General features: G+C 53.9%; 1 protein-coding gene across 3 annotated transcripts; it reads left to right on the top strand.

The window, feature by feature from the left end:
• The first annotated feature begins 2,872 nt into the window (after positions 1–2,872).
• On the top strand, positions 2,873–32,989 carry MAP2K3 (mitogen-activated protein kinase kinase 3). Of its 3 annotated transcripts, none has more exons than XM_059861384.1 (13): positions 2,873–2,961; positions 19,682–19,714; positions 20,094–20,163; positions 21,913–21,961; positions 24,276–24,389; positions 25,009–25,128; positions 25,280–25,396; positions 25,539–25,590; positions 26,395–26,522; positions 27,092–27,169; positions 28,979–29,118; positions 29,805–29,850; positions 30,269–32,989. In XM_059861384.1, exons 1-13 carry the CDS (start codon positions 2,946–2,948, stop codon positions 30,350–30,352), a joined length of 1,047 nt encoding a protein of 348 aa, XP_059717367.1. In that variant the 5' UTR covers positions 2,873–2,945; the 3' UTR covers positions 30,353–32,989. The 3 variants fall into 3 exon arrangements, with proteins under 3 accessions (XP_059717367.1, XP_059717366.1, XP_059717369.1); XM_059861383.1 differs by lacking the exon at positions 2,873–2,961 and adding an exon at positions 14,737–15,088; XM_059861386.1 differs by lacking the exons at positions 2,873–2,961; positions 19,682–19,714; positions 20,094–20,163 and adding an exon at positions 21,617–21,730.
• Positions 32,990–57,250: the final 24,261 nt, after the last annotated feature.

Genomic DNA, 57,250 nt, shown 5'->3' with positions numbered 1-57,250 from the left:
GATTTGGCTGCTCTGTGCTGCTCCAGTGGCTGCTGCTGGTGCTCTGTCAGGTCTCCTGCTCTATCCCCACTCCCACCGAGCCTGGCCTGCAGCACCCCCTGGCCCTAAGGACTGGGTGTCTGCTGCAGAGAGGCTCCATTCCCTTCCTTCTCCACCAGTATTGGTGAGGAGATGTCCTTCTCCACCAGTATTGGTGAGGAGATGTCCTTCTCCACCAGTATTGGTGAGGAGATGTCCTTCTCCACCAGTATTGGTGAGGAGATGTCCTTCTCCACCAGTATTGGTGAGGAGATGTCCTTCTCCCCCAGTATTGGTGAGGAGATGTCCTTCTCCCCCAGTATTGGTGAGGAGATGTCCTTCTCCCCCAATATTGGTGAGGAGATGTCCTTCTCCCCCAATATTGGTGAGGAGATGTCCTTCTCCCCCAATATTGGTGAGGAGATGTCCTTCTCCCCCAGTATTGGTGAGGAGATGTCCTTCTCCACCAGTATTGGTGAGGAGATGTCCTTCTCCACCAGTATTGGTGAGGAGATGTCCTTCTCCCCACGCCCTCCCTGGCAGCATTTGCTCCCACACCGTGTGGTCGTGGTGGTGCAGGGAGGTACAAACAGCAAAGCAGGGGAACACAGAGAATGCAAACACTGCAGCACTGCTGGTGTGTTGCAGGGAGGAAGGGAAGGGGATAACTGGATGATCCCAGAGCTGTCAGGGAGGGCTGATGTCCTCCAGCACACAGGGATGCTTGGGACACAGCGGGTCTGAAGCCTGAGAGAGGAGGAAGGAGAAGCAGGTTTTGCCCAGGGTGAGCAGCTCCTTACTGCTCTCTTGGTGATCCTGCACAGCCAAAGGTTCACTTACAGCTCCTGAAAGCATGGAGAGCCTTTCCATGAGTGCCAGATATCCGGAAGCCTTGCCACAATCTCTGGGAGCACTCAGGCTCCAGTGCCTGTGATGATTCCCTGGGACAGCAGCTCAGATGAGGAGGGGCAGAAGAAGCTGCAGAAGAGAAGGAGAGGTCCCCCAAGAGACCCCCAAGCCCTGCCATGGCTGGGAGGTGACCTCGTGGCTGCTTCTGGTCCCTTCCTCACAGTTTGTATTTGCATGTAAATTTCAAGATAAATGTTGATTTAGAAATGCTATGGAATAGGATAGATATTGTTGAGAAAGAAATGGAGTTAGAAAAAAGCTTCAAAAGATAACCTTGCAAATAAGGGTAGATACTTTGGAGAAATAAAATTATGAAAAATGTATTGTATTGGGACCCACGAGGGATAGTTTTAGATGATTGGTTTTAAGGCATCTACAGCATGCTGTGGCAAAAAGATGATAGACCAAGAAACACTTACAGTGTATTGTAATCAGGAAATAGTTGGCTTCTGATTGTGATGGTGTGAATTATAACACATGTATTATCTTATCCTTCTCATGAGACTGAAAACGGAATAAAAATTTTCAAAACACCTCTCAGCTACCCCATCTCTGTGTCAAGAAAAAAATATTATCCAACACTTGAGCACTGGCTCAGCTCAGAGCTGTGTGGATCATCTCAAACCCCGCTGCTGATTCCAAGATCGGGAAGATCTTTTATCCAAGATGTGGATAAACGTCAGAGGGGCCCCTCAGCCCTGCAGTGACACCCACAGCTCTTGCATCAGCTGATGACCCGTGGCTGGGCTGCAGAGCAGTGGCTTTTTTTTTGGAAAGACTCCTCCTCCTCGTCTGTGTTGAAAGACTTGAAAGGTGGTGAATCTGCGACGTCTCTGGGGAAGGTAATTGCTCTCCCCATTAAAAACCTGTAATTTATTTTCCATTTGAACTCTTCCACCTTCAGTGTGCAGCTGGATCTGGTGCCTTTGGTGCTGGATCACAGCTCTGCCCGAGGCACCCGTGCAGCCACAGATCCCAACCCCTCCAGCTCCTTCCCTCTGGCACTGATTCCCTTCCACTGCCTGGCTTTGAGAGAGTTTTTCCAGTCCTCAGATTTATCCCAAATGCTCTGCAAAGCTGAGAGCTGGCTGTGGCAGAGCAGCTGTGATCTCACCAGTGCTGTCAGCAGTTGCCACCCCTCCAACCCCTCCTTTGGATCTTTACGGATCACGCTAAGAATCCCAGCCAGAAAGGGGCACTTGGAATCTGATTTTTTTGCTTTTTCCACTGTATCTCTCACATCCTGCCCAGCACTTGTTCCTGCAGCCCAGCTCGGGTGGCTGTGGGAGCATCCTTACCCTGTGATGTGCCACGTTTAGGAGGGATTGATTCCTCAGTGACTCAGAGAGGAATTAACCCAGAGTGACAGAGTGCCCTCAGCTGTGAGGGACACACGAGGGTCACCCAGCCCCACTCCAGGCCCCAAATCCCACCCTGAGCCTGCCCGGGAGCGTTGTCCAAACACTGCTGGAGCTGTGGCAGCCTTGGGGCTGTGCTCATCCCCTGGGGAGCCTGTTCAGTGCCCAAACACCCTCTGAGGGGAGAACCTTTCCCTGATATCCAACCCGACCCTCCCTGGCCCAGCTCCAGCCGCTCCCTTGACTCCCCGTCCATTTCCCATCCGGACACACCGATGGCACCCGTGCAGGACCCACGGGAGATGTGGTGAGCTGACCATCCTTAGCTGACAGGTGAGGTGCACGGGTCGAGGAGCAGCACAGGACGGGGATGCTCCGCGCCCCAAGCCCGCGGGTTCCGCGGCGGGACCACACCAGCGACGGGGACACCGAGGCCACCTCTCCTGAGGGGCAGCGGCGCCCGCCCGCCTCACTTCACCCTCACAGCCGCGCCCGAGAACCGCAAAGCCATTTCCGCGCCGGGGCCTTAGCCCCGCCTCCGCTCGGCGCTGGCCAATGGCGGCGCGGGGGCGGGCCCGGCGGGGCGGCTGCCGGCGGGGCCGCGGCGGGCGGGACTCGCGGGCTCCGCTCGGGCCGGGCCCGCCGGGCTCGCACAGCGCCATGTCCCTGCCCAGAGGTACGAGCGGGCTCGGGAGGGCCGGCCGCGGCCGGGGGGGTGATCGCGGGGCCGGGGCGTACCGCGGGGCCGGGGCTGCTGCCCAACCCGCCGGCCTTGGGCTCCCCGCTGCTTCCTCTGCGCGGGCCCCGGTGGTTCCGCAGCGCGGCGGCGTCGCAGGGGCCGGAGCCGCGATGCCCGGGGCTGCGAGTGGGGATGTGCGGAGGGGCCGCGGCGGACGGGGTGAGGCTGCGTTTGGCGTGGGGAGAGCGACAAAAACAGGCGAGTTTTGTTTTCCCTGCCTTGAGCTTCCGCTCCTCGGGAATCCTGGGCTGAGCCCTCGCCCTGGCTCAGCCGGGTGGGAAGGACCGGGCTGGGATTCCGGGTGTCGCCTCGTGTCACCTCGTGCCGGTGCTCGGGCTCGGCCGGGAGCCGATGCCCGCGTGTCCCGGGAGTGTCTCGCTGCTTTCCCGCGGTCCCCAGCCGGAGAACGTGACCGTGTGTCACCGGGGTTATTCATGGAGCACGGCCGTGACTCAGGTGGCCTGTCCCCATCGCAAGGTGAGCACCGGCCGGCAGGTATCGGCCTGCGGTGGCCGTGCCGGGGTGGATGGGTGGATGGATGGATGGATGGGGACAGTGGCTCTGCCGGTGTCCCGGTGCTCCCCGAAGCCGGCTCCATCCGCGCGGTGGGCGCACACCGGCGCAGGGAGCGCACGGAGCGTGGCTGCCGCCTCTCAAATCAGCGGAATAAAATTCGAGGGGTTTTCCCTGTGCGGGAGTGATGCTCTGGAAACTCGAAGTCAGGAGCCATGTGAGCAGATGAACGCGCCTCCCGTGACTTTTTTTCTTTTCCTCCCCCCCCCGTTTTTAAACGATCCGTGTCTTATCCGGAGGGAATGTGGACCTGAGTTTCCTGTTTGCTGTGTAAGCAGGGGGTGAATCAGCAGCGATTTTCGGAGCTGCTGAGTGGAGCTGCTGACTCACAGGTAGGAGCACATGCCTCCAGCCATCCAGCCTTGGAAGGGATCATCCAGGCTTCTTAAAAGGCTGGGACACCTGAGCCCACACCTTTCCTCGGCTGCCTGTGCCGGACCGGCGGATGTGTGCATGGAGGGACGAGGTGAGCCTGGCCCAGGGACCACTTGTGCCCCACGGGAGATGATGCCCGAGCTGAGCCTGGAGGATTTTGGGGGAAGCAGCAAGAGGTGATGCCTGGAGGAGCACCTGGGAGCGTGGTGCTTTCCTCAGAGGAGGTTTGGAGCTGCTCTGTGTGTGCAGGTTTTTGTTGGTTGTGATAAACTGGTTCATTCATGAAGTTTACCTGGTGTTCTCTGCTGGAGGTGTCACACGTGTGCTGGCAGCTCCGAGTCCCTGTGTGACCTGAGCTCCTTTACTTCCATCAGGGCAGCAGCAGGAGGGTGGATCCTGAGTGTGTGGTACACATCTGCCTCCTCTCATCCTGCCTCTCCTTGGCTTGCACTGCCTCCCAGGGGGTTTTTCCAGGGATGCTCACAGGTCTGGCTGTGTGCACCTGCTGCTCATGGCAGCTGCTTTCCTCTCTTTCAGGCAGCCTGAATTTAAGCTAAATTTCCCTAGTTTTCCTTAGGGAATTTCAGTGAACAATCTCAGGTTTCCTTTGCTGGTTCTCCTTGGGTTTTTGTTGCTCAGGGTTGTAAACAGAGGCCGCTGTGTTGAAGCTCTTGGTTGGCTCTTTTTGTGACAGATGCCTTCCAGAACTCACCTGCCATCACTTTGGCTTAGTCACAGGGCTGTCTCCTGCCTCGGGAGATTTTTGGGACACGTGGCTGGCTGTGACACCGGCCATAGGAATGGTGCTGTGCCGGGCCTTTGCTCTGCACTAAACATAGCTTGGGAGATAAACACCTTCTGGGGATTTTGTGGAGCTTAGGGAGGATTTTGGCTTTCTTTCTTTCTTCCTCTTCCCATTGCTTGATCCAAGTTATCTCGCAGGATCTTGTATGTGGGAGAACATCTCCTGTGTTATCTTGTTTACTCATGTATGCAAAAACTCCCTGTTTTCTCAGGTCACCCGAGTTCCCTTGAGCTGTGTCTCGTGGCCTGGGTGGCACTGTAGGAAAAAATTGGGAACAAAGCTCTGGAGCTGTCCCTGTGTCCTCCTTGCAGAGCTTTGCAAGGGACACAGCCTCTGTCTGCAGCTTGCAACATGTGGCTGGGCCTGGGTGTGATTTTTCAAAAGGTTCCACCTTTTTCAGGGAATGGATGCTGTGCAGGGAGGGTGTTGTATGCCAGAGGTTAAAGCAGGAGGGGATTGAAGCCTCAGGGAACTTTCAGCCTTTGTGTGGGTGCAGGAACACAGTGGAGGATACAAGGTCTGAGACTCTGGGGATACAAAACCTGGCTGTTGCCTTTTCCCTGGGCCTCAAGGTGTATCTTCTGCCTGCCCTGCACGTGGAAATCCCTGTGCCCATCCCTGGGGCTGTTGGCTGTGACCTTGGGAAGCCCTTCCTGGAGGGACAGGCAGGAGTGTGCCAGTGGGGAAACAGTTGTCTCCCCAAATTTTGGAGTTTGCTGGGAAAAGCAGCTGCAGGGAGGGAGGGAGGGAGAAGACCTGCTTGTCCTGTCCTGGCTCACCCAGCACCGATGGCTGGGTAATTAAAAAACAAGTGTTTTTCATTAGCAGGGAGATTGTCCTTTGGCAATAGAGGTGCTGTTGGGGAGAGGGATCAGGATCTGTCTGGAGCCAGGCTGTGCCTCTGGGGAGGCAGCTCTGCTTTACCACAGAGGCTTGGAAAAACCAGCAGTGAGAAGTGCCAGGACCTGGGGATGAACTGGTGCTTGTTCTCGTGGCACATCTATTCTGGGTGGGTAAATAAGTGGTGGTGCCTCGTCCCTGCTGTGCCCTGGCTGTGCCCTCCGTGGGAGCACACCACTGTTATGCAATTCAGTCTGTGAATCCAGCACTGTCTCATCTGCCATTCACACTTTTCCAGCTACCATCCCCAAAAAAAGGCAGCTCTGCCAAAAATACACGTGTGGGTCGTGACCTGCTGAAGCAGGACTTTGCCTCTGGGCTCCTGTCGTGTCCAGGCAGAGCAGGCACCAGCCTGGTGTTCCCAGGGTGTGAGTGCTGGGAGAGGTGGGAGCTCTGATCCCATGGAGCCATTTTTTAATTTGAGTTGAAGCATCAGGGAGCTCGAATCCAATTAATTGTAACCATCCTAGAGCAAACACAGCACTTTGCTCCTGCCTTCCTCCTCTGCTGCCATAACGGTGGGTGCCTGGAAAATATCATGCTGGATGTGATAAATACTTAGCTGTGCCTCAGCAATCCATTTCCCTCCCTGAAGGGATGCTTCCCTGCTTTTCTTTTAGTGGATAATGGATCTCACTGCAGGCTGATCCCTTTGTTTTCCTGCTCGGAGCTGTGGTCCAGGGCTGAGCTGGAGTTTGTTTGCAGAGGTTGTTGTTGCTGGAGGAAACACATCTGTGCTTTGTAGAGGCTCCCATTGGGAGCAGCTTTCTGGTACTGGTGATTCTGTGCCCCAGAATGACCCCTCTGCAGATGTGGGGCTCTGTGGGTTTTTGGGCAGAAGGTGGTGTTTGCTTGTGTTGGTTAATAAGGCAAAACCTGGGCTGGCTGTTTGCTGGCAAAGAGCTCGGAGAGGAGCTTGTGTTGGCTGGGGAGGTGATTTTACTCTATCAACAAAAAGTTTGGGGTTTTGCTGGCGTGACTCAGGATGGCTTGTGGGTTCATGTGGAGCTGGATTTACCCGCTGCCTCTTGCTGACAAACCTCTGTAGCACAGGTCAAGTGTTAGTCAGGGATTTGGAGTGGGGGAAAGGGCAGAGAGGATTTTTTTTAAAATGGAAACTGGAAGTTTCTGTTGGCTTTTTCCACCTGGGAGATTTTTCATCTTCTCACAATCTTATCTGTGTGGGGGCAGTGCTGCAGTGGTGCTGTGGCAGTGCTGTGAGTCCCAGTGTTTGTTGTCCTGAGGAGCACTGGAATTACTGGGCACAACTGCAGCAATCTCAGATGTCACAGGGCTGCCTTGTGGCCCCAGTGGGCCTCAGTTTGCTCTGGATCTGAGTCTGCTCCCTTTTTTGGAGCTGGGACAGGGCTCCCTGTGTGCTCCTTTCTCTTGCAGCAGTTTCTCTGCCCAGCAAAAGGCTGGAGCAGAGGTGCTGCTTGTGTGGGATGTGGTGGGTTATAGTGTGTCCCAGGGGAAGGGCAGGATTTGGGGTCCCAGTGGGTAGGGGAGGAAGGAAATCGTTGCCTTGTGCTGGGGACCTCTAGTTGGGTGAAGTGAGGATGAGCTGGACCCCCTCCAGCACCCACTGAGCTGCCACAAACTCCCTCCTCTTGCCTGCACTGTGCCCAGGGAGGGGCACTGCTGAGTTGGTCTGGGCTCTAAGCCTTAATTTCATCATTTCAATTGAAATTATTAAAAAAACAAATGTAAAAGATAAATTTCCACTAAAAGCATAACTTGTAAGAGGAGGCAGGATGAGGAGGAGACAACACTTACCAGAAATTGTTTGTGGAGCATTCACCCTTCCTCCCTCCTCACCACCACCAAAGACAAATCTGGGTTTGGAAAGGAAGAAACCTCCAGAGTGCTCAATACAAGTAATTTCCCATCAGAGGCTGCTAACCTTAGCTGTGGTTTGGCACTGGCATCAGCCAAGCTGCTCGTGTCTGATGGAGCTCTCTGGGAATGCCTTGGACCCTTTTCTCCCTTGGATCTGCCTGTTGAGCACCAAGTGCCCCTTGTCACCAGTGTTCATCCCTGCTGCCTCCTCTCCTGCTGTGGTAGTGCCTTTTGGGAAGTGTAAAAAGCAGCTTTTAATTTTTGTATTTAATTTCTAAAGATCTTGGAGGTTTCTTGTGAGGAATGCATAAATCCCTGCAGCTGGGATGGGGTCCTGCCAGCATCAAGAGCCACATCCTCCCTCAGCATCCATGGGTGATGGGTGTGGATGGGACCAGCAGTGCAGGACAGAGGGACAGGAGGGGAAGAAGTTGTCCTGCAGGGCCTGGCAGGTGACAGTCATGTGTGTGACAGATCATAAACACGCAGGGCTGGTTACGTGGATGGGCTGGGGGTGGTTTAGGGGAGGATGACGGGGTTATCTAGGGTGTGTCAGCTTGTCTGGGCTTGCAGGCCAGTTAGAAACTGCTTTGTGGTGTGTGTGTGAATTCCCTCCTCGCTGGGGTCCCGTGGGGATGGCTGACACAGCAGTGGGCTGGCTGCTGTGCTTGTCTTCACTGGGCTGTGTTAACAGCAGCTTGGAGATGGCAGCAGCCTGACCCTGCTGGCTGGAGGGCGTTTGGCACAGCTGGAGCAGATGTTCCCTTTGCTGCCCTCATCCCTCCCTGCAGGAGACTGTTCCCTGTTCGAGCTGATGAAGGACAAACAGGCTGCACAATGGAGGAGTTTTCTGCTGTAGCACCAAGATCTTGGTTTACTTGGTGTGGGAGTGGGAAAGTTGAGGCTTGAGAGGGAGGTGATGAAGCAGCAAAGTGTGCAGCCCTTGGGATGGCCCCTCTGAATCAGCCCTGAGCGTTGGGGGCATGGCTGCAGGGCTGTGCTGTGCTGCAGACACAAGGATGTCTTTGCAGCTCGTCACAGGAGTGATGTGGTTCCTGTGCTGAGGGCCAGATGGGCTCATGGTCAGGGCTTTTGAGGAAAGCTGCTCTGCATAGTTCACAGTCCCCTGCTGCTCTGCACCACTTGGTTTCTCTCCTGACATGCTGCCAAGTTGCAGCCTGGCCAAAGATGATCTCGTGCTGATTTGTGGCTTTGGCTGCTCTTTGTCATCTTCCAGACACCTCTGAAAGGTGCTTGGGGGTAGGTGACAGGCCCAGCCCCACGTGCCTGTTCGTAAAACCCCCAGAAAATCCCTGCTGGCACAGGGCAGGGCAGTGGGTGACACCTGTGTGTGTGTGCACGTGTGCTCAGCTGACTTCTGAGGTTTCCCTGGTGTTCCCAGAACTAAAATCCTCCACCCTGTGCCAAATCCTGGTGCTGACTGCCTCCCCTGTGGTGGTCAGGAAAAGAAAAAAAAGATGAGATTGTGCAGAAAGAGGGGTGAAGGTGCTGGTGGGTGGTGAAGCTGCCTTAGGACCAGCCTGGACCTGACCAGCCCCTGTGCCAAGCTCTGTCTCTCTTTTGCAGCACCTGTTTTCCTTAAGTCTGGAAGCAGCTCCACACTGGTTAAGGCTGCTAAAAAGAGGGATGTGGTGGGTGTTTCAGATGATCTGCTTGTACAGCTCCCTGTGTTCACTCTCTGTTAGCATCTGCAGCCTGTTTCCTTCAGGTTTTTGGTTGATCCCTGAAATTATTTGGCTTTGAGCACCAGGTGCCAGAGGATGGCTGGTGCCAGCCAGGGCTGGGGTTGTCCTCGGGGCTCAGAATACCTGCAGGGCTGCCTCTTGTGCTCTGCTGATGCTGCTTTCTTACCCAAGAGCAGCTTTTTGCAGGTATTAATTACACCTGTCCCTGCCTGGCTTCTTGAAGGGTGATGAGAGTGAAGCGAGGGCTGGAGGAGCTGCCTCCAGAAATAACCAAGCAGAAATTGTGGGTGAATTTCTAATTCTTATCAGCCTTGTGTGTGCTGTGCTAAGGTGCTTGAAAAGCACTCAGCTTTTCCTCCAGCAGCTCCCCTGTAGGTGTGATGTTTCTGTGTACATTCCAGGTACCTGCAAGAGTTTCCCTTTAATTCTGGATCCACAAAGGGTTTTGTGTTTGGTAACTGTGGGTTTCCCCATGGGGTTTTACAGCCTCAGCTCCGTGAGGGAAACCATGTGTAAGCATCCCAGGGACAGGAGCCAGGGTTTGTTTCCCTTGATCTCAGGCAGGTTTGATGTTTCACACATCTCCTTCCAGCTCCTGTCCACGCATCACCCTGCAGAGAGAGCGCTGCTGCTTTCCCCAGAACACGGATGTGAGGCTTGCTCTTCTGAGAGAAAGGGGATTCTTAAAAATTGATTTTCTCTTACTCAAATGGAAATGGTTCTTGGAAGCCCTGATTGTGCCCCAAGACAGCTGCAGGCTGGGCTGGGCTGAGTCACTGCGAGCTCTTGAGCTGGGATGTGAGCCGGGTGCGTTGGGACCAGCCCAGCTGTGGAGACCTCTGCCTTCCTGGGATGGAGAGGCAGCTCTTTAATCTGCCTTTACCAGGAAAAACCTGCAGCTCTCACTTCCCTGAACCCTGGAACAAGTGCAGTGTGATAGGGTGGATATGAGAAAGTGACAGAAGGAGGGGAAAGAAGATCAATCCCACCCAGAGGAGCAGCTGTGGTGGCAAAGCACCGCTGAGCTGTGGGCACGTTTCCTGTGGAGCTTTTCCTCATCATGAATCAAAGCTGCCCTGTGGGTACTGGGCAAATCCATCCAGTAAATAAGTGTTTTCCCCACACAGACCTGGTCCAGCCTTTGATAAGAGCCTGTGGAGAGGAGGCAGTGCAGGGTGATGCTGGGCAGTGGGGCTGGCAGTGTGCTGGTGCTCCAGCCTTTATCTGGGGGGGCATTTTTTAAGTTTTGCAGCAGGGAGTGTGAGGGAAAGGAGAGGAAGGTTCACAGGTGATTTCTCACGGACCAGCTGGACTTGGGGTTTGTTCTGGGAGTGTGGATGCAGTCTGTCCTGTGGGGTAGAGGAACAGTGGTGGGAGGGAGGGCAGGAGGTACAAGGTGTGGTTAATGCCAAGAAAAGAGGCTGCAGGTCCAGCTTGTTGGGGCTGAGCTCTTTCTTTGTATTTGTGTCTCCTGCCTGGTTCCATGGAGCAGAGAAGGGATGGGTGGGAGAGGCAGGGAAGAGGGTTGGCACCGAATAGGTACCAAAACCAGCAAAAATTTGGTGTGGGACAGCAGGAAATGCAGGGAATTTTACTGCAGCACTCACCTGCTGCTTTCTGTGAGCTGCTGGAACAGCACCCTGCTCCAAAGGGAATAATCCAAGGTTTCCTCTGCTCCTGCACCTCAGAGATGTGGTGCTGGCTCAGTGCTGGAGGTCAGGAGTTTTCCCCTGAGGGAGCACAGGCTTTGTCCACCCGAGCTGTGGTGGCACCCTGGGAGTGGGAAACATTCCAGGTCCCTGGGGAATAATGTCACTGTGAACCCTCTGAGCAGCTGCTTGGCTGTTCCTCAGTACAGATGCTGCTCTTGAGAGTCCTGCCTAAAGTCTGAGGGCCAGGGAAGCACCTGGGTCAGTCTCTTGTTTCTGCCTCTCTCCCAGAGCAGGCAGCTGGGAACGTGAAGGGATTTTTTTTCCCCCTCCATAAATTCCATTTTCATAGCAGGTGTCTGCTCTCTTACATCATCTGCAGAGATGACATCACTCTATCCCTGCCCAAAGCAAATAGGAGGGAGGATGGTAGAAATCTTTTTTTCCCTAGTTTTTCTTTTTTTTAAGAAGCAGAGAAGGGAATACTTTGCTCTCTTGATGAGTTTACAAGGACACCTGGAAGTACTTGAATGATGCCAGTTTGGGTAGAAAAAGTGTCTGTTGATGCTGGAGTTGAGTTACTGCTGACAATTACAAAGTCAAACTATTCCCTTTCCCACTGTGCCTCCTGTCAAGCTGATCTATTCCAAGGACAGTTTGAGTTTTCTCTCCCATCAGGAAATTGTCACTAGCCAGTCACATCAATTCCAAGCAGATTTTATTTTTTCATGGCTTAGCCTATGGAGTGAGAAATCAAAGGAAGGAGTGATGCTGGTACCTGCTGGCAAGGAGGGGTACAGGTGAAGGATGATGCTTCTGGCTTTTTTTTTCTTCTAGTGTGTTCTTTGCTTTTCTCTAAGTGTTGTCACCTTTGCCTTCCCCTGACAATCCCAGGGCATCAGGGCTGGGATTCCTTCCAGATCTTTGTCTCAGCACAAAGCTGAGCTCTGAAGAGGTGCAGCCTCAGCCACTGCTTTTTTGGGGGGGAAATCCAGTTGAAGTGAAGGATGCAAAGGAGGCAGTGTCCATCCCAGAGGATGCTCTGCCTGCACCCCAGCTCAGTGCCTGCTCTGAATAGCTGCCCCTGTGACTGTCACCACCTTTGCACAGGGGTTTTGCACAAGCTCTGGTGCAAAGCACCACAACTCTGGGCACCTGTGTGGTGTGTCCTGTAATGTCACCGTGTCAGTGTCAGCCAGAGGGGCTTCTCAGCTTCCTGAGGGGAGTCTGGCCTCTGGTCACATGTGGGAGTGGAGCCCTTGTGTTCCATTGTCACGGGGCTGGGCAAGAGCAGGCTGATACACAGGGACAAAATCAAACGTTTTTTCCAGCCCTCGAGGTTGTGCAGGTAACCTAAAAATACATCTGGAATGTGGCTGGGCGGTGACATCCTCCGGGGCTGCCCCAGTGTTATCTGGCTGCTGCACAGAGCCCGGGTGTGGCTGTGAGCCCCAGAGGTGGCTGTGCCAATGCCTCTGCTTGTCAGAGACTCTGGCTGAAGTGCCCATCCCCAAATTCCTCGCTGGACACTGGGATGTCACATCCTTCTCCCTTGCACAGTCTCATCCGGAGCAGGTGGCACTGTGGCTGTGACATCCTGCCATCCTCTGATTGTCCCCAACCATGGACCATCTCCTGCCCCATCCAGGGGGGTGAGAAGGATAACACTGTTCCTTTTCCACCTGGGTTCAGTTCAAAGGCTCTGTTTTCAAGCAGTTTCCAGCCCGTGTGTCCCGTGGGGCACATGAGGCATTCCCATGGGATGTGTGGAACAGTGGGCACATCCCAGACTGGGGCAGTGCCTGCACTGCAGCATTGACCAGGGAAGCTGCTGCCATTCCTGGGAGATGTGAGGTCATCAGGCAGTGTGTGCTGGGATGGGACAGCCAGCTGGTGCGTGGGCTTGTCTCTGAGCAGAGGGAATGAAGTATTCTATGAGAATCAGACTGTCCCCATGGTTAGACAACAGCTCTACTTAGGGGTCAGGTGAAGTAATTAATTTTGTGGTCTGTCCCAAACATGCCTATCAAAAGCTCCTTTCCAGCCCCAAATGGGACACTCGTGGCAAAGCAGCTCGTCCCCTTCTCCACTCCCTGGCTGTGATGGTGACCCAGCCTTAACTGAAGTGGCCTCGGGAGGGGCTGTGTGTCCACAGGGGAAGGGTGGGGAGAGGGGCCCGGTGTTGGCAGGGCACTGTTTGAGCTCATTGCTGTTTTTGTGGGTGTGCTCTTCCCCTTATTCAAGCCAGCCCCCTGGCAGGAGGCTGCTGGGAGGGATGGGAGCCATCCTCGTCCCTAGCTCTGCCCTGGCATACCTGACCCTCTGCAAGTGCCTGAATTCTTCCCAGGATTTGCTCTCCCAGCATCCCTCACCTGTTTTGGGGTGACATCCCTCATGGGGAGGCTTTGTTAACACCACCTGATGCTTTTTGTTCCCCTGGGATTACCTGTGCCCTATAAAGGTTTGGATAATTCTGGCAAATGGTGCACGCCTGGTTATTCCTACTGCACCAGCAAACCTTTGAAACAGTTCCCAACAGTGAGACTTGAAAGGATGGTTGGGTTTGTTTTTATTTCTTCACTTTTTTTTTTCCTTGTTTGTTTATTTTTAAAGATGCTTTTGAGATGTCAGGAAGCTCAGATTTACACCACCCCTGGTCCTCGGGCGCTGAAACCCAACAGGACAAACTCAAAGGAAATCTTCTTTCCCATCCCACCTGCTGGGTTAGGGACTTTCTGCTCCAAAGCAGCTCTGACTCTGTGGGTGTCTGTAAAGATCCTTGGAGTGTCTGTGTCTGGGTGAGAGGGAATTAGCTGTTAATAGAGTGAGTGATGGGAGGGCAGCACAGCACTGCTCTCCCCAGGAGTGCCAGGGATGGGTGCTGGTGGCTCTCAGTGCCATCTGCAAGAGCAGCTCCTGCGTCAGCATCCTTTATGTGCTGATGATCTGTGCCTGAAACTATACCCTGGGAGTGGAAATGAGCCTGAGAAAATACCTTCTGCAGTCCTTCTGGGGCTTACATAAACACTATTTAAAATTAGAGCCACTCATTATGTTGGTATGTGCGTTTACCTTGACCTCTGACTTTTCAGCCTGCAAATGTGCCTGGTCCAGCACAGCCTGGAGTTTGGAGAGAGCTCAGCAGCAAAGCACTGGTAGATTTTCTATAATTAGTTTAAGGTAAAGAATCTGGTACAGTGTCTCCCCTCCTGGCTGACAGGGAAATCGAAAACAAAACTGCAGCCTGTCAGAGCTGAGCCTGGCTTTGATCAGGAACATCAGCGTTGGCTTCTGCTGGAGCAGCTTTAAGGGAAAGGGAAGAGCAGCAACTCTTGGCCATGGCTTTTCCTGCACGTGCTTGCAGAGAAATGAATGCTTTTATTTTCCCAGTCTCCCTTGCTATTTCCCAGCCAAGTGCATGCAGCAATTTATATTTTGCTACCAGAGATGCCATCTCGGTTGTCACCCTGGAATAGCTGCTGAGCTCCGAGCTGGCATTGTCATGGAACAATATTTCTACTATTTGTTGTGGTAATAGTTGTTAGTGGCAGAGCAATTAACGTGTCACCTGCAGCACAACAAAACGTGACCTCTTTCCATCCCAGCCCCCCTTTGGTGCCCAAACCAGCGAGCCTGGGCACTGCTGGTTGGTGCCAGGGCTGTCCTGGAGCAAGGGTCACTCTGGTGGGATGCCTGGGCCCGTGGGCTGGCTCGGAATGGTTGAATTTGTGGGAAGAGAACGTGTCCCACCGGGATGCACTTTAGCAATCCAGCGCTTCAGCAGCTCCCGGAGCTGGAGTTTGGCTCCCCACCAGTTTCCTGTTGACGTCACCTGCTATTTCTCTGCTGCAGTTTTTACAACTGTTGAGCTTTCAAGGGTAATCGGAGCCGAGTCCGGCCAACCTCGGCAGCTGCCGATGAGGGAAGAACGCGGCTCTACCTTCCCCAATTCCCCCCGCTTGCCTTGGCTGCTGCTCCCAGCCTTGGGGACCCCTGGGATTTGGGGACACCAGGCGAGGAGGGCTCTGTGAAGCCAGCGGGTGCTTGGGGCCATGCATTCCCACTGAAAAGAATCATCGGTGCTTGCAAGAAGTGCCGTGCGCTGGATCCTGCGGGAATTTTTTCCCCTCCCTCCTCCAGTCCGCCCCCATCCCTGTCTTGTGCCAGGCGTGCAGGCGCTGCTCTTCATTTCTGGGAAACCATGGACAAGAAGCAAGGTAGATGTTGCAATTTCCAAAACACGTGGTGGGGGAGAGCACAGGGCTGGTTTTGGTGCTAAAAGGGGCTGTGTAACTTTCTGGGGTCAATGCACGCGGTTTTGTTCCTCCTGGGTTGGGCAGGGGGTCGCTCTTTGCAGCTGGGGATCTATTTTTAAAGCGCTGAAAAAGTTGCATGTTTTGTGGGGTTAAAACTCTGGCATCTTAATTGTAAAAAAAAAAAAAAAAAAATCAAATCCAGCATGTCTGAAGGAAAATATGCAGAGGGTGAAGCTGGCTTCTGGCTCCGGTTTGAGTTGCATTCCTGGGACGCAGGGTTTTCCAGCAGCTCTTCGTGGCTGTCCCCTGCCTGTTGCATGGGCAAGGTGGGTGCCCACGGCCCCAGCAGTCAGCAGCTCTGATTCAGCACAGGCTGAGAGGCTGTTTTGGGGCTGCAAGGGGCTTTTTGAGCAGCGTGGTTTTTTCCTGCTGCTCGCTGGCAGTTTTGCAGAAGTGCGGAGCGCGCTGACCCGCGGGAGCCCCTCTGCAGCGGGACCTCGGCGGCTGATGAGTGACGGCTCTCAGCAGGTTGAGAGCCCTTTTTCCACTTCCATGGATAGCTTTTTCCACTCCCAACGGTGGAAAACAGGACAAAGTGTGCCTGTGAGGAGCTGGCTCTCATGACCAAGCACCCAAATTCCCCTCTCTGCTCTGCATCCTGCCTCCAATTTATTTCCTTTCTTTTCTTCTTTTTTTTTTTTTTTTTCCTTCATGCTTTTTTGTTCCAGCTCTTTAGTTGCAGCAGGGCTGGGATCTACCCTCCAGCCTTCTGCCCTATCCATGCCATCTGACTCTCCTCCTTGGATCGAGGAGAACCGGGATGCATTCAAAACATTTCCCCCAGCACTAACAAAGCAGCGTAGCTCTCAGAGCAGCCTCCTGTGCCCAGGACTTCACCTGGGGCTACAACCAGAGCCCTGGAGAGGCAGTGGTGAGGTTTAATTTCAAAGGTCGACTCAGGCAAATAGTTTTATTTGCAGTTCTTTAGATTGTCCTGTTCATTTCTCTCCGCCCACGCCAGCAGAGTGGGAAGGAAAAACCTCCCGTGGAGAGGTGCAGCTTAATGGGGCTGAAGTTGGTGGTGGCAAAAATGAGGATTCTGGTGTTAAATTAGGCAGTTCCAGGAAATGTCTGGTGGTTCTTAACTGGTGGTGGTTATAGCATGAGAAAAAATCTCGTTGGGCTTTTTTTTTTTTTTTCCTCTTTAGGAGGAAATGGTTCCTTTCTTAGCATAAAGGATGCAGTTACGTGCCTGCAGCGTCACGTGGGTTGCAATTTCATCCGCACCAGGAACTTCTGTCAGCTAATTTTCCCCTGCCTGGGTGCAGGGCACTGTGCTGTGTGTGTCTGTGGCTGGCAGCCCTTTCCTGTGCCCAGAATGGTGCCCTGCCATCCTGTGGGCTCAGGGCTGGCAGCAGAGCCCTGGAGCTTGCAGGGATAACCAGGACACATCCCCAGATTGCCTTGTCCTGCTGCTGCCTTTGGCCTTTGCAGAGGGATCTCTTGAGGGGAACTTGTGCTTGCAGACACCCCTCTTGCAAGAGCCCAGTGCCCTGGGAAACTGGAGCATTTCCAGGATTTTCAGGTGACATAAGCAGTTTTGCACATTCTAGCAATTCCTCCTGCAGGGACCCTCACGGGATCCCAAATGTGGGAGGGATTGTGCTGAGTCTCAAGGGTAGGGGAGGCAGTGCCAGGGACTCTCCAGTGGGAAGGAGCTGACAGCAGCTGCCTGCGGGGGCTGAAAGGCTTGAATTGCAGGGTCATGTCATGCCCATCCCACTGCCTTTCTGCTTCTCTCTTTTTTCACTTTTTTTTATTCCTTTCCCTGTTTTTTCCCTGCGTTCTTGTTCACCCTGAACGGGGCATGGGCTCTCCTTGGGGAGAGGCACTGGTGCCACAAGCAATGGGAGAAGCTTACAGCAAAGAGTAGTTCAGGCCAGCCTTTGGGAGCTGGAAATCTCGTGTCAAATTTTAGGAGAGCTGTAACAAACGAATCCAACCTCTGCCTCAGCTCCCTGGCTGCAGGGCAGCATCCTGGGTGATTTTATTCCTGCAGAAATGGGCTGAGCTGGGTTTTCTGCCCTTCACAGGTGGCCCAGGCAGAGTCTGGGAGTGGTGGTGTAATACCTCTGCTTTAATCAGTGCTTTTTTATGTTGGAAATGCTTTTTGGGGCTAAGCAGGATGGGCTGGGAAAGGGATGGTTGCTGATTCCACCTCTGGGAAGTTAAGGGTGGGAGTTTGGGAGTACAGGGAAGTGTGCAGGGTGCCTGTGGCAGCAGAGTTCATGGCCAGTGCACATCAAAAGACTCTCCTGTACGGAGCAGGTGGTTTGGAACAGGGAATCTCTGTGTCCCTTGCTGCTCTGATATCCCATGCTGCAAATCCTGCCTGCAACCTTTGGCTCCGCTGGACAAGGCACCCTGTGATTCCCAACCCCACACTGGGTGCTCCCAGCTCCCTCCAAGCCCAGAAGGGCTGAGGTAGGGCTGAGGCCATCCTGCAGAGGCCTGGCTTGGGTGTCTGTGGTCCCTGCTGCTGCCCTGTGAGTCACAGCCGTGGTGCCAGGGGAGCTGCTGGTGGCACAGAAGGCGCTTTGTGCCGGCTCTGCGGGGTTACTATGGCAATTGGGGAGAGGGAGAGCAAACAGATGGAGCAGAATCCCAGCCAGCATGGGGGGATTTCAGGGCTTCATGTGGAGGTCTGGCTGGTAACTGCTGCAGGGGGAACCTGTGTGTGGAGCAGAGACCAAACTGAGTTTTGGAGCAGGTCCTGGGGGTGAAGGGCTCAGCATGGAGCTAAATCCATCCCCTGGCATAGGATGGGTGCCCACAGCAACTCCCCAACTTGCCCAAGTACAGAAGGACTCAGGGGACCCCAGTTTCTAGATTCTGTTCTTGGCCTCCCACACTGAATAGCAAGAAGCTGGGAGTGGGAAGGGGAGGCACTGCTGAGCCCACGGCCAGGATCTTTCCTCTGGCTCCGTTTTGTGTTTGCTCCCGTCGTTGCTCCACTGGGTATTTTGCCAAGTGCCATCAGTGGGCGTGTGGGGCTATTCATAGTGCCCCTTCCAGCCCTGCTGGGTGGGCAATGGGGAAGGGAAACTCTGCAGGCTCACAAATTAGAACTTGTGACTGCTCTGACATGGTCAGGTGGTTTCCATCCCAGCGGGATGGGTTTGGGGTGGAGTGGCTCGTGTGCTGGTTTCACTGAGCTGGAAGTTCACATCATGGAAACTGTGCTGGTCTTGGAGCCTTTGGCTCAGCTCTGATGCAGGAAAAGTGGCAGATAAGGTGGGGGTGTGGACTGATCTGTGCTGATCCCCTCAGCAGGGAGGGATGCTGCTGGTCCTGCTGGTGGGACCTTTGCAATGTGTTGCAGACCAGCTTTAACCCACAACCTCAGGGAGGTTTGCATTTGGGGAGGGACAGGGCTGGAGAAGTGAGTCCCAGGCACCTGTTTTGTCCTGGAGCTGGCAGGGCTCAGGGCTGGGAGCTGTCAGAGCTGGAGACATGCTGGGCATGTGTCTCCCTTCTGTCCTGCTGCAGCTGCAGGAGCTGTTGCACAGTGCTGTCTCCTGAAATTCCAGCTCCTCGCTCTCCCCTCCCTTCCCTGGCAGCCTTTGGAGTGCTGGACTTTGTCCACACTCCTGCTCCCAGCAGCCAGGCAGGTAGGAGCTGTTCTGAAAGGCTGTCCAAGGCCACGCTGAGCTGTCTGCTCCCAGCCCCGTGCCTGGAGCACACCTTGATATTCCTGCTTTCTAATGGATCCTCCAGCTCTGTGCAGCCACAGCAGCTTTAGCTGCACAGTGCAGCTGCCCCCTTGTCTCTCCTGGGGGGATCAGGACCTCCATGCTCTCAGCTGCTGCACTTTCAGCCCCTTGGGGTCAGTTTGTTTTCCCAGGGAGGTGGGATGGAATTTTCACCTGCAGGTTTCTGGCCCTGCCTGAGCCCTGTTTCCCTCTGCAGCAGTGGGTGTTGTTATCTCAGGGCTGTTTGGAGTTGGGAGGAGGGGGACAAGAGCATCCTCTTGCCAGTCACTCCTGGTGCCTTGTCCTGGTGCCTCAGCCTGTGCAATCCCAGATTTGTGAGGGATTCACTGCTGGTTGACAGTCAGCTCATGTCTGGTTTTTCCCTATTTTCCATTTGTTGTGGCTGGGGTGTCCCCTATCCTGCTGGGACCAACCCCTTGCTTTTGCTGGATTTTGGAGTGCTTTTGTTGGATTTTTTGCTGGATGTCTCATGGTCATTGCTCTCCATGCCAGATCCAGCTCTGGCTCTTCCCAGGAAGGCCAGGCTGGGGCTGGGGCCCTGGGGGTCAAGGAGCCTCTGGACAGGGAATGTTTTTTGGGAGCCCTGCACATCACTAATGGTGTGGGGACCTCTTGTGGCTGGAGAAACGGGGATGGGGCCAGGCTTGGCTGTGCTCCCAAAGCCCAGCTGCCTCCCTCTCCTGGAACTCTCCTGGGTCCATGAGCCATGAGGGGTACAGGGCTGCTCTCTGCTTTGGCTGGAGCATCAAGTCTGAGCTGGTGTCTCGTTTTTCTCTTTCAGATTCCAAAGGATCCTTGGAGCCACACAAACCAGGTAAGTGTCCAGCAGAAATTGCAGCTTTTACCCCAGAAAGGGTTTAAATCCCAAAGAGAGGGGACTGTTAATGGCCATGAAGGGTAAAGAGCACTTGTGGGGTGCAGTGCTTGGCTCCAAGACCTGGAAAATATTCTGTTAGTGCACCCTTGGCTATTTCTACAGAGCAGTGTTCAGCAGTGTCATTGAGATCCACTTGTGCTGTGGCTCTTGCCTGAAATTTTGGGCAAGTGGTCACTGTGACCTTGTTGGCATTTTGCTGACCTTGGTGAGGGGTGCAAGCCATGCATTCCTGCCTAGTGGCTGCTGGGAAAAGGGTGCTTGAAGGAAAAAAGCAAGAATCCATTTGCTCACCTCACGTGTGCATCTTCTCTTCCAGTGAAAGGCAAGAAGAAACGGGATCTGAGGATAACATGTGTCCCCATCAAACCACCCGTGGCCAACACCACGTAAGGATCTCTGCTGCTTAGAGCTGCTCCAGAGCTGGATTGGGCACTTCCTCGAGGGGAATGGCCTGTGAAGACTTCCCAAAATCAGCGTAGTTGTTCTTTTCTCTAAAGCTGGGGCTCGTGGGTGATGAGAAGGAATTGCACACGTGTGTGCAGACATGTGCACAGCGTGTGTCGCTCTGGGAGATGTTTGATAGGAAATGTGCTAAAGGCAAAGACTCACAATCCTCTGGGGAGCTCTCCCCAGTCTTTCTGCCATGGCTCTGCCAATGCCAAAGGGCAAAGATGTGGTAGAGAGAGTGAATCTTCCTGGGGGAAGAATTTGAGTGCAGGGGAAGAGAAGAGGTGGTGGTAGCTGGACCACGACAGAAGCCAGAGGCACAAAGGTTGGGGAGTGTTTTACACGACCTGAGTATCAGGTTTAGTTTGAGTTGTTTGCAGCTCCTTACCCTGCTAAAAGGAGGCCACAGACATCTTGCACTGTTGTGCTGTTTGGGGCCAGTGCCCAGCAGTATCTCAGGGCACTGGAATTTCTCCCTGCCCTGTTTGCTTTGAGCTGCTGATGCTTGTTATGCCATGGGGGAGAGCCCAGGGTAGCAGTGCTTGGTTTGACAAAGAGCAGACTGCTAAAATTCTACTTCCATGGTGCTCTTCCAAAACACTTCAGGCTGCATCACCACTGCTGAGCCTTGTTTGCTCCAGAAACCTGTTCTAGAGAACTCCAGGAGAGCAGTGAAGTCCCCAAAAGGGAAATATCACTGCTGAAAACCCCAGGTAGAGAGGGGGAGGCAGGGGAGCTCCCTCACTGATGCTGTGCAGCCTCGCACAGCCCTGCCCTGCCTGTGACAAGCACCTCCTTCCCCCACAGGCACATCTGTCTCTGCTGCTGCCAGGGTTTGAATTTCCCCTGGAGAAGGCCTCATGCTGCAGTCTGCAGGGCTTTGCATGCCCAGAGGCTGGTGCAAGCTGCCCACTGCTCCTTTTCTCCCTGCTTTTCAAGCTGCAGTGCAAATATTTGCACAGTGCAAGGCTTTTGCTCAGAGCCCAAAGTACTTCCTTGAAGCTGGAGGCTGTACTGATGAGACCAAGCCAGTTGGGCAATCTCTGCTCTTTAGAAGCTCCCAGGGGATGGGGAGAGCCCAGAAGTGAGGCACAAGGGGCACAGCACTCCTGGTGGCTCTAAAAGTACCGTGCTGCCCAGAAAGAGAAGTGGGCAGCAATAAGGAAAAAAGCCATAAAGCACAACTTTCACCTGCCTGGTGTTGTGCAAAGGGTGACACCAAAGTGCTGCCTGCTCTGCCTGCCTGGAACAGGCAGCAGAGTGTACACAAATGACTCACAGGGGAGGAATTACCTGTTCCCTCGCGTGCGTTTCGGGCTACGTGGCTGTGCTGGTACAACACCTGCCTGTCAAAACATGACAGCTGAGCTGCTCTGCCACAGAAACGTCTCATCTCAGCTCCTCAGGCTCCTCTCCCGAGCAGGAATGTTTTCACAGCCTGGTGGTTTGGTGCATGTCTCACCTGGCTGACTCCCTGGGGTTCTCACTGTGCCCCATGGGTGTGGGGTGAGGCGTTACTGGCACGATTTAAAACTGTTGTGGGTGTTTGGAGGGGGCTGGTTGGAACCTACAGTCAGGCAAGGGGGAAAAGCAGCAGCTGAAAGTGCTCAAAGGAATGTGAAACCTGGCTCTAGCCAAGAGGGTGAATAAAGCTGAGCTTTCTCCTGATTCTGTCTCATTTCTTGCAGGCCCCCGAGGAACTTGGACTCCAGGGCCTTCATTACCATTGGAGATAAAGTACGTGTCAATGGGGTTTCTTTTTTTGCTTCCTTCCAGTTTGGTTTTCCCTGGGCATGGAGAGCTCTGTGGATTGTGCCTTGCAACCTGCCAGATCAGGATTGCAGCCTCATGGGATACAACTTTCAATCTAAACCATTCTTGGATGATCCAACCCATCTGTCCTAAATGAGGGTGGCCTGACTGCCCCTAACAGAGTCCCTTTATCCTGCCTACCCACAGGTCTGTGTTGCTGCTTGAGGCCCAGGAGAAGCTGGGCACAAGGTTTCTCTCTGGTTCTCCAAAGTCTTTCCTAGTGACCTGATGAAAAACACTGCTGGAAATAGCCACTGTCCCTCTTTTATTTCGTTCTCTTGTTATGGGCTCTCTTGGGGCTGCAGAAGCTCTTTGCAAATGAGCTAAAAATAGCCTGCATTGGATCAGCCCTATATCTAGACCCTTCCAGGCTGGGAGGTGGCTTGGCTGATGGGATCTGGGTCCCTTGGCCTCAGTGCAAGGATTAGGGTTGAGGAGAGGAAGCTTTGGCTGGGTCCAGGGAACAATCCTGCTGCCTGTGCTGTTTTCTGGGCCTGGTGTTATATATATAGCAGGAGCTCTGGGAGAGATGCTCTCCATGACAGCCTGGGCACTGTGTGTGCAAGGGGACAGTGCTGCAGCCTAGGGAAAACTCTCTAGAGTCACTTCCTTGCCTGCTCCAGTGTTTGCAGGAAGGGTCAGGTCCGGGTATTTTGGAGTAACATGATGGAGAAGAGGACTTGGGCGGGAGTCCAGCTTCAGGAGTGGAGGTGGGTGGTGACCTCGGGTCCCTGGGATGTGCACAGGCCATGCCACGCATCCCATTGTCCTGGGAGGGCTCCGTGGGTGCATCCATCACCTCTTGCTGGGCAGGGCTGGTTCCTGGAGCGTGCTGGGAGCCTTGGGGCAATGCCAGGAAAGGAAAAACACAATAACCAGGAACAACTGCAGAACACGTGTCCAAAAAGCACCACCAGATCCTTCCTGGAGGCCCCTGCGAGCCTGCACTGCTCCTCTGCCTGCTGCCCGTGCTCTCCTCACTTCAGGATCCACATCCTGGCCAGGAAAGGGCTGGCACCTTCCTGTGCTGGGCAGGGCACAGCTCAGCGCTGAGCTCAGCCCTCCCTGCCCGCCACAGCTGGCTGCAATCAGCAGCCACATCTGGCTGGAGCCAGGGCTGGCAGGAAGGTCGGGCAGACCTGGTGGCTGCTGCCCGTGCTGAGGGGACAGTGCTGGCCAGAGTCTGGCAGCCACATGTCCCAGCCAGAGGCCGTTTCCTCTCTCCCTGCTCAGGGCGTAGCTCGGGCTCCGTATCCGGAGCTGTGCCGTGCTCGTTTCCCACCCTGGCTGCCTTTGTGGCCGCTGGGGCACTTTGGCATCCTGGTATTATTTTCCTTCCCTGAGACCGGAGGCTGGATAAAGGCTGGCTGAAAGGAGGCCTGTGACTTATTAGGAGCCATGAATGCAGCATCCAAAAATAGCCCGTGTGTCACTGGGTTGGTGCCCTGCCCAGCAGAGCCAGCAATTACAGGGGAACGTGGCTTTAGGGAAACTTGTTTGTGGCTGGTGCAGGAGCTCACTGGCTCCCTGCAGTGTCAGGCACTCGCTGGGGTGAGCGCTGGCCATGGTTTTTTCACAGCTTAGGTAGTTGTTTTTCTTGGTGTTAACTCAGGTTTTACCTTGCTGGCAGCTTTTTGGTGGTAGGAGAAGGTATTGAAAGTGGGTAAAACCTGTGTGAACTCACTGATAATTAGAAATGGAGTCGCTGTGCACAGCCTGTCTAAGAGAGGCTTTGCACAAGTGTTGTTAGACACACAGAGGGGTTTTTGTGACTGATGATTTTTGGGATGTGGGGAGAGGGGAGGGATCCCTGGCTGCACACAGGGGTTTGGAGCGTGGTGGAGGCTCCTGACCGCTGCCCACGTTGGCACAGGACCTGTTAAAATCCTGCAAATAGTTCAGCAACTGCAGAAATACCCTTGTGTGGGTAATCCCTCACAGGCAGCGAGGCACCAACCTTTGGTGCCCTTTCCAGTGGCAAAGTTCCCTGGGCTTAAAGGATGAAAGTCCTGATCTCCAGCTGCAGAGGGGGAATTAAATGAACCCTGGTGAGTGTGAGGTGAGAGGGTTTGGGCTGTGATTTAACAGAGCCAAAAATACCCCCATCGTCTCCAAGCGTGGCGCCTCTGGAGTCCTCCATAGTTCGAAAGGCCCTGCATGAGCGAGCTGACAGCATTGCTGATGTCCTTGCTGATAAACCTGCTTGTCCCTGATGCCATTTTGTCCTCTCTCCCTAAAGAACTTCGAGGTGGAAGCTGATGACCTGGTGAGCATTTCAGAGCTGGGCCGTGGGGCCTACGGCGTGGTGGAGAAGGTGCGGCACGCACAGAGTGGCACCATCATGGCAGTGAAGGTGAGCACACCTGGCTGGGTGGGGACGCCTGGCTGGGCTGGGGATCACGAGGGGCAGCCCCAAGGGAGCAGAGGAGCTGCTGAGCTCCACTGGTTGTGGTAAAACGAGGGTGGGTTTATCTGGCTTTGGCAGCCTCTGGTGTTCCTGGTGTGGTTTGGCCAGTGCAGGGTCTGTGCTGATACTGGCTGGGCACTGGTGGGATTGATAACAGCCTTGGGAATCCAGGATTGGTGCCTGCAGTGTAAGGCTGGCATGGCAGAGTGCCTGTCCAGGCTGCTGGCCTGGCCCTGCACCCGCTGCAGAGCGTGCCAAGGGTTTGGCATTCGTTAAGGTTCTGTCTGGCAGAGGCAATTTGGGCGTCTCCTCCTGGGTGCTGCTGGCTGCAAAATAAGGATAAAACACCCTGGCCCCAGGACTGCAGGTCCTGAGTCAGGCTGGGGGATTCAAGGAGCTCAATCAAAAGTTATGGTTATGCCTTTTTGCTTTGCTTGCTTTTAACCATGCAGATTGGCCAGTTAGCCAACCTAAAACAAATGTTTGAATATCTTCTACTGTTTGAATATCTGATATCTGGTTACCCCACCTACACCAAACTCTTGTTGTTTCATGTTTGTTTCAGAGGATTCGAGCCACTGTGAACACTCAGGAGCAGAAGAGGTTGCTGATGGACCTGGACATCTCCATGAGGACAGTTGACTGCTTCTACACAGTCACCTTCTACGGAGCCCTCTTCCGTGAGGTACTGACCTGCCTGGGGCCACCTGGGGCTCTGGGATTGCACTGGAGGCACCAAACTGTCCCCAAAACAACTCAGTGTTCTTCAGCCCAGCTCTTTATCTCCCCTGGGTTTCCAGGGACTTCCCTCTTAGCTGCCTTCTCTCCATCTGCAGGGTGACGTGTGGATCTGCATGGAACTTATGGACACTTCCCTAGATAAATTCTACAAGAAAGTACTGGAGAAGAAGAAAACCATCCCTGAAGACATTTTGGGGAAAATGGCTGTGTCTGTGAGTGGCTCTTGGGTCCTTAGATGGATTTGTGCATCCCCTGAGCCTGCTGGAGGTCTCTGCTGAGGGCTGTGGTGTGTTTGCAGTGAGAGGCTGCTGCTGCCTGTGACTGATGAGTGCTTTTCCACTCTTTTATCCCCAGATTGTACGAGCTCTGGAGCACCTGCACAGTAAACTGTCTGTAATCCACAGAGGTAAATGCTGGATGGGTTTAGTGGAGTGTGGCTGGAGATCCAACCTTGAAATAAGCTAGGGGAGGGCTCCTTTCCAGGTGTGCTGTGTCCCTGTGGTGGACAAAACTCCACCCCCAGATTGGGCTGTTCCAGGCCTTCCTGGGCTGGTGGCTTCATTCAGTTCCTGAGATGCTTCCCTTTCTGCAGGGTGTTGTTCTCTTCCTCCTTTCCACATGAAGGGTTGAATTTAACAGCAGAGTTCCTCATGACCTGTATTTTATGAGCATCTCTGTCCTTCTTGGAGTACAGAGGTGCCTTGAAGGCAGCTCTTGGAAATAAAATCTCCAAATCCTCCTGGCTGGGTAGTTTTAGCAAAGTGAGGGCTGGAGGAGACCTTACAAATTCACAGGTGGGAATTGTAACACCCAGGTCTTGCTCTCCACCCTGGTGAAGTCCCTGGTGTAGTTGTGGACAGATCAGGCTGTGCATGAGACAAACTCTCCTGAAGATTTGGTGGAGCTGTGCTTTTAAGGCTGTGCTGGCCACATAAATCTCTCCTAAGGAGCTGGGGATAAACTCCTCAATATTTTATCTGAACCTTTTGACCTGCCTGGTTGGAGAGGGGACTTGTTCTCCCTAAGGACATGGTTGGAGTTCACCTGTGAATAACTTTGATTGCAATAAGACTGGTGGGGCTTTGTCTCCCTTCCCCTGTGTTGGGGCCTGCCTGGTCCCTCCCAGGCCTGCAGGGAGTTGTCAGTTTTGTCTCAGACTCTTCAATACCCCTGCAAACACCCAAATTTTCCCTCTTGCATTTCCTCTCAGACGTGAAACCTTCCAACGTGCTGATCAACAAGGAGGGGCACGTGAAGATGTGTGACTTTGGGATCAGTGGTTACTTGGTGGACTCTGTTGCCAAGACCATGGATGCTGGCTGCAAACCCTACATGGCTGTAAGTGCAACCCTGTGCAGCCTCAGCCCTGCCTGTAAGAGGCTGCTGCTCAGAAATCAGTCTGTTCCACCTCCAGCCTGAGATAAAAGCCACTCAGGGGTGCTCTGGTCTCCCTGACTCAGCAGAGCCTCCCTTTAAGCCCAGCTCTGAGTTAATCCCACAGTGACTCTCCCTCTGCCCCTTCCATTTGCAGAAGGACACAAAACTGGTTGTGGCACTGCTCCTTGTTGGATAGAAAGTGCTGAGGCTTTTCTTGGCAGGATCATTTAGTTTCATCCCCAAGTCAGTATGAGTTTCCCTTTGCCATCTGTGGCATCCATGTGGGAAGTGTGTGCTCCTGAGGCAGGGATCCTGCAAGTCTCACTCTCCTGCAAAGAGGCAGAGTGGATGTGAGTTGTGTGGAGCAAGATGTGGCTTTCATCAGAGCTAGATTCAACCTCAGACCCTGCCTCCCTGGGGGCATGAGCCAGGGAAATCCACCCAGCCTGGCTTTTGGAGCCAGAGATGTGCTCTATGGGGTTTGCACTGGGAAAGCAGGAGTGCTAACACCTCCCATTTTGCTGTTGCAGCCAGAAAGAATAAACCCTGAGCTGAACCAGAAGGGCTACAACGTGAAGTCAGATGTCTGGAGCCTTGGGATCACAATGGTAACACCAAGGACTGGGATCTGGATCTGCAGCCCTGGGGTTGGGATGGGGTTTGGGCAGGTGGGGCTGTGCCCTGCTGGGAGCACTGGCAGCTGGGTGGGTGCCCATCATGCAGGACTCACTTTGAGCACGACAGCTCAGGGAATGAGGTTAATTACCCAGGGAATTCAGGCTCCCAGCAGACAATATCAGGATGACAGTGACTATCCACGCTGAGTATCCAAGAGTCTGGCTTTAAATTGCTCTGCAGCTCCCTGCCTGCTGGCTGAGGGGTGGTCAGTGGAGCAGGGTTTGCTGCAGTTGGGGCTCTGCCTTCCTGCTTCACCCCCCATGTCACCAGAGCCTTGCAGGGGATTCCAGTCCTGCTGCACTGAGAGCTGCTGTGTGTGGTTTGCAGCAAATCCTGCCTGCGGGGTGGCTCAGAGCAGCCAACAGGAAGGGGAAATGCTTTCAGTTCCAAAATTGCAGCTGCTTGGGATGGTTTATCTGCCTCCTGCAAGAAACAGATCTTGCAGAAAGCTGCTGAGATCCTCTGGCACCAGTGGACAAAGGAAATCCCAGCTGTTGGCTCCAAGGAATGCTGCCTGGGAAACAGCTCCTGCTTTCCAGGGGACTCTCTCTGAGGGTAGATTATTTTCAGGAATTTCTCCTGTGCCCTCTTAGCTGTGGCTTTTGTTTTGGGGGCTGCATCCCTGTGTTTGTGCACGCTGTGTCTTGGCAAATATTCCCTCATCTTTGGTCTCATCCACACCCAAGTGCCAAACCCAAGCCCCTCTCCCTGGTGTCCCCATGCCAGTGCAGAGCTGGTCTGGCTGACTGGAAATGTCATCAGGAATGTCATCTGAGCTGCAGGAAGCTGTGGGATGGGAGACTCTGAGTGATGGAATATCCAAACCTTTCCAAAGCTGGAAGGGAGAGGACACCTTGCTGGAAGTTGGCCAGCCTGCAGCTGAATGGAGCCCCAGAGTGTTTGGTTCCCTCTTGTGTCTTCCTCCTGGGCTGGCTTCCTGGGGTTTTTTAGGTTTATTTTCTTTATGAGGGAGTTGGATTGATTTCAGACCAGACAGTTTGTGAGCCATTGAGTTGAAGGGCTGTTCCAGGCCTTCCTGGGCTGGTGGCTTCATTCAGTTTTGCAGCAGCAGGAACTGACCTGAGCCAGAGGCAGGGAGGGACCCTGGGCTCTGTCCCAGTCTCTGTCCTTTCAGGTTTGTTATTCCTCCCATCACATCACACCCTACCAGGCAGGTCTCAAGGTTCTGTTGCCCGTTTTGAGACAGGAGCTGATCCTTGGCATGAGGAGACTACCCAAGAGCTGTGACCAACCTTTTCCTGCATAAATGAGGGATGGAGCAGGGGTGACTTGTAGGAAGAACCCAGTAATTGAGGTGGTTTTGGCAAAATTATGTTCTAGCACTTAATTTTTCTTGGGTTTGTGGATTTTTTGTGTGTTTAGCTCATGCAGTGCCAGCCCAAGGCCCAGAGGCTGCCTTAGGGCAAGCAGAGCACTTTGGAAGCCAGTGCAGAAACTGTGTGCTGTTACTATTATCTTTTTAAATAATCCCATTTTACATATCTTTTGTGACTTCCTGTAAATGCATTAATATGCTGAACCAACCTCAAAAGGAAGTATTTTTGGCCTCTGGGTCTTTGTATTTTAAAAAAAAAAGAAAAAAAAGAAAAAAAAAGGTGGTATGACCCAAATTGAAAATGGTTTGTAAGGAAAGAGGGTTTTCCTTTGAATCTGAGCTGGCTGAGCATCGTGGGGCTGTGCCTGGTGTGTGTCTCACGTGTCCCTGCCTCCACCCCCAGATTGAGCTGGCCATTCTCCGCTTCCCGTACGAGTCCTGGGGGACGCCCTTCCAGCAGCTCAAGCAGGTGGTGGAGGAGCCCTCGCCCCAGCTGCCCCCTGAACGCTTCTCCAAGGAGTTCGTGGACTTCACAGCACAGTGGTGAGGCTCCAGCAGGGACTGCTGGCTCTCCCAGCCTGCCTGAGGAGCAGCCCTGATCCGGGGGGGTTGGAGTGAAGCGTGGGGCTGGCTTTGCTGTCCTTTATTAGCCCTTTTCTGCCCTCCTCGCTGTACCTGGTGCTCAGCATGGCAGGAAGCTCTGCCCAAACTGGTTTTGCTCTCAGCCTGACTCACCCAGGCTGGCTGGAAGGTGCAGAGGTTTCTCTTCCCCTTTTCCTGTCGCTGCTGCTGAAATGTTGGTGTTTTCTGGCAAAGTGGCAGTGAAACCAGAAGCACCCCCTGGCAGCCTCTGGGTGAAAGCTGCTTTGTGGTTTTGTGGGAAGCTGCTCCCCCAGGGTGTCCCCTGCTCCCTGGGTGCTGCCAGGCAAAGGCAAGCTCACCCTGCAGGTGCTGGGAAACCATATCCCCTCCTTCCCAGTTGTTCTCTGTGTGGGGCAGACTGCAGAGCTGCTTGGCTTGTGCTTTTTGTGGCAAAACACTGAGTTGTCCTTTCCCAGTTACCTGCCTGGCTGCTTTGCTGGTGGTACAAACCTGCTCAGGCAAGGAGGGAGAGGGATGGGTGCAGCATTTCATGTTGGGTGGGAAGGGGAGATCCCCTATGACAGACCACATTCAGCAAAAGAAAAAGATCCCACAGCCTTTCTGTCCCTTTTTTTTTCCCCTTCCAGCTTAAGGAAGAACCCAGCTGAGCGAATGAACTATTTAGAACTTATGGTAAGTGCAGAGCTGTTTCTGCTGGTCTTTATTCCCAGTTTTGAAACTCAAGTCAGTGGTCCAGCAGGGAAATGGGACAAGTTGTGGGTGACTTTTCAGGCACAGAGCGGGATGGGTGTAATGTGTCACAGGTGTGGAAAGGTGTGTTGATTTCATGGGTGTTAAGGTCAGGGTTTCCAGGTGTTTTCTCCATCTGTCCTATCTGCTCTTGGAGAGTTTAGACCTGGAAGGATGGTAGTACAGCTGCCAAGGTGGGGTGTCCTGCTGGGGCTGAACTGAGAAATGCCAAAGTTCATCTTTTAGCTGAAGAATGGTGTCCGTGGGAGTCTGGGGAGGAGGGTGGAGTCCCCCTCCAGCTGTGTGACATCCCCCGGGGGTCTGTGGTGTCAGCTGATGTTCTGTTTGATCTCATTGGCAGGAACACCCTTTCTTCACCTTGCACGACACCAAAGAGACTGACATGGCCTCCTTTGTGACAGAGATCCTCGGGGAAGACTCCTAACTCCCAGCTCCCAGCTCCCTGCAGTCCCTCCAGCCCGGCTTCCCCGCAGGAGAGCGAGCGAGGACTCGAGTTCACCACGGTGCTCTGCACAAATCACAAATCCTCCACCCCGGCCTGGGGGCATCTCTGGCCCCATCAAAATCTCTTTTCTCTTTGCCCTGAGAAAAAAATCCCCCAGGAGGAGCCTTTTGAAGCTAACACCTTCCCAGCCAAGCCAAGGACTCTGAAGGCTCAGGAGGTCCCTGGAGAGGAGCAGCGCCTGAGCAGGCACAGGGTGCCCGAGGCCACCTCCCTTCCCCAGAGCCAGAGCACAGCACAGGGGGTTGTGTTTCTTTGCTGTCAGGGGAAGACAGAGGGAATCAGTGCTGCTGTGCTTCTCCCACTCCTGCCTGCCTGCCCAAAGCCCCTTCCCTGGAGTCTGGTCTCACTTGCCTTCTCTCTGTGCCTGGCTCTCTGCCCCCAGGAGCCCACGCAGCTTTAGGGGCTCGTGGAGCTCCCTGGGCTGCTGCTCACACCAGAGGAATGTTTTAAGGACCCTTTGAGGCAGCACCAGCTCGGGCATCCCTCTCTCTCAATCAGTGCTGCTCTCTTGAGGAGAGGGGGGAAAAGGCATTTTTCCACGAGCCCACTGTGCCACAAGCTGCAGCCCACGCTGTCCCCGCACCTGCCCGTGGGGCTTCACCCAGCATCCATCCCTTCCCTCGTGGGCACAAGGTGATGGAGACACAGCAGCTGCCTGTCCTCCCCGTGGCCCTGGGCTGGGAGGTCACATCCCTGCCCCGGGCATCGCCTTCTGCAGCCCTGGCTGCCTCCATCCTGCCTGGCTCCCTCAGAAGTCTCTGCTCCATTTACTTTCCAGCCTGGAGCTGCTGTCAGACCTCGCACTGTGACACTGTTCCAGAGGCTGAACTCGCACCCCTGGTGTCCCAAACTGTCCCCAACCCCTGTGGGTAGCAGCTAGAGCCAAACCCCAGAGACTGGCCTGGGGCAGTTGTACATTTGATGTCTATATATGATGGACTTTGTAACGTGTTTCCTAGGTTTGATCTAACTCGCTATAAATTAAAGCCCTTCTGTGTGGGAGGAGGGAGGAGCAGTTCCTTCCCTGCTGACAAATCCACTGTGAAAACCTGATGTGTTTCCCCAAGCTCCCAGCCTGAGGAGCCAGGGGAGCAGGAGGGGTTTCAGGCTTCTACTGTACATGATCACGGATAAACCGGCTGTGGATTTTGGTTTTGTTTATTATTTTTCTTTTTTCTTTTTTTTTAATAATTGAGTTTTTCTGAAGGATTTTTTTTTTCTTTTCTAATATATATTTGTGTGTGTGTGTATGTGTGCTCTATATATATTATATATTTTTAAATCAATGATGAATGTGTGGATGTCTATGTGGCCAGCAGATCTGGCACAATAACAATTTTTCTGGCTAAATTTGGGCAGGTGGGGAAGGGGTCACTAGAAAACACTCTGGCCTAAGATTACTTTTTTTCTTTCTTTTTTAAAGAAATGCATCTATTTTTTGACTGAATCTTTTAAAAATGTTATTCCTGAAATTCATGCCCTGGAGGTCTGGATTTCAGGGTGAATTTCCAGTGTTCAGGGTCCCCCTCAATGAAGAATGATGTTCCCTTAAATTCATTATCCCCCCTCCTGCAGTCCAGGGTTTGATGCAGTGCTGGGGACGCCCTGCCTGGGAGCTGGGGTGTTCCACACCTTCTATCCCCATGAGCTGCTCCTGGGAAAGCTGCTTTGGGGCAAATGGTTTTCAGCCCTTGATGCATCACACAGCCAAAGCTTTTCCTGTGCCATCCCTCTGATCCCCCTCCCTGAGTCAACAAACCCTGGGGAACCCAGCCCAGGTGGAGCTGCACAAACCCTGTTCAGCTTTGGTTTGACCCTGACCCCCAGCCCACCTCTGGATGGAAAATAAGGAAGTGATTGATGTTCTCCATGTCTCCCTCCTCCTCATCCTGCTCTGCAAACCACCCAACACTCACCTGTACCTGTTTGATTTGACAGCTTTGCCGCTGAGATGTACAATTGTAATTTTTTTTTCATAGTTGGTTACTTTGGATTATTTTTGTTTTTAGTTGAGCTTTTGGGTTTTCTCCCTTCTCTCTTTGTTTAAACCCTTTTCCCCTTCCTTTATCTCACCCTTTTTTGGTGCTTTGGGGAATGGTGTTCATTTTTTAAAAAATTTTTTTGCATGCTTTTTATTTTTTTCTGCATTTCTCCTCCTGGAGAGAGTCCTGATTTCTGTATTTTGGGATAAGGGAGCATCTTCCCTTTCAAACACAGGGGAGATGGCTCTGGGGTGGGCTTGGGCCTCTGTGGATGAGCTGAGGCTTTGCTGAGGAGGCAAACACACCACACCTCCCCGTGTCATCTCCTCTGCTTCATTCTACACAGGTCTTACCTGTCCAAATCCCGTGTCCCTTTGCCCTTTGCACCTCCCTGCTTCCCTGTCCCACCTCGTTCCCTCTGCAGTGGCAGTTCCTTGGGGAGAGCCAGCTTGGCTTTAAGGTGGGCAAGGATTTTGACTCACATGGGAAGCCCCTCTCCCCTTGTATTTTTGGGAATGGTCTGTACCCCTCAACTCCCATCCTTATTTCCAATAAAATTCACCCTCAAACCTGATTCTTGTCTCCTCTTGCTGTTTGAGCAGCGGCTGGGAGCTCTTTGGGGCAGCAGCTTGGAGGGGGATCCTCCTTTCTCCCTATAGTGTGGGGTGATGCTGCTGCTGATTTAGGGATGGTACAAGCTGTGACCCTTGGGATGGGATCCCTGGAGCATCCCCCCTGGGGGTGCAGGAGGCTGTGGAGGCTCCAGCATGGGGCTTGCACAACATGAGAACCCCAACTCAGCATCCCAGGAGTGGCACCCCCGGGAGCGCTGCCAGGGGATACCCAGGGCTCTGCTGCTCCTGCGGCCGGGCAGGAGGCTGAGGCTGTGGTTTTCTGGGGCAGGGGGAGGCTCACCATGGACTGGGGATTCCCTCGAGTCCAGGGTCCCGGGGCAGCAGGCGCTGCCCGCGGCCGCGAGGGGGAGGCAGCGCCCGGCGCCGGGACGCGGCGGGACCGAGCGGGACCGAGCTGGATCCGCGGGAATGAACATCCACCGGGACACGGCGGGAACGAGCTGGATCCGTGGGAATGAACATCCACCGGGACACATCGGGACCGAGCTGGATCCACGGGAACGAACATCCACCGGGACACGGCGGGACCGAGCTGGACGCACGGGAATGAACATCCACCGGGACGCGGCGGGACAGAGCTGGATCCACGGGAATGAACATCCAGCAGGACACATCGCGACCGAGCTGGATCCACGGGAATGAACATCCACCGGGACACGGCGGGAACGAGCTGGATCCGTGGGAATGAACATCCACCGGGACACATCGGGACCGAGCTGGATCCACGGGAATGAACATCCACCGGGACCCGGCGGGACCGAGCTGGATCCACGGGAATGAACATCCCCCGGGACACATCGGGACCGAGCTGGATCCATGGGAATGAACATCCACCGGGACACGGGCGTGAACATCCATCGAGACCCGGCGGGATGAGCCCCCACCAGCGGCAGGACCCGGCGGAGCCCCCTCTCTCCCTCCCAAGCTGCTGTGATCCCCCCTCCGGGCACTTCCCAGCCCTCCCTGGGCCGGGATTAGGGCAGGAGGTCCGGGGCATCGTGCCCATGGGGGATGGAGCTGCAGGTTTGGCGAGGGACTGGGAGTAAGGAACAGCTCCCTTCCCAAGTATTTTCCCCGTCAGCCCTCTCCAGGCAGGACCAGGTCGGGGACACCGCGTCCCTCAAGCACCGGGATCTTGGTGGCGATGCTTTGCCGGGAAATGGAGCCGAGGGGGGAGTCAGCGGTGCTGGGGAGAGCAGGGACCCCAGGAACGCCCATCCGTGTGGTGTGGGGACACGCCTGGAGGGGGCCCGACCTGCTGGGAGCTGGAGTCTGCTCTGTTCCAATTACCAGCTTAATAGCTACATCGAGACCATTAAAAATGCATCAGTGCCTCCGAGGAAAGAACTTCAGGAGAAGTGGAAAATTCATCACTTTGAGTTCCCTTATTAGGAGAAAAGGTGTTTTTTTTCCCCCCCATTTGTCTCAAAGAGAGGCAAAAAGAGGTTATTTCTGCCTGGTGACTCCCCCGTGGGACTGTCACGAGGTGCGAACAGGCAGTGCCCAAACCTGGGTGAGAAGGACACAGCTCCCGCTGCTGAGAAGGGAAAACTCAGCACAGCCAGCACAGGCAGGGGGCACAGGGACCAGGGGTGGCAGCAGCTCAGTCCTCCTCAGATGAAGGGCCAACAGCTCTCCCTGCCCTGTGCCGAGAACAGTGTTGGGAGCAGTGTGATAATGAGTGACACAGGGACTCTGGGCAGGTGTGAAGGAGGGCTCTTCATTGCCAAAACCCCAGGCAGGTGTGAAGGAGGGCTCTTCATTGCCAAAACCCCAGGCAGGTGTGAAGGAGGGCTCTTCATTGCCAAAACCCCAGCCTTTTTAAGCACTTAGCCATTTATCATGGTTTTAAGGCACAACAAGCCCAAGTCAACCAACCACCACACACCCTGAAGTGGACACGATGAGGACATGTGGCAGTCACACAGCACATCTCTCACATCTCTCACTTCTCTCTACCCCTATTCCAGCTGAGTCACCCCCCCATAGCTCCCTTCTCCTTAGCCTAAGTAACAGGCTGGAGCCATCTTATGAGGCCTTCCCTTTCTAAAGCCTTACGAGCAGCCCCTCTGAAACGGCAGACCCCAATGTGCTCCCCCAGTACAGTGCAGGTGTCTGTACTGGTCATACTGGTCTTTTGCAGGGGTGGTTCATCAGGAACTGTAGTGGTAGGACAAGGAGTAATAGGTTCAAACTGAAAAGGGGAAAATAAAGGTTTGAAACACACAACAAGGAGGCCCTGGCACGAGTTGCCCAGAGAAGCTGTGGCAGCTCCATCCCTGGAAGTGTCCAAGGCCACGTGGGATGGGGCTTGGAGCAACCTGGGGTAGTGCAAGGTGTCCCTGCCCATGGCAGGGGGTTGAAACTGGGTGATCTTTAAGGTCCCTTCCATCCCAACCCCTTCTGTGCTTCCATTCTGTGGTGGTTCTCTCCAGGAGCTCCTGAGCTGGAGCTCACGCTGTTCCTAAGAGCCGTGTGCGGAGGAGGGCTGGCTAATGGATTAGCAGGGGGTGTGATGATGCAGCCAGTTTTCTGGGGCTGAGGGTTATTTATTTTGCTTAATTTTTCTTTTTTTTTTTATTTTTCAGATGGTGGCTGAGCCCGTATCTAGGATAGGGGTGGGCTTTTTTTGGTTCAGGTGGCCTGTGGGCACCTTGTCGCTCGATAGTGTAAATTAGAGAGTTCACCCAGGCCAGGGGTTTGTACCAGACGTGTTCAATCCTCCCCTAATAACTACCTCACCCAGAAACTTCCAAAGCTCTTGTAGCACCTCAGCACTAATGAGCTGAAGCTGCAGAATAGCAATGAGGCCTCGGGAATATGGATCAGCCTTTCCTGGCCCAGCCAGAGGCTCTAAAATGGTTTCAGCTGGCACCCAGAGGGAGCAGTGAAGCCCAGCTGGGAGGGAAGGGTTTAAAGGAGGTGCCTTAGGTGCAGAAGCCTTTGCTGCCCATGAGGAGCTGCTGAGGATGTCTCCCAGCTCTCCTCTCCAAACAGAAGGGTAGGTGGCTTGTGTTGAGGTGAGGAGAACCCAAACTCTGGTTGAACCACTGGTATCCAGGTGCTTTGGTGCCCTGCCTTTTCCCCCTGATAATTGATCATCCCTGGTTGATCTAAGTTTGTTTCTAAGTTTCATTTTTACTGCTGGCTTGGACAAAGCATCTCCAAGCCCTTTCTGCCTGTCCCAGCAGCCTGGTTTGCACATCCGGCCCCAAAGTGTGTGTATTTATTTATGGAGTGAGTTGTGCCACCCATCCATGCACAGCCGCTCCATCCCCTGGGAATTTTACTGGACCAACAACAACAGGGTGCTGGAAAGTTGGGGTGATTTCTGCTGGAGCCCCAAACCAGGGGGAAAACTCCCATCCTACCCAGCAACACCAACCTCCAGCCTTCCCTCTCAGCTTGAAACTCCTATTGATTTTTCTGAGGCGGGAATGCTGGAGGGGGAACGGGGGTGGGAGGAGGAAGCCTCAGCAGCGCCAAGCCTGAAAATATCAAAGCTCGACGCCAGCGCTCCGGGGGTGACCGGGGGGGTCACCTGCCACGCAGGGAGCCCCGGTCCCCCGGCGGGTTTGCCGGGAGCCTTTCCAGCCCCGGAGCGGCGGCTGTGGCCCCTCTCACGCTGAGTTAACCTTTCTGGAAATGCCAAGCGGAGCTGGAACAGGCTGTTTGTCTGCAGACGCCGGGAGCTGCAGGCACACAGGCAGGGGGCTGAGAGGAGCCTGGAGAGCCACGGTGGCTTTTGCACCTGATTTACATCTCGGGTGGAGCGGGAGACACAAACCTCGATGAGCCAAAGCTGCTACCTTGATATCAGCTGCGTTTTCCTCGGGGTCATTCCCCGCTCCGGGCCGCTTGTTTCTCCTTGAGGGATACGCTCCTGATTGAAGCTGGGATTTCATAAATAAACCCCGAGTTTCAGACAAAAGCTCTGGCTCGGGTCCGGAGCTGCCACGAGCGGTGTGTGGCTGCTCTGAGCACCAGTGCTCCGCTCAGATAATTAGGCGATTAATTAGCCTTTGCCAGGTCACGCCGACCCTCTGCTCGGGCTCTGCAGAACATCATTCCTGCAGCAGATCCCGTTCCTCGCCGGCACCGAGGAGCTGCTGGATGATGCCGAGGGTCCCCCAGGATGTGCCTGTGGATTGGGGAGCCCTGGCTGTGGCAGGAGGTGTTTGGTTCCCGTGCTCCTGCTGCCCATCCCCGGCAAAGGCAGCCCCGGGGATGATGCTCGGGGCTCGCTATGGCTCTGTAAATACCCAGCAGCTGCCGGGGATCGATCCGGGCTGGCTCGGCTCCCTCCGGGCACGGAGCCGACACCCCGGGCGGGAGGGGTGGGCAGCGTTGTTGGGTGGAATTTTGGGAGCCTGGGGGTAAGGCAGGAGGTGCGGAGGTGCCGGTGGCTCCCAGGGCTGTGCTGGTGTGAGGGGCAGGGGTGGCATTGGGATTTCTCTGGCAGTGCTGTCTCCAGCTTGTCTTCTCGTCCCGCTGTTTTCCATAGGGGTTGTGGTGGTTTTTTTTAAACTTATGCCGTGCCTCTTTTCAGGAACCTCTCCAAACAGCCCAAACGTGGGCTGGGGGTTCTGGTGATTGCACCCCGCTTCCCAAAGTTTTCCTGGGCTCTGACCTGGCCCCTTTTGGCTCAGAGGGGACGAGCTGGGGTCAGGACCTTCAGCTGTGAGGAACCTCCGGCCTCTCCCTCTCCTTTGCCATAACTCGGAGTGGAATCCGCAGGGATTTGGGATTGCTGTAGGCTGGAGCACCTGATTGCCCTGTGGGAACCTCAGCCGAGACTGGAAGGTTGTTTTTGGGGGGCAGAGCAGCCTCTGTGAGCTGCACTTGGGGGATCCTTCCCCTCGGGAAGGGGGGCAGTGATGGGGGGGTCTGCCCTCCCTGAGCCCCAGCAGCAGCAGGACGTGTCCTTTGTCATCAGCCCGCCCCACCCTGAGCTTCTTTAATTACAGCTTGGAGAGAGATCTTCCCCTTTATTCCCCCAAATCTTCTCCTTAATTAAAATCTGCGATCTGGGCCAGCGAGAAGCAGCTGTTGCCTCTTTGCAGGGTGTGCTGCAAGCTGCCAGCCCGAGTGTGGGCCACGCAGGGACAGCGAGGGGACAGCACCGGGACAGGGGGCACTGCCATTGTCACTGTCCCACCTGCTGATGCCGAGGGGGGCTGGCTGCTGGGAGCCTTGCCCTGACTGTGGCGAGGGCTGAAATCATCTGATCTGAGTGGGGACTGAGCACTGGGTCCCTCTGCTCCCTTCCCACCCTGGAGCCCTTCCAGGGGGGCTGCAGACGGCCCGAGTGCAGCGAGCCCAAACCCCTCTGGGGTTGCCAGCTCCTGGTCTGGAGAAGGGCTGGATGATGCAGGGGGATGAAGGTGAAGCTGGGGCTGTTCCTTGAGCTTTGTCCCTGGGATCCATGATGTGTCTGGCCAGGGGCTGCTGCTTCTCATTCCTCCTGTCCTTCAGAGGAAGCCCAGTGGCCCCGAATCCAGGGCTGGCACATCTCAGGGCTCGTGGGACACCCCTGCCACCCCTGTGTCCCCATTCTCCCACGGCCTGGGGACATTCCCTGCCATGGCCTGGCAGCCTCCTGGTGTTTTCTCCCAGGGTCAGCCCAGGGAGGTGACTTTACCCTCCCTGCCTGCTCGGGGCGGGCGTTCCTGCAGCGATCCATCCTCGCAGCAGCGGGGAAGCGTCGGGAACAATTAGTGAGCTGGTGGTGTCAGCTTTATCTCAGCTGATGTGCCTCTTCTTAATGAAACTTGTGGAAGAGAAAAGCAGAAAAAAAGGGAAAAGGCTGCTGACAACAGATGTATTATTTCACCTCGGATTTACTGGTGCATGCATTTTTCATTCATGGAAGAGGCTGATATGCAGATTTATTCAGAGCAGAGCAGGTACAACCCTCGGTGGATCAATTCCTGCAGCAGGATTAGGAGAAAATGATTTGGCCAGCCCAAAGCCAGCTCCAAATTTTGTGCCCAAGATGGGCTAAAAGGCCAATCTTTTTTTTTTTTTTTCTTTTTTTTTTTCCCCTCCAAATCCACACACTTCAGCCCAAATTCTGTTCCTGTTTTTGGCCAGGGGAAACTTCCACTGGCAGTTACAGCTCGTGTTTCCCATGTACTTCGGCTGGGGTGGCCTGGGTTGGCTTTGTTCCTCTTCCAGCTCTGCTTTACTGGGGGCTCAGTGCCCCCAGGGTGGCTTCACCCCTACCCTGTTTTGGAGAGGATGAATTTATATTATGGATTGTGTGTGTGTGTGTGTGTGTGTGTGTATATATATATATATATAAATAAATTGTATTATTTATATTGAGATGGCTTCTTCAGGAGACCCTTCTTTGTTCTGGCTCCTTGGTCACCAAGGCCATACCTTGAACCTCAACACCAGAGCCAGGTGTCTCTTACTGGTAACCAAAATTTGGCCTCCAGACATGTCTGAAACTCTTCTCCTTCCACACACAGCACGTTGTGGGTTCTCTGTGATTTGGGGGGCTCTGCTCCCCTGGGGGAGGACATCCTCTGGAAGCCAAGTAGAATTTAATCTCCCTGCAGTGATGAAAGTGAATCCAAGAAAAGTATTTGAGGTGTTTTTCCCTCTCATTAGGAATGGAAGACAGGAGTCTTCTGTCTTCTGGGTACTACACAAGCAACATGAATTATTTAGGACCGAGCATCTCTCCGATAAATAATTTTTTTATGTGGGGAGATTAAATCTGAATTTTTTAAAAAATATAATAAGAAAAGCAATTTCTCTCTCGTAAGTCCTCATATTTCACCCAGCAAAGAGATCCCAGGCATCCATTCCTGTATTGATCAGCAAATAGGTCCTTTTATAGATTTAGTTCACCCAACCTTGTTTAATTTTGGATTCATTGATTCAATGCAAAGATCTAGATGAAAAGCAAGTGGGCTGTTTCCAGTGCTGGTGATGCTATTTTTAAATAAATCTAGTGCATGCTAAAATAAATATGCAAAACATTTTGTAAGGCCTCGTACGGGTGGGGAGACCAGATGTATTAAAATATTTAACAAACTTTTCCCTGATTTCTCGAAATGCATGTTTTATTTACTAAACACCAGTGCAATTTAATCTCCCCCAATGTTTGCTCCGACCCATTGGGGTGAGCAGGAACGTGGGACCTTGGAGGAGCTGTCTGTGCAGTGACATTGGTGGCACATTTGAATGCAAAGCTCATTAACCGTGTCTGGGATTTTTTTGTTTGTTTCTCCCTTTTTTAATGTTCACGTTCCTTACAAGAGCAAGAGATGAAATACCCATCTACAATTCCCTTTCATCTCCAGGCATGTTTGGCTGGGTTTTTTTTTTCCCCCCCCTCTTCTGTTGCTCAGATGACAAAGTTTCTCATTTGGTATTTTATTTGATTTCAGAAGATGAGAAAGAATTAAAAGCATCTTCAGGAGGTTGGGCTCACCTTACTCTATCCAGGATCCTTCAGAAGGGGGATGAGTGACTTGGCAAAGGCTCCTGCCCCCAAAGGATGGAGTTCATCCCAGGGTCAGAGCTGCATCCTGGCTTTTCCTTCACCTGGGGTGACCATCCTGCAGATCCTACAGATCCCAGCCTCCTTTCCTGGGGCATGGCACCCCACTCTGGGTGTTTGTGCCTGTCTCCTTCCAACCCTCTGCTTTCAATCCAATCACATTTAATTGAATTGTGGTTTTGATCACATCTGACGGTGGCAGAGATCTTGCTGATAATCAGATTCCCAAGGGTGAAGTGGAAATGGGGCTGGTGGAGGGGGGGGGGGACAGACAGGGGCTTGTGTGATGCCACTCAGTCCTCATGTGACACCAGGGAAGTGACACAGCAGCCAGGCTCTGTCCACCCTGGGGTCAGTCACATTTTGGGGATGAGTGAATGTCCCAGTGGGGGCTGAACCCTGCAGGTTGTGTTGGTTTTGGTTAAAAAAAGGCAATTTCCTTGGCAAAGCCTTCCACCTTGCTGCAGGTTGGAGTGAATCCAGCATCCCCCAGCACTCCTGGTACCCAGCCTGGCCTCACCCTGCCCTGCCTGGAGTCTGAGCAGGGATGTGCTCAGCTCTCTGCACATCTGCCACGTGTGTGGTGGCAGCAATTAATTACAGAGATTCATGTGTGATTTACATGAATTCAGCTGGAAGTGCAGCCCCTGGGATGGGGGAATATTCCTTGCAGAGCTGTGCTGCCCTCTGCTCCAGATGCCCATCTGCCAGCAAGTGCCTCGTGGGGTGTTTGTTGTGTGTGTGATTTTGGGGGTACCAGAACACGAGGGGCAGAGCAGCAGCAGCCTCTCCTCCATCCCATGGTCCTTGCCAGGGGCTTGGCCCTGGCAGGGAAGGCCTTGGATATGCTGAGACACCAGGAATTTCTCCCAGACTGGGACAGAAACAGCATCCTCCACCCTGCCCTCAGCCTCTCCCCCAAGGTGCCAGAGGGACACGTGTGGCCCATCCCAGTGCCAGTGCTGCTGACCCCAGGGCCCAGGGGAGGAGAAGATGAGGGTCCACAACCCAACCCAACCCCTGCAGTGCTGTGATGTGGGGCTGCATGAGACCACCTCACACTGGGTTTGCAGGTTCCCAGGACAGAGCCTGGGTGGACCTGCTCTGCCTGAACTCTCCTTGACCTGGCACAGCCCTGTTTCCCTGGGTTTGGGTGTTACAGCAGTTTTTCCCATCGAGCAGGGGGCTGTGGCTAACTTACCTCCCTGCTGTCTGCAGGGTGCAGCCCTGTGGTTTAATGCACCCAATCTCCTTGGGTCAGAGAATCCCAGAATAGTTTGGGTTGGAAGGGACCTTCCAGATCATTCAGTTCCAACCCTGGGACAACTTCCACTGGACCACATTGCTCCAAACTGCATCCAGCCTGTCTTTGGACACTTCCAGGGGTGGAGGCAGAAGAGATCTGAGACAGTGAACTGCCAGAGGAGGATGCAGGGCTGTATTTGTGGGTGTACAGCAGGAAAGAGAAACTCCTGCAAGGACCCTGCAGTGTGCTGGCTTGGTCCAGGAGAGGTAGCAGCAAGCCAAGAGACTCAGATATCCTGGCCAGAAGGATGAGAGAACATTGCCAAGACAAGCAGGTGTCCAACAGAGCAGCTCAGGGCCTGGAGGAGACGGGGGGAGACTGGAAAGGAACAACGAGTAAAAAAACCCTGGGGTGTTAGGTGACAGCTAGAAATAGAAGGGAGCAAGTGATATTTGTATCAGGGGTATCCTTGGGAAGGCATGAAGGAATCCAGCCCTGAGAGCCCCAGCTCCTCTGTTCAAGCCTTTCCTCTCAAACCCAGCATAAACCATCATAAAGGCTCATTCCAGCTCACCACGAGAGAGGATGGAGCTGGCCATGGCAGCCAGGCACTTCCACTGGTCCACTGGCTTGGTTCTCACCTCCACTGATTTGGTTCTGATCAATAATGAGCTAATTAGTTGCTATGGAAATGTAATGTGGGAGAACTTTAGGGAGGAGAAATTATAGGTAATTTTTATTTGTTTGGGCCCTGTTCCTATAGCAACAGGAGAACTAGTCACTGACTACCAGTTGGTTTCCATGGAGTTGGCTGCTAGTTCTGGGTTATTAATGCCTCCAAGCATAAAACAACTTACCTAGCAGGGCTGGTGGATTGTCTTCTATCATCCATGGGAACTTTGCAGTTTGCCAAAGTCGGGGCCTGGCTCTCGCAGTGGAATGTGCAAGCTCCCAGAAGTTGGGCTGGAGTCTTCATCATCAACAAACAGCGTGGAAGTGCTGGAAGGATCGATTATTCTGCCCCTCTCTTGAATTGAAGACATCGTGGAATGAATAATCCATCACTTGGTAGCTCGTTCTACTCGCAGCATTGCCTGATTTTTAATTGGATTTTCTCCGTCTTCGGCTTCCAGATGCTTGGCGTTGATCTGCCTTTCTCTGCTAAATTAAAAAGTCTTTTAGCACCTGGCAGTTTTGCTGTAAAGGGACTTACTGTAATTAAGTCCCTTCTCATCTCCCCAGGACTGGTTCTCCTGAATGAGGCCGTTAGTTTTCCTCCAGCCCCTCGCCCGACGCGTTCCCCGTTTTCGCGCTCCTCCCGACAAAAGGGATGTGGTGTCTGCCTTGCAGAGGGCTGGAGCTCTGTCAGGGGACCTCTCAAACTCCTCCAGAAGCCGAGCCTTGGAACCAGACCAAACACTCCTGAGCACTGAAGAGACTGGATTTGGGAGAGATTGGTTTTATGATAGGTTGTAATTTCCCTCCCACCAGCTAACTCCTCAGCTTTCCACGGGTGATAATTACCCAGTAGGAGCTAAAATGTCTCTCCCCACTCCCCCGTTATCAGCCCATTCTCCACTTTGAAGGCATCACCACTTCTTCCCAGAGTGTCCTGGCCAATCTCTTGGAGTTCCTGTGCATCCTCTGCTGTTTTGGAAGATGGTGCCACATCCACCACCTCTCCCCTTGGAGACCGATCTGGCTCCAGCTTTGAAGGCAGATAAGTTGATCAGCGTGTGGATAAACCTTTAAAGATACTTGGCTGAGCACTCCAGGCAGTGGGGAGGGAGGCACGAAGCAAAGGGCAGCTCCTCACAAGCAGCCCTTCCTCGGATCTCTTGGCAAGCTCTGCTGCTGGCCCCCAGCTCTGCATGCTGTGCTCGCAGCTGCTCTGTCCCCGCTGGTGAGGCACAGCCCAAATGTCTCCAAGGAGGGTGCAGATGGGGGTGGAGGATGAGTCCGAGGATGAAGGCTGGCTGTGGAGACAGGAGGAGGGTCCTGAGCCATCCAGGTGGGGTCTGGCTGGCAAAGCCAGCAAAGCCAAACCTTCAAGATGGAAGAAAGGCTTCGTCCAAGAGTTCCTGCATCTCCTTGGTGCCACTTGATTTGCAGATAAATGATGTAAGAAATCCCTCTGCAAACTCTCTTTGTTCTTCCATATGTTTCTTTCCAAGAGTGGAAAGAACCCCATGGAGGGAGAGGCTTGGGAAGTTCTGTATTGAGGCAGCTGGCAGTGATGGCTTTAGCACAGACTGGTTGGATGGAGAGTGTTAGCTGGGTGAAGGGGGCACACCCAGCACACCAGAACCCAGCTCTGGGTTGGGATTCCAGGCTGGGGACCCAGGAGATGGGGGCAGGAGGTGCCCAGGAGGTGCCGTGCTGGGAATGCACCGTGCTGTCCCTGCCTGGGGCAGCTGCTGGGGTCTCTGCCCACATCAGTGTGGTGGCTGTAAATAACAGGGATGTTCTGGGTGGTCACCTCCAGCCTGGCTGTGATCCATGACTCACCAGCTTCCTGTCCACAGCAACGCTACGGGTTGACTCATGGCTATGGGAGTGTTTCACCCTGAGCCCACAGCCCTTTGATTTCACCAGACACCCTTGTGTGTTTACAAACCAGAGATCTCCATTTGATCAGGGCTGTGAAAACTGGTGACATCCTGCAAAGCCACTCAGCAGATGATGCTTCATCCTGAGCTTCACCTGGCTCTCCTCCTCCCCTTCCCTCATGTGTGGCTGGAAAGAAATTCTTCCTGGCTTGCTTTGAGCTGCAGCTCTCCCAAGCTGGGCTTTGCTTCACCTGGGTTGGTGCAGTTCCTTGAAAAATCAGTGTTTTCCCACTTAATGTCAGCCTTCCTGAGCCTGGAGCAGCCAGGGCTCTGCACCAGAGCAGGCATGGGGCCTCATGGAGGTGTGGGAAGGCAGATGATGTGGCCCTTTTGAAACAGCATCTGAAGAGGGGTCTGAGCATGGAAATTACCCAACCCTTGGGAGGGTGAGACCAGCCTTTGGAAAATGGCTTTGAGTCACAGAATCACGGCATGGTTTGGGTTGGAAGGACCATAAGATCCTCTAGTCCCAACCCCCTCATCATGGGCAGGGACTTTGTGTCCCTGATGACAGTGGAGCTGTGCTGCTTTGCTCTGAGCATCTGTCACCACCGTGGCACAGCAGGGGAAGGGGTGGCGTGTGCCACGTCACGAGGTAAGGCTGGTGCCAGCTGAGAGAGCCATCCCTCGGGACTGTGATGGCTCCTGGCACGTCCAGGTAGGGCTCCCCTCCTGCAGCATGCTCTGAGGGACGTGTTGGAGCCACCCTGGAGGGTGTGATGGGAAAGGCTGGCGTGGCTGTGGTGAGCACTGGAGATCCCGCCCGGCTCTGCGGGGACTGTGGTGGGAGGAGCACGCAGGGTTTGTTTGGATGACACAGGGGCACATGCTTTTACTCTGAGTAACCTTCTCCTGACAGAGAATGGAGCCTTCTACCATGCCCTGTGCTCCCAGAGGGGTCCATGACAGAGCCCTGGAGCAGGGCAGGCACATCCAGCACCTGTCCATGAGAGCTGGCAGCAAGAAGGTGGCCATGGGGGAGCTCCATGCTGGGACAAGCCTGGATGGCTACTCCTTGTCATCCAGCAGCTCTGCCATCACTCTAACAGGCAGGTTTGGGTTGCTCTCCACAAAGTAGGCTGGACCTGTTTGGGTACGATGTTGTCCCAACCTCCTGCTCCAGGTTTCTGCTGTCCCCAGTCCTTTGTGATGCCTCCAGCCAGCTCTGTTGGGAGGTTCTCTAGTGCTGAGGTGTTCAGATGGGCTTATGGTGAAGCCTGGGGTCCTTCCCAACACCCCCAGGATTTGTCCATGCCCTAAAGGTCAAGCAAACTTTAGAGGAACTGAATTAACCACAGAATGGTTTGGGTTGGAAGGGATCCCAAAGATCATCTCATTCCCACCCCCTGCCATGGGCAGGGGCACCTTCCACTGTCCCAGGTTGCTCCAAGCCCTGTCCAACCTGGCCTTGGACACATCTTCACAGTCCACCCATTTTTCAGCCCTGTTGGTTTTAACCAGCCATAGCTTGGACTTGGAGAACGCTGTGAGCCTGCAGGTCCTGGTCCTGGAGCAGCTCAGAAATGGGTAGGGAGAACCATTTCTCCAAAAACCTCACGTGTGACCTCACACCTTCAGTCAAAAATAAAACTGAGGAGCACAAAGGTGCATTAGAGCACACCAGACACCAGAGCTACTCTGGAGCAAGCCCAGGCTGGATTAGTCCTGGATGAGAAAACCATTTTACCTTCAGGAATGGCCACAGCAGACCCCATCCTGCACAAAGGCCTTGTTGGCAGCCTCCTCTCCTCTCCTGACCAGCTGTGGCCAAGAGCAGGTTGCATGTGCCAAGGGGTGGATCTCCTGCAGCCTCCCGTCACTCCCTGCCCCGACAGCCCTGCCTCGCTGGGAACATGTCAGTCCAGGTGACATGGCAAGGTGTTTCCTGTGGAGCCACTAACCAGTGGTTGAGCAAGCATTGCTGGCTTGAAGGGAGGTTCTCCTCCTTCCCCAGCCCTTTCCCTGCTCTGGGTCCATCCGTGGGGAACGTCCTCTCCGAGCTGCCGAGGTTCCCCGGCTCCTCAGCCTCACCCACGGCAGGAATGGAGGTGTGGGGGTCTCCTCTGGGCTCCTGCAGCAGAGCAGGGTGGTGAGGGCTGGCTCCAAAGAGGTGAGACCTTCCTCCAGTAGGGCTGTGGAGGTAGGAGCAAGAGGAGATCTCCAGGAGCCATCTCAGGAGCTGAATGTGAGTCTGGGATGGGATGGGATGGGATGGGATGGGATGGGATGGGATGAGATGGGATGGGATGGGATGGGATGGGATGGGATGGGATGGGATGGGATGGGATGGGCGAGCCCATGCAGCTGCTCCAGCCTTGTTTCGCCTCCCACTGAGGTCCAGAGGGCTCCTTGATTGCCAGGAAGGGTCATTTGGAGGTTCAAAGCAGTGATCTACAGCAGTCCACCTGTGCTGGAAGTGTTCTAGAGGCTCAGGGGATGAACCAGACATCTCCCGTGGGACCTGGAAGGGTTAGGAGGAAATCTGGGGTTTTTTCTGCCTGGGCTCCTCATCTGCCCCCTGCAGTGAAGGGAGGAGTGAATGGGGTGGTCTGGGGGTCACCTCTGTGCTTGAAAGGACTCAGGGAGGTTTCCTGGTCTAGCTCAGGGTGCAGCAATGTGCTCCAGCCCCAAGCAGGGCAGCAAGGCCAGAGCAGGAGTCTGTTTTTGTAGGAGCTGTTTCTGCAGAGGGATTTCCTTGCTCTGTCCTTCCCCACCTCACCACAGGCTTTTCCACGGGTGTTCCTGGGGGCTGTTGCTGGGCTGTCTCTGACAGGACTCCCTGGACTTTTGGGCACCCACAGGGATTTTGTTCTTGGTGTATGGACAGGTCATTCTGTGTCCCTGTCACCTGCAGGGCAGGTTGTCCTGGGGCTGGTGGCTCTCTGGGGATGCCACCCTCTGTGTGTGTGCCAGTGCCTGGGGCTCAGGGGGTGCTGCCATTGGGTGGGACCCAGAGGCTGTGTTCCATCTCTAGGACACCGTGCTCCGTTCTCCCTTCTCCATCCTGTTTAAACTTCCACCAGCCAATCAGCTCCTGCCACAGAGCAAACATCATCTGGTAATTAATCTGCACAGATGGGCTTTGTTTGAGCAAGCTGGTGTGCACTGGCCTCAGAGGAGGGTGCAGCAGGGGGCTGGGGTAGGGGCAGCTCACCACACCCTGCTCCAGGCTCTTCCCGTGTCCAGGAGATTCCTGGGATCACCAGATCTTTTGGCCAGTGCTTGGAGCTGAAGGTGGTCCAGGACATTTGGTTTTGTCAAGGGAGAGGGATGTGAGAAAATAGGTTTTGTGGTTGTGAAACCCCGATGGAGGCAGGGAAGGAGGGAGGGAGGAGACTCCCACTCCTCTCTCAGGGGCTTCTTGCCTCCTCTTCTTGCCTCCTCTTGGGCTGCTCCATGCCCTGTGATCAGAGCAGCTGGGTTTGGACGTGGAAAACATTAAAGTGGAAAACGTTAAAATGGAAAATGTTACAATGCTGTCAAAGATCTCACCTGGAAAACCTCAAAGTAAATGGGAATCTGCATCTCTCAAGGAAAAAAAAAAACCTTTTGGAAGCCCTCAAGTGCTTCAATACCCTTGAATTATTTTTGCTCCCCTGGTAATTATTGCCTCAGTTTGTGCTGAATTGGCAAAGTGCTCCTGTTGCCCCAGACCCTCATTTTTCAGGTGAATCACTGTTAGCTGGTGTTTTTTGCTGCAGTGGTGGCCACAGGGGCTCACAGCACCATGGCCACAGCTGAGGGCAGAGGAGGCAGCTCCCCAACCCCACTGGCACCATGTCCAACCCACTGAGCACTCAGGGCCCTGCCTGGGGATTGCATTTTTGGGGACAAACTGGAAACATGGAGCTGTGTCCTGAGCCCTTCAGTGACAGAGCCCAGCCAGCCATCAGGCAGGGACACATCTCCCCCACCTCCCTGTGCTGGCTGCAGGTGACAGATGCCACGGGCAGCTCCAGGAACCACAGGAGAGCAGAGCAGCACTTCCAGCCTCAGAGATTCCACCTCCCTGGCAGCAGATGCCAACCTGAGCTGCCCTCCTGCCTGGCCTCGATTCTGTGTCACTGCCAGCAGCTGGGGCTGCTCCTGTTTTTAACAGAGCATTTCTAGATTACAGCAAGTGACAGCAGAGTGATTTGTGAAGGGTCAGGTTTCCTGCCCTTTCTCTTATAGCTCTGGCTTATAAAAATATCCTCCCTCTGGGACTGCTTCGGGTCCATCGTTGCTGGCCAGTTCAAATCCCTCTTTTTTATTTGTGTTAGGAGGGCTTGGGAAAGCTTGATGCCTCCTGGTGCCAGTGCCCAGCAAAGCCCAGTCCTTGCCAGGGCTCCAGGGTGGGGAAGGCTGGTTTCCATCTCTGTGGAGATGAAGGGAGGTGCCCTGGGACCCCGAGGCAGGGAAGGATTCACCTTGGCACCTCTCATGGCCCAGGTTCCAAAGACTCATCTCATGTGCCCTGTGTGTGGTCCTGGTCTCACTGCCTTATAAAAATCCCTGGCTCAGGAGGGAATCTGTTGGTTTTGGTGTGTGGCATGAGGCTGGTTTTGGTGGGGATTGGTGTCTCAGGGGGCTGGGGTGGCCAGAAGCTCCTGCAGATCCCAGAGACATCAGTTGAGCAATTAACTGAGGCTGATTAAAGGATCTGAGGCAAGAGTTTGATGCAGGAAGCAGCACAGATCACATCCACAGCTCCCCACCACCCCATTGTGCCCCACTTTGCCTCCCCATGGCCTCTCCCTGCTTTGGGAGATCTCAAAAGGCCTCACAACCACCACTAAATTGAGATTTTTTTTTCCTGGGCAGTCAAGACTGTCTCTGCTTCCCAGACAGGGAAACAGGATGGGATGAGATGAAGCCATTCACCCAAAACCTCAGCAGCAGAGCTGAGTCCCAGCCTCCAGCATGGCTGCAAATCCTCCTGCTAATCTCTGCTCTGCTGAAGAGCTCCAGGGGATTTTTAGTGGTCCTGTTGAGATTACTGTCATTTTTCTCTCCTTACTTCCTCTCCACCTTGGCAGAATCGATTTCACTCACTTGCTTCAGGCTTTCTCTGTGGCAACAAAGCTGTGAGAAGACTTCTGCAGAACCCCTCTTAAAACACCTAGGGAGCCTCCTCAGCCCTGAGGAGTGGGTGCAGCTCTGTGCTCCCAGTGCCAGAGGTGCCAGGTCTCCCCTTTGAGAGCACCTCAAGCACTTCCACTCCAGCCTGTAAAAGTACAGCACAGACCTCACTGAGAGCAGAACATTTCCAGGAGCTTCAGGAGGACAGGAGCACGGAAGGACAGGCAGAGGAGACCCCCTGGGACATGCAAGGCAAGAAGGCACCTTGCAGGATGGGGTGGCTGGGCTGAGCCAGTGCTGCATCCATCCCAGGCAGGTTGGATGTGCTGGCTGCATCCCTGGGCCGAGCTGGAAGGAGCCCAGGCAGAGAAAATTGGCTGGCAGAGGATCCAGTGAGCAGCACAGAGCTTGTTGCTCAGGCAGGAAATTGCTGTGTCCCAGAGCCTCTGCTGCAAGTCCCCCTTGTCTGGGGATGGTGTGGGCAGAGCTGTGGCACCCAGCCCTGCAGCACCTGCAGACCCACAGCTGAAATCCAACTGGGAATCATGGCAATGCTGTTGTCACCTGCAGGGGGGCTGTGCTGCAGTGTCCCAGCATGGCACAGCCCTGAGCTCAGCTGCTGCTGCCTCTGCCTGGGCTCCAGGGCAGGGAATCATCCTCTCCTGCAGCACTCTGGGTGGCTGAGACACTTCTGCAACAGCAGTAACTGGCTTTGAGTCTGATTCTGACCCAACAGAGCCCTGCTAATGCAGCTCCTGGATCAGAGCCAGCAAAGCCAGGGTGGAATTTCACCTTTCTCCACACAGGGAGAGGCTCAGACTTGGATATGTGCAGGCAACATCTCTCTCCTGCTCAGACATCGCTCCCATTCCAAGCCAAGCAGTGATGGGAGCTGCTCTCTGGGGTGGGTTTGGCTTGTGGCACAAACATGGGCTCAGCCTCCCCAAATCACTCAGGAGTGCAAATCTTTGCGTGCTGCAGGCACAGCGTGGATGGGTGTGATGAGTTGTTAGTTGGGATGGAGGAAATATCTAAGCCAGGCAGGGTGGGCAGGCAGAGGAAAATGTTCAGGTCTGGTTTGAGTCCCAGAGCTGTAAGCAGCCTCCTCTCTCCTCCTGAGCTGTTCCCAGCCCTGTGAGGATTTTCCCTACCTCCACTGCTTTTTGAGGATTTTATGGAGAAATGGGGAAACTGAGACAGGGAGATGTGCTGAGACTCATGCCAGGAATTAATCTGAGCTTGGGCTCCCTTGGCTTACATGTCCCTCTGTTTTGTCCCTCCTTCTCTGGACTGGAAGGGTCAGGGAAAAGGTGCAGTGCCATCTTCATGAGGAAATGGAAAGCTCCATGTCCCTAGCCTGGATATGCAGCAAAAACATTTGCAAGATGGAAAGGGTCTGCAGAGGCTGGTTTCCAGGAGGGGCTCTTTGATGCTGAAAAACCCAGAAATGCAAAAAAAAAAAAAAAAAAAATCCAGTGGCAGTAACAAATCTAGAGATCCAGCAGGTTTGAAGATGCAGAGGTGAACACTTTTCCAAAGGGAGGGAAGGGAATTTGGGGGGTGGGAAATCTCCCTGGCAGTTATGCCATTCCTTGGGTGCCAGTCTGAAAGAAAGGGCCCCAAACTCACTTCCACCCCCTGGATTAAGCAGGAGGAGACAATAATAAAAGCACAGTGTCCCGACAAATATAATTAAGAGGAAAAAAAGGAGAGATTTTTCAAAGTTTGGGTCCTCAGCAGCGATGTTTTATTCATGGCCCGGCAGGGAAGGGCTGGCGGGGCCATTAATTACGGGAGCTGCGCCTGCTCCGGGGAGCTGGGCTGGGCTTTATCATCCTGACACCTGGAACAGGGAACTGGGGCAGCCTGGGCAGCCTGTGGGGCCACCACGCTCAGGGACACGAGCCTTGCTTCTCCCATCCCTGCTGCTGGGTGTCCTCAGCCATCCAGAGGGTCCTGCCACCCCTGCTGTGCCTGGGGGGTGAACACCACATTCCCCAAAGAGCAGAGGGTGGACAAGCAGCCCAGCAGCCCCAGGGATCACCACCCTCCCTATGGCTGGGAAGATCTTGGCAGTGCCACTGAAGCTGTACAAGTCATGGCTTGGTCACAGAACCAAATCAAGAGGGATGATGATGATATAAAGAAGAACATCCAAAGCACAACTACAGAGCTGGTTGGAACCATCCCCGGGCTTGGTGCACCCCCCAGGAGCAGCTCACAGCTCTGATGATTTCCTATTCTGGGAAATCTCCCCAGTAACTTTCCAGAGAGGTAATAAATAAAATATTTAGTGTTCAGCAAACTGAAGCAGGTGCAAGAACAACACAAGTGGGAGAAGGGACCTGGGAAGGATCCCTGTGGGAGTTGGTTGCAGCTTCCAAAGATGTGAAGGAGAGGGACCAGCACAAATGGGGCCAGTCTGGGAGAAAGGTGACCTTGCAGCAGGACATCCCTGTGCATCACATTTATAGCCCTGGAAGTGCTCAAGGCCAGGTGGGATGGGGCTTGGAGCAACCTGGGACAGTGGAAGGTGTCCCTGCCCATGGCAGGGGTGGGAATGAGGTGACCTTTAAGGTCCCTCCCAACCCAAACCATTCTGGGATTCTGTGAAAACATTGCCATGAAAGAAACTTCTCCAAAAATCTCTTTGAAATACAAAAGTGGCAAAACAAGGCTGGAAACTGGGACAACAACCTGGGGGTGAAGAAGAGGGTGACCTGTGGCATGGTTAGGTCCAGTCCAGGGTTGGACCCAGGGGTGCTGGTGCACCTGGTTGGTGGCATCCCACAAAAACAGGGTCTTTTGTGTCTGCAGTGCCTCCAAAGGCAGGGGACAAACCAGGAGAAGCTTTGAAACAGCAGGAGCATCCTCAGAGGAGCAGATGCTGGATTAATGAGTGGAACAACCTCTGGCTGCCTGGCGAGGAGGGAGTGTGGGACGGCAGGTGGGACCTGCCAGGCCCCTGCTGTCACCTGTGACTGGGTGGGGGGACAGTCCTGCCTGGCTCTCCTGAGAGGCTGCTGGGACTCAGTGCTGCATTCCCCCATCTCTTTTAATCAGGGTAATGCTCACTTGTGCCCGGGCCCGGGCGGTGTCACCGGAGGATTGATGGCCTGGCACACCCAGCCCCGGTGACAGCCCGGGCTCAGATGGCCCCGCTCATCTGCACTTCCAAATCCAACTGCATTTCATTTCTGCAGGAGAGGCAGGAAGGGAAGGGGCTGTCTGAGCACTCCTGCCTGCATTCTCAGCCCCAAACCTTTCCTGGCCCTGCTACCCCAAGGGCAGGGCTCCATCAACCCCAAATCTCTGCTGCTCCGTGGAGGGATGAGCTCTATTCCCCATCTTATGGGTTCTGGTTGGATTCAGTGGTTTTTTAGGGGCAAATAATGTGTCTAAAGAGTTTCATCTGGGGGATTCCATCCTCCACTCAAGGGGCTCATATCCCCCAAAATGCAGAGGGGCCCAGAACCCCTGGGCTGTGTGATCAGGGAACCATCATCATCTACTCAGGGGGATGCAATTAGCTCAGTTGGTGTGAGTATTAGAGGGAAGATGGTGTACTCTTGCCCAGCTCAACCTAATGAGAGGAGAGGCATCCTCCTCCCAGCCTGCTGGTTATAAATAGGAGGAAACAAGGGGGGTGGGTTGGATGCTGGGCAAGGCTTGCCTGGTGTGGGGTCTGGTGGTGGTGGTGGGATGAGCTGTGCCTGTGCTCAGCCCCTCGGTGCCTCCCCCAATTCCCTCAAGGGGGGTCTTAGTGCAGCATCTCTGGGGGAGGTGGCGTGGGACAGTCTGTCACCGCAGCAGGGCTGGGCTGGCTCCCAGGCATGGCAGCTCCATCTGCTCCTGCAGAAAGCCCTCCTGTTCCCTCCTGTTCCGCCTCCACAGCCAGCCAAAGGTACCTGGTAACCCTTGCTCGGAGCTGGCTCCACGCAAAGCCGTGTGCTCTATAAAAAGCCACGCTCCCTGGGAAGAGCCCCCCACTATTGGGATTTTTTTAGAGACACCCGATGATGAGCCAATCTCCCCTACAGTCTGGAGTGGAGGCTCTTGGAAAGCAGATCTGGGAAGAAAGGGTTTGTGAGGAGAAAAGGGGCAGAGGGGCAGGGACCTGCTCCTCATGGACTGAGCTCTTCAGGGCAATCAGCAGCAGCACTTGCCTTATCCCTGAGCCCTTTGTCTTGCTCTGAACGTGTCAGTCCCTGAAACTTTAATGCTTTTACACTGCTGCTTTAATTATTAAACGTGGAGGTAATGGAGAAGCCAAGCTGGAAGAGGTGGCTGCTGTGCAGGGGCACAGTCCTGCATCCTGGGCGTGCAGGAGGCTGCAGCGTGGATCTGAGCATCCCAGGGGTGCTGTGCTGAGCAACACAGATCAGACACTGCTCTGGCTTCGTTCTTGGTGCTTTTTGGAATTTCCCACATTATATTCCTGCTCTGCAGGGACCACAGAGGGTCTCGGTACCTCCTGCTCTCTGCCTGTGGTGTGTTTGTCTGGTTAAGTTTGCCAGAGGGGATGGATGTTCTTGAAGGACTGACAGAGGAGATGTTTGTGATCCCTCTGAATGAATGTCTGTGCCTTGGTTGTCTGTAATTTGGGAGAGAACTGTGAGCTGTGTGGCTGCTTCCAAGGTTCTTTCCCAAAGGGAACTGTGTCAGATTGAAGTGGAGGGGAATGAGCTCGTCTGCAGCCACGACTGGAGCCTGATGGTGCTGGGGAAGAGCCTCCCTCTAGCTACAAAACTGCACTGTGCTTGCCAAAAAATGTAAAGCTCTTGTGCTAACAGGGTAATTAATTAATTACAGCTCATTAGAAGAATTACAATCCCATTAGCTCCTTTGGATCATGATGGGGGGGAGCTGATCCTCAGAGGATGAGACTGAGGACACTCCAGGCTGCTGAGAGCTGCACTGGGGAAACTGGGGGTGCTCTGAGGCTGGTTTGTGGGGATGGGGTCCTGCTCAGAGCACCCCCAAATGATGGCCCTCTGCTTCCAGGGAACCAAACATTGAAATTGCTCCTGCCTTCCCAAAACAGGAATGCCAGCACTGCTGTGTCCCAGTCTGCTCCCAGGATCTTGTCCTGGTTGCCCAACTCTGCTCTGTCCTGCCGTGCTCTGCCCACATCCCCGTTTAGAGATGCCTCATGAGGCTTTGCCTGAGGAGGGATGGATCAGGATAAGCATCTGATCCCATGTGGGACAGGTCATGGGGTCCTGGCCCCACAGCTCTCTGCTCTCTCTGGGAGCAAATCCTCCCTCCTGCCCTCCTTCTCCCCTTGAAATCCCATTAATGCTTCCTTTATTCTCTGCTTCACTTTGCTGTCACTCGCTGGCCGCTCGGTCCTTTGATCCCTTTAATTTATTACTTTTATTTCACAGAATCTTTTATTATAATTTTTTTATATATATCCATAAGAAAAAGGCTCTATCACCGAGGCTGGGTGAGAGGGGACCTCTCTGATTAAATATAGCAACGAGACGTGCTGCTCACTGCGTGCCAGCCCCGGGGTGTAGTGCTTGTCCTCCCAGAACTTGGGCTGTTGCCCTCCTCCTCCTCCTCCTCCTCCCTGCTGGGACATGGAGGAGTTCTAGGGCCTGCCACGAGTCCAGATAAATTGCTCCAGACCTTAAGCCCTGACTGGAGCAAACACCAAGTTTCCTCAATTTCCGTTCCCTGAGCCTGATGCTCAGAATCTGGGCGTTTCCATAATGCAGTAACACACCTCATGAATAAAGATTAAGTTGATTAAAAAGGAAAACCCAGAGCAAGGCTGAGTAAAAGTGATTTGCAGAGATTAGATGCTCTAGCACATCAGGAGTTCCCCAAAGGGCTGAGCTAACATGTTCAAACATAAGAGCTTTAAGCCCTCTTCCTTGTTTTGTAATTAATGGCTGTGGGTTGGGAAGACTGACTCTCCCACTTGATAATTGTTCCTGTGGGACACACTGAAGTTTTATGCACTGCTCCAGAGGCCAGCATCCCCTGTAACCTGTTCCCTGTTTTCCATGGGATGTGCTTTGTGCAGTAGTTGCACAAACAATTCCCTTCCAGTGGCCAGATGTGGGGGGAATGGAGCAAAGAAGGGGGATGAGCCTTGTACCCCAGCAGCCACAGCTTCTTCCACGGGTCCCAAAACTGGGGATAACTCTCCTGTGTAACAGAGTCTAAAGAAAGGAAACAGTGAAAATCAAGGTTTTTTTCTTATTTGTGAAAGTGAGACTGAATATGAAGTGTGTCCATGTGATGCCCCAGCAGACAGTGTCATGTCTCAAGCATCTGGAGCAGCCAAGGAAAAACACCCAGCTCCTTTTGCTGTGCATCAAATCCAATGGGCTGCTGCTGTCCCACTCTGAGCTTTCCCTCTGCCACATAAAAACAAAGGTACATCCTCTCTGAAAAATGGGAAAAATGGGGGGAAAAGCCCCACAGTCTTTTCTTTCTCCAGGGAATCTCCAGGGAACCTTTTATTTCTCCGGGGAATCTCTCTTTCTCCAGGGAATATCCTCCTCCCTGCATAGCCCTGGGCCCCAAAGCTTTGAACCTGCCTGTTGCATGCCTGGGGTGATGCTCTGGGAAAGGGGCACTGTGTGTTCTTTAATGGGACAGCAGGGAAAGGAATGTGCATACGTAATCTGGAAAATCTTTTGTCTGGGATTTGCAGGGGTAGATATATGGGCAGAATCCACCTCGCTCCATTTTAATGATGCAACCTCTGTCTTCATCAGAAATTCCCATTTGTGCTCAGGGCTGCAGCAACGTCGCTGCTCTGGGCCAGGGCAGTGTCTTGCTAAGCCCTGTTTGAGTGAGTGAGACTGTTCCTGTACCTGAGAGATGATAATGTAATTGGCTTTTTTAATTCTGACCTGAAAATGGGAGGTTTTCCACGCCACATATCCCACTCCCCCGTCCCCATTCCCTTTCCTCTCTGGAAATGCTGTCACTGAGCTAATGCTGGTTGTGCCTGACTGGGAAACCAGCCCCAAGGTGAGGCTTTGTGTGCCCCAGCACGTGGGGAAGCCCACCCTGAGGTGAGCACACCTGGAGTGGAGCATCCTCGGGAGGCAGCTCTAGAGCAGGATGCCAGCAGCAGCAAGGGGTAGAAAATGGAGCTAATTTAAAGATTTCCAGGACGGATTTCTGAACTTGATTATGCAGCATGGCAGGGTCTGAGCTTGGCAGTTCAGAGTCCTCCTCCTTGTCCCTGCACAACCCAGGAGCTGCGATTCCTGCTGGACTATTTCTTTTTGTGTGTGTGAGTCGAATTCCATCACAGGTAATGACCCTCAGTCTCTTCCAACTCCTTGGGGAGCAGGGAGGCATTTGCTGGTCCTGTGCCTGCCCGAGGAGTCTCAGGTGTCAGGAGCTGCAGCCTGGAGGTGGCTGCATTGCAGGCTCCCGCGCCGCCGCGCTGCTTCAGCCTCTGATTCCTTATCCAAATGAAATTCCTGTCTTCCCCCGAGTTCCCCAACAGCAGTGGGAGGGGGGAGGCTCGAGGGGTGTATTCATCTGCTGCCCGTGCACTTGGGACAGTTGTGCTCCGATGCTGAGGGATGCTGCCTTGGGAAGGTGGGAAGAGCTTTGAATCCAACTGGAAATGCAGCTGGTGGAGCAGCAACTCCCCCCTGCTCCTCTCCCTTCTCCCTGCAGTCACAGCCATTCATCCCAAGCAGTTGTATCCAGCGCTGTGCTTCAGCAGGAATTGCTTCCCCATCAATCCAGCTGCTATTTCTTTTCCCCCCTGAGGCTTCCAAAGGCTGTA

The sequence above is a fragment of the Haemorhous mexicanus genome, chromosome 17 (genome assembly GCF_027477595.1).
Source record: "Haemorhous mexicanus isolate bHaeMex1 chromosome 17, bHaeMex1.pri, whole genome shotgun sequence".
Lineage (NCBI taxonomy): Eukaryota > Metazoa > Chordata > Aves > Passeriformes > Fringillidae > Haemorhous > Haemorhous mexicanus.
The sequence above is the reverse complement of the archived record's forward strand: the minus strand, read 5'-3'. Positions and strand labels throughout refer to the sequence as shown.

Excerpts from the sequence above, each read along its gene's own strand:
- MAP2K3 (XM_059861384.1), top strand. Across the intron at positions 24,390-25,008 it reads GCACCATCATGGCAGTGAAG|AGGATTCGAGCCACTGTGAA; the intron begins GTGAGCACACCT and ends TGTTTGTTTCAG. Across the intron at positions 25,397-25,538 it reads TGGGGAAAATGGCTGTGTCT|ATTGTACGAGCTCTGGAGCA; the intron begins GTGAGTGGCTCT and ends TTTTATCCCCAG.